The following is a 72,089-nucleotide window of genomic DNA, read 5'->3' as shown; positions in this document are numbered from 1 at the left end:
CAACAACAATATGTATTATATAAATAACTTACAATAAATTTGTTCAAATCTATTCTTGATTAAGGTATTTCATTTTTTTTCTTGACGAGGTTAAGCACATAGAAGGCCTTCTTCTTAACATTAGCAATCCACAACCACTAATGACCTCCATTGCAAATTGGTACAAACAGCTGAAGTTTGGAAAAATGATAGAATATTTTAGTCTAAATGATAGCAAACGACAGTATTATTAAAGAAGTTTTAGAAATCATAACTTACAAATAGATGCGATGCCAGTTTTTTTGTGCAGAAAAGGCAGGAAGTCCTTAAATTCAGTGATCCAGTTGTTTGGATCAATGTAGTCAACATCGTGCTTCCCCAACATTAAATTCTGTAAAATGAACCCCAGTTAAAACACAAATGAATCGAATTTACATTAGATTTGAACTAACATTCATATCCATTCAACCAGCAAGAAAAGCACATTTCAATTCATTTCTGCATACAAATGAACTCAATTAAATTAAGAAATGAACCGAATTTCTTAAGGAATAATAGATTTGGTGAATACTTAACAATAGTATGAAGTGAACCTAATTCAATTCACAAATGAACCAAATTTGGTTCAGATTTTAACAAAATGTCATAAATATTCAATCAGCAAGAAAACACATTTCAATTCATTTATGCATGCAAATGAACTCAATTAAACTAAGAGGTGAACCGAAATTATATCAGATTTGAACTAGCAGTAAAAAAAGCTCAATCATCAACAAAACAAATCAAATTCTTCATCAAAAAATTATTTAAGGAATAAAAAATTTGGCTTACCACAATATCTGTCGACACACAGTATATTTCTTCATCAAATCTGCGACATTTTCTGTTGTTAAGAAGCATACACATTGCAGAGACCACCTATAAGATGAAAATTTATTAGATATATGGGAATAAAACTTTTCAAAAACTCATTAATGTTAATGTAATAGCTGAAGAAGAATTTACCATATTTTCTACATCTTGTCCGGGTCTTAGAGACAAGAAGTGAAATCTAGTCCCCTCCAAATGCGCTTTGTGGTCCAACATGAATATCGTTTCATACTCATTGGTTGAATCATCTTTGTAAATTTTACTTGTGTCATCCACTGGTAACATTTCTTCCTCAACTCCTCTGTTATTTCTTTTTCTTTCAGTGGAGTCTTGTACTCTTCAGGGGTGCTCAAACTCGGCTCTGCACTTATTTCCTCAATAAATTGCAATACTGCTGTCACTCTAAAATCCGTCACCGCTTCTGCCAACATTTCAAGTTGTTTTACTGTGGGTTAAGAAGCCGGAAGACTTGGTTGAGAGGTCGGAGGACTTATGCCAAGGCTGAAGGAAGGTGCATCATCTTCCCAATGCTGAGGACGGGGAGAACTGCAAAATGACAGAGGAAAGTTTTGAGTAATAATAAAAAAGCATTATGATATAACATCAAAACTAGTAAAAATGATTTTAAGTAGAACTTACACATTAAGAGGAGCTTCTTGCTCTATTTGCCTTGCAGAAGTCTTTGCAAGCCTGGTGTTAGGATTTCGGAGGGCAACTGTATTAAATAGAAAAGATTTCAATAATGAATCAAAATTATTATTATATACTATAAAAACTAATAAAAAATATTTTAAGTGAAACTTACACATTAAGAGGAGCTTCTTGCTCTGATTGCCTCGCCGGAGCTTCTTCGTAGGTTTGTTGTTGGGGTTCTGGAGGGCAGCTGGATTAAACAGAAAAGAATTCAATAATGAACCAAAATTATTGTTATATACTATCAAAACTATTAAAAAGGATTTTAAGTGGAACTTACACATTAAGAGGAGCTTCTTGCTCCGATTGCCTTGTCAGAGTTTCTTTGCAGGCCTGGTGTTAGGGCTCCGGAGGGCAACTGTATGAAATAGAAAAGAGTTCAATAATGAACTGAAATTACTATTATATACCATGAAAACTTTTAAAAAGTATTTTAAGTACAACTAGGGGTAGAAAAAGACTAGGTCAGGCCAAGCTTTGCTCTTAACAGGCCTGACCTGTCATATGGTTGATTTGCCTAAGCTTAGCCTACAGTCTGCTATAGGTTTTTTTCAAAGCACTAAGCCTGGCCTGTTATTCATTCTGGTCTGGCCTGAAGTCTGTTAAAAAGGCTTGATAATTTCTTTTACAAAAATAAAAATATTATTTAAAAAAATTATTTTTAATAAAAATACTTATATGTAATATGTTATATTTAATATTTATAAGAATTTTAAAACTTTTAAAGTATTTAAAATATACAAAAATATTTATAATAAAATATAAAATTTAAAATATTTCATAATTTTGTTAATAATAAAAAAATTATTTATATATTTAATTATGTGTTAACAGGCCAATAAGACTAATTAGTGAGTCTGCACCTAGCTTATTAACATATAAGGCTTTTGCAAGAGTCTGAGTCTATGCCTATTTTATAACAGGTCAGGCTAGGCCTAGCTAAACACAGGCCAAATTGCAGGCCCTTGACAGGTCACCTGACCTTTTTCCACCTCGAAATACGACTTACTCATTAACAGAAGCTTCTTCTGTTTGTGTTTTCAAAGGGACATAGGTAAATATATTTTGTTGTTTTATTTTCTCTTTCACAAGAGAACGTGGAAGAGCCACTGTAATAGAAATTCTAATAAAGGTAAATAAGAAAGAAGTTAATGTTAAATGATTAGAATAGGAAACGAAAAACTGAAAGTAAATTGAAAAACTCACAATAAAGTTGAAAAACTGAGTTTCTTCTCAAACCACAAGGATTTGTTGTCGAGGATCAGGTATTGTGCTATTAATAATTAAACAAAAATTTTGTATGATTAATTAAACAAAAATTATTACCTAAATTTAAAAGACCAATAAAAATATTTGAACTTACATAGTTGGAGGTTGTAAATTCTATTTTTCTTTTTTTCATACCATTTCTTTCTTCCAAAAATTCTAATTGGGGTTTTAGGAGTATTTTTTCTAATAAAAAGAGTAATTATTCAAATCAGCCCCTAAGAATTTTAAAAGCTGACATTTTACTCCCCAAAAAAAATTAATAAACAGATCAATCTCCAGGCCTTTACTCCTGTAGACAAATCAGTCTCCAATTTATTTTTGACAGAATAATTATTCAAATTAGTCTCCAAGAATTTTAAAAGCAAATATTTTAATCCCCCAAAAAAATTAATATACAGATCAATTTTCAACATTTTTTTCCATCAGATATAACAGTCCTCTGTCCAAAAAAAAATTATTATTATGATTATTAATTACACAATAATACTGTACCATAATTTTTTTGGACAAAAATAATGATAAATTTATTTATTAGATTCTTATATATATATATATATATATATATATATATATATATATATATATATAGCAACTCAATTAATAATAATAATAATAATAATAATAATAATAGTAATCAATAAAATTATTAGAGATAATTCTACAAAAAATTTAAGGTTGAAAGCATTTGATATTTTTGTACTTAATATAATCAAAAGATGTCCTATTTTAAAAAACATATTTGTGTTAAAAAAAATATTTTAATTTGGATTTCAAAACATCATTATTCACCTTACTTGTTTCTAACAAAAAGAATGTATTAATATGCTAGTGTCGTCATATCCATATGCACAAAGCTAAGTTCAAAATAGTAAAGGTCGACATATAGTAAAAGTAAAATGGATGGGGGACTGTTATTTCTAACAGAAAAAAATATTGAAAATTGATCTGTGAAAAACACAACAGAAATATGGTATAAGAACCGGAGGTTCTCAGTATGGTAACAATGCACAGTGATGTAAGATATAAGACCCCGGGACGCCAAAGGCAATCCTAGCCTTCATATCCGCCACAAGATTTATCTTAAAGCATACAAAAACATTAAAATATAACTTAAAACCATCATATAATAACAAGGTACTCTAACTTAGGGGATTACTAATTAAACCAATCACCGCTGTCTCACATCCTCCACCAACCTACCCTATGTGCGATCCCTTCGCCACCGCCTACCTAACCTCCTCAATATCATACAATCACAGATAATACAAGTAAGTCAAACACAAATAATATATATGTACCGCAAGTAAAACAATTAGCAAATAGGCATATTATTCAATTAGGCAAGAGATGCAATTAGGCAAAGCACACAAAACACATAATAGATGCACATGATGAATGCATATCTTATTGGCTCGTGAAATCACTTATCGGTCTATAAATGCCAACCCAACACATCCTTTCGGATGTCACCTTTTCTGCCACGTCCAAGGATATAGCACCTGGCACGCTTTTGTTCCGAGGATATAGCGCCTGGCACACTATCGTTCCGAGGATATAGTGCCTGTCACACTTGCATACTCGTTCCGAAAAGCCTACTGAGTCCAAAAATCATATTTAAATCTCCAAATTCTCGTTCTAATTTTCTAGAACTTAATTTGGGCATTTAAATTATTTTATTCATGAAAACTCCGGTTCTTACATCCTCCCCTCATTAAAAAGATTTTTTGCCCTCAAAAATCGAATATCGCGATGTAATATATATATATGTATATGTATATTCTCCTCAGAGCATTCTACTTTCAATGTTATCAACCCAACAAGTTGCCAAAGCGTCTCGTTCACCATCATCCTCCCTTGTCGACGTTCTCTCTCGCCTTCCGCTGCTTTACTCTGATCGTTCATCATCACAAGTCCAAAATCCTCAGCTAGCGCTACTAGAATTCTCGTAACCCATGGTTTACTTCCAACAAAACCCTAAGCTCTTGTAATCCTAACGACGACTTTGCAAAAGATAGAACCAAGCTACCCTCAGGTCCAGGCAATATATAATACTTAAAGCATACGCTTACCTCTCATCGGAGGATCCGACCCTGTCGCATCAGGTGCATCCAAGGTTAACACACGGCTGGACTTTGATTCTGATCCATGTTCGGGTTCCCTTTACAACGACAGTTCTTGGCTAAGTGCCCACGTAGTCCACAAGCATAACACAGGCGGCTCCCCTTCATATGGTAAAACTTGGGCATTGTTGTCTCTTCTGAAATTCCTTTGACCTAGCAGATGCTGAGGAGTATGCACATCTCTCTTGAAGTTTTGCCCCCTTGGTCCAAGGTAATCGCCACGTCCCCTACTATTATTCTCCTCAGGAGAGTCCCTTGACGAAGCTACCGTCTTTGCATATTCTTTAATCACTCTTGCCTTGTTCACCAAATCTGAGAAAATACGAATCTCCATAGGAGCCACAGCAGTCATGATGTCGTCCTTTAAGCCCATTTGATACTTGATACACTTCCAACTTTCATAGGTCTCTGGGGTACCCTAACACGCCCTAGAGAACCTCAGAGCTCCTCAAATCGGCTGGTGTTGTCTGCCACAGATAGGGAACCTTGCTTTAGCTTCATGAGTTCCATCTCCTTCGCTTCCCTTGCAGACTCAGGAAAGTACTTCTTGTAGAAGGCCGTTTGGAATACGTCCCAAGGAACATTTGTGTTTTGGAGCTGTAGCGAGTGGCATTCTACTTGCCACCAATGCTGGGCCTCCTCCCGAAGCTAATAAGCAGCAAACTCCACGTATTGATTGTTCGGGACATGCTGTGCTTGCAGTGCGCACTCCATAGCTTGGAACCAATTATCCACTTCCGTGGGATTAGTTGAACCTCTAAAACTCGGAGGATAAACCTTGAGAAAGGTCGCCAAGGTCATCGAAGCACCTCCCATGTTATCTCCATCTCCCTCAGCATTATCATTCGCGTTTCCCTCACCATTTCCGTTTCCATTTCCCGCCGGTTGGCCTAATCTCTGCACAGCTTACAGGGTCGCAGCAGCATTCGCCTCCATGGTGTTTGCAAGTTTTGCTGTTGTTGCCATAAACTCGGCATGGTTATCAGCCGGTCGCTCATTCCTACTCTGTCGTGAACGTGTTCGACCTCGTCCGCAAGTGGCCGTTAGGGTTCCTGCCTACACCAAACAATCGATATCAAGGTGATCAGTCTCAATATCAAAAGCCTAGTATTTTAATTATCCCAAACAGGCACTCACAAAAAAGCATGCTATGCAATATCAAGTAGATAACCTAATAGCATCAAAGAAAAAGACACACAGAGTATGCATTGAAGCACAATCGGTCCATCCCTCAGGCTCACGAGGACGAACCGCTCTGATACCATTAAACGTAATACCGTAATTTGCCTACGCTTTACCTCGCGTCATAAAGCAAAGGTTAACTAGAGATTACGACAGTTCTAAGCTCATACATATAATATATAGAAAGAATTAATATAATCTAGAAGCCCGATGAAGGATATAGCTCAAAAACAGGATTTAAAAAGCGCAAAATATACTAACGAAGCTTCTAACTTAAGGCTCAAGAAACAGGTACAAGATGTATCAAAATATAATAGTATAATATCATAAGCATCTAGCCACAGCTGGTGGAGTTTGTGCCGGCTAGCCATATACAAACCATACGAGAAATCAGACAGTAAAAATAGCTTATACAAGTTTTGTTCTCTCAAATACAAGCCTATAGGCCAAATACAAAATACAAAAGATGAGAGACATATATAAAATAAATAAAAAAGTATTCCAAAAGGTATCCAGATCCTCCGCTTCTGTCACCATTCGAAGCAACTCACCGAGATGGGTTGCAACCTACATCTGAAAAATATAACAGAAATATGGTATGAGAACCGGAGGTTCTCAATGTGGTAACAGTGCCCAGCGATGTAGGATATAAGACCCCAGGACGCCAAAGGCAATCCTAGGCTTCATATCTGCCACAAGATTTATCTTAAAGCATACAAAAACATTAAAACATAACTTAAAACCATCATATAATAACAGGGTACTCTAACTTAGGGGATCACTAACTAAACCAATTACCACTGTCTCACAGCCTCCACCAACCTACCCTCCGTGCGATCCCTTCGCCACCGCCTACCTAACCTCCTCAACATTAGAGAATCACAGATAATACAAGCAAGTAAAACACAAATAATATACATGTACCACAAGTAAAACAATTAGCAAATAGGCATTGACGAGCAGATTTTCTATCGGTAAAGAATTCACAAATAAGTTCGCGTTGTAAGTATAGTTTCTAAACCAACGGAGAATCCCTTTGTGCAAAAGTTTTGGTTGTCACAAGTAACAAACCCAGTAAAATTTATAAACCGAAGTATTCAAACGTCAGGTCGTCTTCTCAAAGAATTGCAGGGAGGTGTGTTTTATTATTGGTTATGGAAAACAGTATTTTTGGGTTTTTGAAAGGTTTGAACAAGAGAAATAAATTGCAGGAATTAATAAATCAATAGCTAAGAAAACTCTTGGCAAGATATGAAAATTAGAAGTCCTATCCTAGTTATCCTTATCAATTGTGATGAGAATTGCTCGTTGCTCCCACTTAGTCAACCTCTAACTATGAAGGTAAGTCAGGTGGATAAATCAATATGAATCCTCAAGTCCTAGTCAATTCCCAAAGAAAGATGGTGCACGAAATTGTGATATCTGACAACGGCACCAAAAACTTGGTACACGTGATCGTAATCTCAACACTTTCCTCACAATTATGCACAACTAACTAGCAAGTGCACTGGGTCGTCCAAGTAATAGCTTACGTGAGTAAGGGTCGATCCCACGGAGATTGTCGGCTTGAAGCAAGCTATGGTCATCTTGTAAATCTCAGTCAGGCGGATTCAAATGGTTATGGGATTTTGATAACTAAAAGATAAATAAACATAAAATAAAGATAGAGATACTTATGTAATTCATTGGTGGGAATTTCAGATAAGCGTATGAAGATGTGTCATTCCTTCTGAATCTCTGCTTTTCTACTGTCTTCATTCAATCATTCATACTCCTTTCTATGGCAAGCTGTATGTTGGGGATCACCGTTGTCAATGGCTACCTCCCGTCCTCTCAGTGAAAATGGTCCTCTACGGTTTCTGTACGACTAATCAACTGTCGGATTTTTCGTCTCGGATGAAAAATACCAGGCACAGCTACCGCATGGCTAATCAGCTATCGGTTCTCGATCGTGTTGGAATAAGATCCAATGATCCTTTTGCGCACTGTCACTGCGCCACACAGTCGCGAGTTTGAAGCTCGTCACAGTCATCCCTTCCCAGATCCTACTCGGAATACCACAGACAAAGTTTAGACTTTCGGATCTCAAGAATGCTGCCAATTGTTTCTAGCCTATACCATGAAGGTTCTAATCTCAGATTCAGATGCCCCATTGTCAGAAGGGAAACGATGTGAATCGTTGATTAGAGTCCCAAGAGATATGCATTTAAGCTTGTTTTCATGTAGAACGGAAGTGTTTGTCAGGCACTCGTTCATAAGTGAGAATGGTGATGAGTGTCACTTGATCATCACATTCATCATGTTCTTATGTGCGAATGAATATCTTGGAATAAGAATAAGCTTGAATTGAATAGAAGAACAATAGTACTTTCAATTAATACTCAAGGAATAGTAGAGCTCCACACCTTAATCTATGCTGTGTAGAAATTTCACCGTTGAAAATACATAAGTGATAATGGTGTTCATTGGTTTTGGCCCCAGAGGGGGAACCAGAATAACCAAGACGTCTAATACAATGAGAAAAAGTAATATTTATACTAAAAATAGTAGCTAAGGTTTACAAAGATAAGTAAATAATGTAGAAATCCACTTCCGGGCCCACTTGGTGTGTGCTTGGGCTGAGCATTGAAGCTTTCATGTGTAGAGACTTTTCTTGGAGTTAAACGCCAACTTTTATGCCAGTTTGGGCGTTTAACTCCAGCTTGTATCTTGTTTCTGGCGTTTAACGCTAGAATAGGGTAGGAAGTTGGCGTTTGAACGCCAGTTTGCGTTGTCAAAACTCGGGCAAAGTATGAGAGCGCGCCATTTGGGCTTCTGTAGCTCCAGAAAATCATTTCGAGTGCAGGGAGGTCAGAATCCAACAGCATCAGCAGTCCTTTTTCAACCTCTGAATCAGAGTTTTGCTCAGGTCCCTCAATTTCAGCCAGAAAATACCCGAAATAACAGAAAAACACACAAACTCATAGTAAAGTCCAGAAATGTGAATTTTGCTTAAAAATAATAAAATTATGCTAAAAAGTAGCTAGATCCTACTAAAAATTACCTAAAAATAATGCCAAAAAGCGTATAAATTATCCTCTCATCACAACACCAAACATAAATTATTGCTTGTCCCCAAGCAACTGAAAATCAAATAGGATAAAAAGAAGATAATATACTATAAATCCCACTACAATCTCAATGAAATTTAGTTCTAATTAGATGAGAGGGGCTAGTAGCTTTTTGCTTCTGAACAGTTTTGGCATCTCACTTTATCCTTTGAAATTCAGAATGATTGGCATCTATAGGAACTCAGAATTTAGATAGCGTTATTGATTCTCCTAGTTTAGTATGTTGATTCTTGAACACAGCTACTTTATGAGTCTTGGCCGTGGCCCTAAGCACTTTGTTTTCCAATATTACCACCAGATACATAAATGCCATAGACACATAACTGGGTGAACCTTTTCAGATTGTGACTCAGCTTTGCTAAAGTCCCCAATTAGAGGTGTCCAGAGTTCTTAAGCACACTCTTTTGCTTTGGATCACGACTTTAACCACTCAGTCTCAAGCTTTTCACTTGGACCTTCATAACACAAGCACATGGTTAGGGACATCTTGATTTAGCCGCTTAGGCCTGGATTTTATTTTCTTAGGCCCTTCTATCCATTAATGCTCAAAGTCTTGGATCCTTTTTACCCTTGTCTTTTAGTTTAAAGGGCTATTGGCTTTTACTGCTTGCTTTTTTTTCTTTCTTTTTCTTTTAATTTTTGCCACTTTTTTTTCGCAAGCTTTTTTTTCTTTTTCACTGCTTTTTCTTGCTTCAAGAATCAATTTCATAAATTTTCAGATTATCAATAACATTTCTCTTTGTTCATCATTCTTTCAAGAGCCAACAATTTTAACATTCATAAACTTCACTATAAAAAATATGTACTGTTCAAGCATTCATTTAGAAAACAAAAAGTATTGCTACCACATCAAAATAATTAAACTAATTTCAAGATAAAATTTGAAATTCAAGTACTTCTTATTCTTTTGTATTTAGGCACATTTTTAATTTAAGAAAGGTGAAAGATTCATGGAATTATTCATGGCTTTAAGACATAGACACTAGACACTGATGATCATGTAGTGAAGACACAAATATAGATAACACATAAGGCATAAAATCGAAAAAAAATAAGAACAAGGAAGTCAAGGAACCGGTCCACCTTAGTGATGGCGGCTAGTTCTTCCTCTTGAAGATCCAATGGTGCTCTTGAGTTCCTCTATGTCTATTCCTTGCTTTTGTTGCCCTTCCCTCATGGTTATTTGATCTTCTCTAATCTCATGGAGAATGATGGCATGCTTTTGGTGCTCCACCCTTAGTTGGTCCATGTTGTAACTCAAGCCTTCCAAAGAGGTGTTGAGTTGCTCCCAATATTTGTGTGGAAGAAAATACATCCCTTGAGGCATCTTAAGGATTTCTTGATGAGGGATTTTCTCATGCTCTTGTTGAGGTCCATGAGTAGGCTCTCTTGTTTGCTCCATCATTTTCTTAGTGATGGGCTTGTCCTCTTCAATGAGGATGTCTTCCTCTATGACAATTCCAGCTAAACTACATAGGTGACAAATGAGATGAGGAAAGGCTAACCTTGCCAAAGTGGAGGACTTGTTAGCCACTTTGTAGAGTTCTAGAGGTATGATCTCATGAACTTTCACTTCCTCCCCAATCATGATACTATGGATCATGATGGCCCGATCCACATTTACTTCAGATCGGTTGCTAGTAGGAATGATGGAGTGTTGGATGAACTCCAACCATCCTCTAGCCACAGGCTTAAGGTTCGATCTTCTCAATTGAACCGGTTGCCTCTTGAGTCTCTTTTCCATTGAGCTCCTTCCACACATATGTCCATGAGGACTTGGTCTAACCTTTGATCAAAGTTGACCCTTCTAGTGTAGGGGCGTGCGTTTTCTTGCATCATTGGCAAGTTGAACGTCAACCTTATATTTTTCGAACTGAAATCTAAGTATTTTCTCCTAACCATTGTAAGCCAATTCTTTGAATTTGGGTTCATACTTTGATCATGGTTCCTAGTGATCCATGCATTTGCATAGAACTCTTGAACCATTAAGATTTCGACTTGTTGAATGGGGTTGGTGAGAACTTCCCAACCTCTTCTTCAAATCTCATGTTGGATCTCCGGATACTTATTCCTTTTGAGCATGAAAGAGACCTCAGGGATCACCTTTTTCTTGGCCATAACTTCATAGAAGTGATCTTGATGGACCTTTGAGATGAATCTCTCCATCTTCCATGACTCAGAGGTGGAAGCTTTTGCCTTCCCTTTCCTCTTTCTAGAGGTTTCTCCAGCCTTAGGTGCCATAAATGGTTATAGAAAAATAAAAAGCAATGCTTTTACCGTACCAAACTTAAAAGATTTGCTCGTTCTTGAGCAAAAGAAGAAAGAAAGAAGGGGAAGAAGAAGAAAATAGAGGAGATTGAGGGAGAGATAGGTTCGGCCAAGGAGGTAGGAGAGTGTTTGTGATGTGTGAAAATAAAAGAGTGAAGAGGGGTATTTATAGAGAAAGAGAGGGAGAGTGGCCGAATGGAATTGGGTGGGTTTGGGAGGAAAAAGTGTTTGGATTTGAAAAGTGAGGTAGGTGGGGGGTTTTTGGGGAAGAGGGATGGATGTGATTGGTGAAGTGAATATAGGGAAGATGATAGGATTTAATAGGTGAGTGGTGTTTTGGGTAGAGTGTTATAGAGATGTGTGAGGGAGAAAGAGAGGTGGGGTAGGTAGGGATCCTGTGGGGTCCACAGATCCTGAGGTGTCAAGGATTTTTCATCCCTGCACCATTTAGGCGTGTAAACGCCCTCTGTATGCAATACTGGCGTTTAACGCCAGACTGCTGCCTGTTTCTGGCGTTGAACGCCAGCTTTTATACCTTTCCTGGTGTTTAACGCCAAGCTGTAGCCTGTTTCTGGCGTTAAACGCCATTCTTGTGCTTCTTTCTGGCGTTAAATGCCCAGAATGGTGCCAGACTGGGCGTTTAACGCCCATTCTGCTACTCTTACTGGCGTTTAAACGCCAGTAAGTTCATTCTCTATGGTGTGCTATTTTTAATACTATTTTTGAATTTGCTTTGATTTTTGCAGTTATTTTTATGACTCCACATGATCATCAACCTAAAGAAAACATAAAGTAATAATGGAAAATGGAATTTTAACATAGATAAATAAAAATTAGGTTGCCTCCCAATAAGCGCTTCTTTAATGTCAATAGCTTGACAGTGGGCTCTCATGGAGTCTCACAGATAATCAGAGCATGGTTGTGGCCTCTCAACACCAAACTTAGAGTTTGGTTGTGGCCTCCCAACACCAAACTTAGAGTTTGAATGTGGGGGTTTTGTTTCACTCTGTATTGAGAGAAGCTTTTCATGCTTCTTCTCCATGTGTACAGAAGGAGAACCTTGAGTCTTAAATACAAGGTAGTCCTCATTCAATTGAAGGACCAACTGGTGCACGAAATTGTGATCACTACAACTTCGCACAACTAACCAGCAAGTGCACTGGGTCGTCCAAGTAATACCTTACGTGAGTAAGGGTCGATCCCACGGAGATTGGTGGTATGAAGCAAGCTATGGTCACCTTGTAAATCTCAGTCAGGCAGACTCAAATGGATATGGTGATGAACGAAAATAGCATAAAGATAAAGATAGAGATACTTATGTATATCATTGGTGTAAGAGCTTCAGACAAGCATATGAAGATGCCTTCCCTTCCGTCTCTCTGCTTTCCTACAGTCTTCATCCAATCCTTTCTTACTCCTTTCCATGGCAAGCTCGTGTAGGGTTTCACTGTTGTCAGCAGCTACCTCCCATCCTCGCAGTGAAAGCTAATGCACACACTCTGTCACAGTGCTGCCAATCACCGGTTTGGTTCCCTCCCCTACCGGAATAGAATAACTCTTTTGCGTCTGTCACTAACGCCCAGTAGGTTACAGGTTTGAAGCACGTCACAGTCATTCAATCATTGAATCCTACTCAGAATACCACAGACAAGGTTAGACCTTCCGGATTCTCTTGAATGCTGCCATCAGTTCTTGCCTATACCACGAAGATTCCGAAGAATCCAAGAGATATTCACTAAGCCTCGGATGCTTGTAGAACAAGAATGGTTGTCAGTTACCTTGTTCATAGGTGAGAATGATGATGAGTGTCAATCATCACCTTCATCAAGTTGAAGAACAAGTGATATCTTGGTAAAAGAACAAGCGGAATTGAATAGAAGAACAATAGTAATTGCATTAATACTCGAGGTACAGCAGAGCTCCACACCTTAATCTATGGTGTGTAGAAACTCCACCGTTGAAAATACATAAGAACAAAAGTGATCATTGGTTTTGGCCCCAAAGAGGGAACCAGAAGAACCAAGATCTGATCTAAGAACTAGATGTCCGAAGATGATAATACAATAGTAAAAGGTCCTACTTATAGAAAACTAGTAGCCTAAGGTGTACAAAGGTGAGTAAATGACATAAAAATCCACTTCCGGGCCCACTCGGTGTGTGCTTGGGCTGAGCAATGAAGCATTTTTCGTAGAGACTCTTCTTGGCGTTTAACTCCAGCTTTTATGCCAGTTTGGGCGTTTAACTCCCAATTAGGTGCCAGTTCCGGCGTTTAACGCTGGGAATTCTGAGGGTGACTTTGAACGCCGGTTTGGGCCATCAAATCTTGGGCAAAGTATGAACTATTATATATTGCTGGAAAGCCCAGGATGTCTACTTTCCAACGCCGTCGAGAGCGCGCCAATTGGGCTTCTGTAGCTCCATAAAATCCACTTCGAGTGCAGGGAGGTCAGAATCCAACAGCATCTGCAGTCCTTTTCAGTCTCTGAATCAGATTTTGCTCAGGTCCCTCAATTTCAGCCAGAAATACCTGAAATCACAGAAAAACACACAAACTCATAGTAAAGTCCAGAAAAGTGAATTTTAACTAAAAACTAATAAAAATATAATAAAAACTAACTAGATCATACTAAAAACATACTAAAAACAATGCCAAAAAGTATACAAATTATCCGCTCATCACAACACCAAACTTAAATTGTTGCTTGTCCCCAAGCAACTGAAAATCAAATAAGATAAAAAGAAGAGAAATACTATAGACTCCAAATTATCAATGAAACATAGCTCCAAATTAGATGAGCGGGACTAGTAGCTTTTGCCTCCAAACAGTTTGGCATCTCACTCTATCCTCTGAGGTTCAGAATGATTGGCTTCTTTAGGAACTCAGAATCCAGATAGTGTTATTGATTCTCCTAGTTAAGTATGATGATTCTTGAGCACAGCTACTTATTGAGTCTTGGCTGTGGCCCAAAGCACTCTGTCTTCCAGTATTACCACCGGATACATACATGCCACAGACACATAATTGGGTGAACCTTTTCAGATTGTGACCCAGCTTTGCTAGAGTCCCCAATTAGAGGTGTCCAGGGTTCTTAAGCACACTCGTATTGCCTTGGATCACAATTTTATTTCTTTCTTTTTCTTTTTTTCTTTTTCTCCCCTTTTTTTTCGTTTTTCTCCTTCTTTTTTTTTTTTGTATTCACTGCTTTTTCTTGCTTCAAGAATCATTTTTATGATTTTTCAGATCCTCAGTAACATGTCTCCTTTTTCATCATTCTTTCAAGAGCCAACAACTTTAACATTCATGAACAACAAATTCAAAAGACATATGCACTGTTTAAGCATACATTCAGAAACAAAAATATTGCCACCACATCAAACTAATTAAGCTAGTTTTAAAGATGAATTTGAAATCCTGTACTTCTTGTTCTTTTGTAATAAAAACAGTTTTCATTTAAGAAAGGTGATGGATTTATATTCATAGCTTTAAGGCATAGACACTAAGACACTAATGATCATAAGACACAAACATAGATAAACATAAGCATAAAAATTCGAAAAACAGAAGAATAAAGAGAACAAGGAAATCAAGGAACGGGTCCACCTTAGTGATGGCGGCTCTTCCTTCCTCTTGAAGGTCCTATGGAGTGCTTGAGCTACTCAATGTCTCTTCCTTATCTTTGCTGCTCCTCTCTCATGATTCTTTGATCTTCTCTAATTTTATGGAGGAGGATGGTATGTTCTTGGTGCTCCACCCTTAGTTGTCCCATGTTGGAACTTAATTCTCCTAGGGAGGTGTTCAGTTGCTCCCAATAGTCTTGTGGAGGAAAGTGCATCCCTTGAGGTATCTCAGGGATCTCTTGATGAGAAGGGTCTCTTGTTTGCTCCATCTTCTTCTTAGTGATGGGCTTGAGGTCATGCCTTCTCAGTTGAACCGGCTTTGGATGCCATAAATGGTTATGGAAAAACAAAGAGCAATGCTTTTACCACACCAAACTTAAAAGGTTTGCTCGTCCTCGAGCAAAAGAAGAAAGAAGAGAGTAGAAGAAGAAGAAATGGAGGAGAGGGAGATGGCTTTGTGGTTCGGCCAAAAAGGGGGAGAAGTGGTGGTTTATGAAGGATGGATGTGAGTGGTGAAGAGAAAGAGATGTTGAGGTGATTGGTGAATGGGTGAAGGAGAGAGAGAGAGTGGTGGGGTTGGTGGGGATCCTGTGGGGTCCACAGATCCTGAGGTGTCAAGGAAAAGTCATCCCTGCACCAAATGGCATCAAAATCCACGTTTTGAGCCATTTCTGGCGTTAAACGCCGGGCTGGTGCCCATTTCTGGCGTTTAACGCCAGGTTCTAGCCCTTTTCTGGCGTTTAACGCCAGTCTGGTGCCCCTTTCTGGCGTTAAACGCCCAGAATGGTGCCAGACTGGGCGTTAAACGCCCAACTGCTAGCCTCACTGGCGTTTAAACGCCAGTGAGTTCTTCCTCCAGGGTGTGCTGTTTTTCTTCCTGTTTTTCATTCTGTTTTTGCTTTTTCAATGGATTTTGTGACTTCTTATGATCATCAACCTACAAAAAATAAAATAAAAAGGAAATAGTTAATTATAAAACATTGGGTTGCCTCCCAACAAGCGCTTCTTTAATGTCATTAGCTTGACAGAGGACTCTCATGGAGCCTCAGAAATACTCAGAACCGTGTTGGAACCTCCCAACACCAACTTAGAGTTTGAATGTGGGGGTTCAACACCAAACTTAGAGTTTGGTTGTGGCCTCCCAACACCAAACTTAGAGTTTGACTGTGGGGGCTATGCTTGGCTCTGTTTTGAGAGAAGCTCTTCATGCTTCCTCTCCATGATGATAGAGGGATGTCCTTGGGCCTTAAACACCAAGGATTCTTCATTCACTTGAATGATCAACTCTCCTCTATCAACATCAATCACAGCCTTTGCTGTGGCTAGGAAGGGTCTGCCAAGGATGATGGATTCATCCATGCACTTCCCAGTCTCTAGGACTATGAAGTCAGTAGGGATGTAATGGTCTTCAATCTTCACCAAAACATTCTCTACAAGTCCATGAGCTTGTTTTCTTGAATTGTCTGCCATCTCTAATGAGATTCTTGCAGCTTGCACCTCAAAAATCCCTAATTTCTCCATTACAGAGAGGGGCATGAGGTTTACACTTGACCCTAAGTCACACAAGTCCTTCTTGAAGGTCATGGTGCCTATGGTACAAGGTATAGAAAACTTCCCAGGATCCTGCCTCTTTTGAGGCAGTTTCTGCCTAGACAAGTCATCCAGTTCTTTGGTGAGCAAAGGTGGTTCATCCTCCCAAGTCTCATTTCCAAATAACTTGTCATTTAGCTTCATGATTGCTTCAAGGTATTTAGCAACTTGCTCTTCAGTGACATACTCATCCTCTTCAGAGGAAGAATACTCATCAGAGCTCATGAATGGCAGAAGTAAGTCCAATGGAATCTCTATGGTCTTATTTTGAGCCTCAGATTCCCATTGTTCCTCATTGAGGAACTCAGAGGAGATTGGTGCACGCCCACTGAGGTCTTCCTCAGTGGCGTCCTCCTCCTCTCTTTCCTCTCCATATTCGGCCATGTCTATGGCTTTGCACTCTCCTTTTGGATTTTCTTCTGTATTACTTGGGAGAGTGCTAGGAGGGAGTTCAGTAACTTTCTTGCTCAGCTGACCCACTTGTCCTTCCAAATTTCTGATGGAGGACCTTGTTTCATTCATGAAACTTTGAGTGGTCTTTATTAGATCAGAGACCATTGTTGCTAAGTCAGAAGTATTCTGCTTAGAACTCTCTGTCTGTTGCTGAGAAGATGATGGAAAAGGCTTGCCATCACCTCTTCCATTGAAGGGTTCTCAGGATCATAGGCTTCTTCCTCAAATGAAGCTTCCTTAGTACTGCTTGGTGCATTTTGCATTCCAGATAGACTTTGAGAAATCAAATTGACTTGTTGAGTCAATATCTTATTCTGAGCCAAAATGGCGTTCAGAGTGTCAATCTCAAGAACTCCTTTCTTCTGACTAGTCCCATTGTTCACAGGATTCCTTTCAGAAGTGTACATGATTGGTTATTTGCAACCATTTCATTAATTCTTGAGCCTCTGTAGGCGTCTTCTTCAGATGAAGAGATCCTCCAGCAGAGCTATCCAAGACATCTTGATAGTTCAGATAGACCATCATAGAGATACCTATGATGCTCCATTCAGAAAGCATGTCTGAGGGACATCGTCTGATTAATTGTTTGTATCTTTCCCAAGCTTCATAGAGGGATTCTCCATCCTTCTGTCTGAAGGTTTGGACTTCCACTCTAAGCTTACTCCATCTTTGTGGTGGAAAGAACTTTGCCAAGAAGGCATTGACTAGCTTTTCCCAAGAGTCCAGGCTTTCCTTAGTTGAGAGTCCAACCATGTCCTAGCTCTGTCTCTTACAGCAAAAGGGAATAGCATCAGTCTGTAACCTCAGGGTCAACCCCATTAGTCTTGACTGTGTCACAGATTTGCAGAATTCAGCTAAGAACTGATGAGGATCTTCCAATGGAAGTCCATGGAACTTGCAATTCTGTTGCATTAGAGAAACTAATTGAGGCTTAAGCTCAAAGTTGTTTGCTCCAATGGCAGGGATAGAGATGCTTCTCCCATAGAAATCAGGAGTAGGTGCAGTGAAGTCACCCAGCACCTTCCTTGCATTGTTGGCATTATTGTTGTTTTCGGCTGCCATGTTCTTCTTCTTTGAAGAATTCGGTCAGTCTTCAACATGAATGCCTTTGTCTTTGTTCTTGCTCATATGAAAGAGAAGAACAAGAAATATGGAATCCTCTATGTCACAGTATAGAGATTCCTTGAGATGTCAGAGGAAGAAAAATTGAAGACAGAAGTAGAAAATTCGAACTTAGAAGATGGAGTTCGAATTTTGCATTAAGGAATAGAGTTAGTCCAAAATAGAAAGATGTGAGAAGAAGGGAAGTAATTTTCGAAAATTAAGTAAAGATTTTGAAAACATTCTTGAAAAACACTAATTGATTTTCGAAAAAAAAGGAAAAGAAATCAAGTGATTTTGAAAAAGGTTTTGAAATTAGAAATCAAAAAGATTTGATTGAAACTATTTTGAAAAGATGTGGTTAAGAAGATGATTGGTTTTAAAAAGATGTGATTAAAAAGATATGATTTGAAAACAATTTTAAAAAGATATGATTTGAAAACAATTTTAAAAAGATATGATTTGAAAACAATTTTAAAAAGATATGATTTGAAAACAATTTTAAAAGATATGATTTTAAAAATTAATGACTTGCCTAACAAGAAAAGATATGATTCAAACATAAAACCTTCCTCAACAGAAAAGGCAAAAAAATGTTCAATCAAATCATTAATTGTTAGTAAGAATCTTTGAAAAAGGAAAGAAATTGATTTTGAAAACATTTGATTGAAAAGATATGATTTGAAAAAGATTTGATTTTGAAAAACTTTGAAAACTTGAAAAGATTGATTTTGAAAACAAAATCTTCCCCCTTTGCCATTCTGGCGTTAAACGCCCAGAATGGTGCACATTCTGGCGTTTAACGCCCAAACTACTACCCTTTTGGGCGTTAAACGCCCAGCCAGGCACCCTGGCTGGCGTTTAAACGCCAGTCTGTCTTCTTCACTGGGCATTTTTGAATGCTCAGCTTTTTCTGTGTGATTCCTCTGCAGTATGTTCTGAATCTTCAATTCTCTGTATTATTGACTTGAAAAGACACAAATTAAAAATATTTTTGGATTTTTAATAATGAGGAATAATAAAAATGCAACAAGAATCAAATAACAATGCATGCAAGACACCAAACTTAGCAGTTTGCACACTACTGACACTAATGAGAATGCATCTGAGACACATAAACACTCAAGTCAAGAGAATTCAAAGATCAGAATAAGAAATCATCAAGAATTACTTGAAGATCCTTAAGACACATGAATGAATGCATGCAATTGACACCAAACTTAAGATGAGACACTAGACTCAAACAAGAAACATAAAATATTTTTGGTTTTTATGATTTTGTAATTTTTTTGTGCTTTTTCGAAAATTAAGTGAAAAGGAAAATAAAGGTATCAAAATTCTTAATGAGAATTCCAGGAATCATGCAATGTTAGTCTAAAGCTTTAGTCTAAAGGAATTAGACATGGCCGGCAAAGCTTCAGCAGGACATTGCATTCAAGAGCTAAATTGATGAGAATCAATCAGCTTTGGTGATGATAAGAACATCACCTTGAAACACTAGAATTCATTCTTAAGAACTCTGAAGAAAAATAATACCTAATCTAAGCAACAAGATGAACCGTCAGTTGTCCATACACAAGAACAATCCCCGGCAACGGCGCCAAAAACTTGGTGCACGAAATTGTGATCACTACAACTTCGCACAACTAACCAGCAAGTGCACTGGGTCGTCCAAGTAATACCTTACGTGAGTAAGGGTCGATCCCACGGAGATTGGTGGTATGAAGCAAGCTATGGTCACCTTGTAAATCTCAGTCAGGCAGACTCAAATGGATATGGTGATGAACGAAAATAGCATAAAGATAAAGATAGAGATACTTATGTATATCATTGGTGTAAGAGCTTCAGACAAGCATATGAAGATGCCTTCCCTTCCGTCTCTCTGCTTTCCTACAGTCTTCATCCAATCCTTTCTTACTCCTTTCCATGGCAAGCTCGTGTAGGGTTTCACTGTTGTCAGCAGCTACTAATGCACACACTCCATCCTCGCAGTGAAACTCACTAACGCCCAGTAGGTTACAGGTTTGAAGCACGTCACAGTCATTCAATCATTGAATCCTACTCAGAATACCACAGACAAGGTTAGACCTTCCGGATTCTCTTGAATGCTGCCATCAGTTCTTGCCTATACCACGAAGATTCCGAAGAATCCAAGAGATATTCACTAAGCCTCGGATGCTTGTAGAACAAGAATGGTTGTCAGTTACCTTGTTCATAGGTGAGAATGATGATGAGTGTCAATCATCACCTTCATCAAGTTGAAGAACAAGTGATATCTTGGTAAAAGAACAAGCGGAATTGAATAGAAGAACAATAGTAATTGCATTAATACTCGAGGTACAGCAGAGCTCCACACCTTAATCTATGGTGTGTAGAAACTCCACCGTTGAAAATACATAAGAACAAAAGTGATCATTGGTTTTGGCCCCAAAGAGGGAACCAGAAGAACCAAGATCTGATCTAAGAACTAGATGTCCGAAGATGATAATACAATAGTAAAAGGTCCTACTTATAGAAAACTAGTAGCCTAAGGTGTACAAAGGTGAGTAAATGACATAAAAATCCACTTCCGGGCCCACTCGGTGTGTGCTTGGGCTGAGCAATGAAGCATTTTTCGTGTAGAGACTCTTCTTGGCGTTTAACTCCAGCTTTTATGCCAGTTTGGGCGTTTAACTCCCAATTAGGTGCCAGTTCCGGCGTTTAACGCTGGGAATTCTGAGGGTGACTTTGAACGCCGGTTTGGGCCATCAAATCTTGGGCAAAGTATGAACTATTATATATTGCTGGAAAGCCCAGGATGTCTACTTTCCAACGCCGTCGAGAGCGCGCCAATTGGGCTTCTGTAGCTCCATAAAATCCACTTCGAGTGCAGGAAGGTCAGAATCCAACAGCATCTGCAGTCCTTTTCAGTCTCTGAATCAGATTTTTGCTCAGGTCCCTCAATTTCAGCCAGAAAATACCTGAAATCACAGAAAAACACACAAACTCATAGTAAAGTCCAGAAAAGTGAATTTTAACTAAAAACTAATAAAAATATAATAAAAACTAACTAGATCATACTAAAAACATACTAAAAACAATGCCAAAAAGTATACAAATTATCCGCTCATCACCAACTCTCCTCTGTCAATATTAACCACAGCTTTTGCTGTGGCTAGGAAAGGTCTGCCAAGGATGATGGATTCATACTCATCCATCACAGTGTCTAGGATTATGAAATCAGCAGAGATGTAAAGGCCTTCAACCTTCACTAGCACGTCCTCTACTAGTCCATAAGCCTGTTTCATTGATTTGTCTGCCATCTCTAGTGAGATTCTTGCAGCTTGTACCTCAAATATTTCTAGTTTCTCCATTACAGAGAGTGGCATGAGGTTAATACCTGACCCTAGGTCACACAGAGCCTTCTCAAAGGTCATGTTGCCTATGGTACAAGGTATTAAGAATTTACCAGGATCCTGTTTCTTTTGAGGTAAAGTTTACTGAATCCAGGTATTCAGTTCATTAATGAGTAATGGAGGTTCATCCTCCCAAGTCTCACTACCAAATAGCTTGACATTCAGCTTCATGATTGCTCCTAAATATTGGGCAACTTGCCCTTTAGAAATGTCTTCATCTTCTTCAGAAGATGAATAGTCATCAGAGCTCATGAATGGTAAAAAGAAGTTCAATAGAATCTCTATGGTCTCTATATGAGCCTCAGATTCCTTTGGTTCCTCATTGGGGTACTCCTTAATGGCCAGTGGACGTTCCCTGAGGCCTTCCTTACTGGGAATCACTGCCTTTTCACTCTCTCCAGGTTCGGCCATGTTGGTCACAGTTATGGCCTTGCACTCTCTTTTGGGATTCTCTTCTGTATTGCTTGGGAGAGTGCTAGGAGGAGTTTCAATAACCCTTTTACTCAGCTGACCCACTTGTGCCTTCAAGTTTCTGATGGAGGACCTTGTTTCATTCATGAAACTGAGAGTGGCCTTAGATAGATCAGAGACTATATTTGCTAAGCTAGATGGGTTCTACTCAGAATTCTCTGTCTGTTGCTGAGAGGAAGATGGAAAATGCTTGCCATTGCTAAACCTTTTTCTTCCACCATTATTATTGTTAAAGCCTTGTTGAGGCTTTTGTTGATCCTTCCATGAGAAATTTGGATGATTTTTTCATGAGGGATTATAGGTTTTACCATAGGCTTCACCCATGTAATTCACCTCTGCCATTGCAGGGTTCTCAAAATCATAAGCTTCTTCTTCAGAAGATGCTTCTTTAGTACTGTTGGATGCATTTTGCAATCCATTCAGACTCTGAGAAATCATATTGACTTGCTGAGTCAACATTTTGTTCTGAGCCAATATGGCATTCAGAGCATCAATTTCAAGAACTCCCTTCTTCTGAGGCGTCCCATTATTCACATGATTCCTTTCAGAGGTGTACATGATCTGGTTATTTGCAACCATTTCAATGAGTTTCTGAGCTTCTGCAGGCATTTTCTTCAGGTAAATAGATCCACCTGCAGAATGGTCCAATGACATCTTAGACAATTCAGACAGACCATCATAGAATATATCTAGGATGGTCCATTCTGAGAGCATGTCAGGATGACACTTTTTGGTCAGTTACTTGTATCTTTCCCAAGCTTCATAGAGGGATTCACCTCCTTTCTGCCTGAAGGTTTGAACATCCACTCTAAGCTTGCTCAGCTTTTGAGAAGGAAAGAATTTGGCTAAGAAAGCCATGACCAGCTTATCCCAAGAGTTCAGGCTATCTCTAGGTTGAGAGTCCAACCATATTCTAGCTCTATCTCTTATAGCAAAAGGAAAAAGCATAAGCTTGTAGACCTCGGGATAAACTCCATTGGTCTTAACAGTATCATAGATCTGCAAGAATTCAGTTAAGAACTGAAAAGGATCTTCCGATGGAAGTCTATAAAACTTGTAACTCTGTTGCATCAGAGAAACTAATTGAGACTTAAGCTCGAAATTGTTTGCTCCAATGGCAGGGATTGAGATGCTTCTTCCATGGAAGTTGGAAGTTGGTGTAGTAAAATCACCAAGCACCTTCCTTGGTGGTTTTGAAAAAGATAAGAAGTTAGAAAAAGAGTTTGAAATTAAAATTTGAAAAAGATATGATTTGAAAAAGATATGATTGAAAAAATATTATTGAAAAAGAAATTAAAAATATTTTATTTTAGAAATTAAAGTTGATGACTTGACTAACAAGAAACTAAAAGATATGATTCTAAAATTTAAAGATTGAACATTTCTTAACAAGAAAGTAACAAACTTAAAATTTTTTGAATCAAATCCTTAATTGTTAGCAAGGTTTTCGAAAATATGAAATAAAAATAAGAAAAAGATTTTGAAAATCAATTTTTTTTTTAAAAATTTCGAAAAACATAAAAATGAAAAAGATTTGATTTTTGAAAAAGTTTTGAAAAGATAGGATTTTTTTAAATTGAAATTTTGACTTGACTAACAAGAAACAACTAAATTTTAAAAATTTTTGACTCAGTCAACCAAAAATTTCGAAATTTATGAGAGAAATAAGGGAAAGATATTTTTTATTTTTGAATTTTTAATGAGGAGAGAGAAAAACACAAAAATGACTCAAAACATGAAAATTTTGGATCAAAACCAATGATGCATGCAAGAACATTTTGAATGTCAAGATGAACACCAAGAACATTTTGAAGATCATGATGAACATCAAGAACATATTTTTTTTTGAAAATTTTTAAGAAAAGAAAGACATGCAAGACACCAAACTTAGAAATTTTTAAGCTTTTGACTCTAAAAATTCGAAAATGCATATGAGAAACAAGAAAATACACAAAATAAGAAAATTTTAAGATCAAACAAGGAGTCTTATCAAGAACAATTTGAAGATCATGAAGAACACCATGCATGCATGAGTTTTCAAAAAAATTTTTAGGAAAAATAAAAAACATGCAATTGACACCAAACTTAAAATTTGACACTAGACTCAAACAAGAAACACAAAATATTTTTTTGTTTTATGATTTTATAATTTTTTTGTATTTTTTGTATTTTTTTCGAAAATTATTTTGAAAAAGAAAATAAGAAACTCAAAATTTTTAATAAGAATTCCAGGAATCATGCAATGTTAGTCTAAAGCTTCAGTCTAAAAAGATTAGACATGGCTAGCCAAGTTTCAGCAAGACATTACATACAATAGCCAAATTGATGGGAATCAACTAGCTCCTGTGATGATAAAAGCATCATCCGAAACTCTAGAATTCATTCTTAAAAATTATGAAGACAAAATAAAAAAGAAAATTGCCTAATCTAAGCAACAAGATGAACCGTCAGTTGTCCAAACTCGAACAATTCCCGGCAACGGCGCCAAAAACTTGGTGCACGAAATTGTGATCTCTGACAACGACACCAAAAACTTGGTACACGCGATTGTAACTCAACACTTTTCTCACAATTCCGCACAACTAACCAGCAAGTGCACTGGGTCGTCCAAGTAATACCTTACGTGAGTAAGGATCGATCCCACGGAGATTGTCGGCTTGAAGCAAGCTATGGTCATCTTGTAAATCTCAGTCAGGCGGATTCAAATGGTTATGGGATTTTGATAACTAAAAGATAAATAAACATAAAATAAAGATAGAGATACTTATGTAATTCATTGGTGGGAATTTCAGATAAGCGTTTGAAGATGCGTCATTCCTTCTGAATCTCTGCTTTTCTACTGTCTTCATTCAATCATTCATACTCCTATCCAGATTCTCTGATGGCTCAGCCTTGAAGTCGTTGCTACTATTTGCAATCCTCAGAAAATGATACAATTTCCAGTAGACTCAGGAATGTAAGCAAACTTTCTAAAAATTCAAAAACTTTTTGAGTCTACCCTGATATTGACTCGACCTAAAATAAGGGAAGAGCTCGTGCTATACTTAGCTATTGCTGATAGAGCTATACCTTCAGCCCTTGTCTGAGAAGAAGAGGAGAGGCAAAAGCTTATTTACTTTGCAAGCAAGGCGTTACAAAGAGCAGAATTGAACTATCAAAGGATACAAAAATTTGTTTATACTCTTGTTTTAGCCTTAAGGAGATTACGACCTTACTTCTAAGCCCACACAATCAAAATCTAAACTAATAAACCCATGAAGCATATCCAGCAAAAAGAAAGTGCTACGAGCTAGTTTTTATTGGTCAACCTTATAAAAAGTCGTCAAGAATACCCGCCTTGTCAGTTGCGTACAAATTTCCATGTAACACCTCCAGAAGAGCTCATCAGTATCACTTTTCCGTGGCCTTTTGCAAAATGGGAATTAGATCTGCTTCGGCCGTTTTCTCAAGTACTCGGATAAGTCAAATACCTCATAATGGGGATCGACTACTATGCCAAGTGGATTGAGGCAGAATCTTTGGGCTCCATCACTGCACAAAAAATCGAAAGTTCCTCTACAAGAATATTGTAACAAGATTTGGAGTACTATTCTCAATCACAACTGACAATGACACTCAGTTCACTAATTCAACATTTAGAAACTTGGTAATAAGTTTAAAAATTAAATACCAGTTCATGTCAGTCAAACATCTCTAAACCAACAGAAAAATAGAAACTACTAACAAAATTATATTATTCGAGCTCAAAAAGAGAATACAAAGAACAAAAAGGACATGAGTCGATTGAAAAATTTCCATTTTGACTTGACTATAATATAGAATTATAATTCTTGTTGAAGTGAATGAAAAAAATCCAAGAATAAGAGTGTACAATGAAGTCGACAACATTCAAACATAAAAATAAGAGCTCAATTTCTTCTTAAAAATCCGAAAACATGTTCGAATAAGAGAGAAAGTATTGAAGCAGAAAATGATTACAAAGTACAACAAAAAAAATCATAAGTAGGAGCTTTGCCATGAACAACCTCATCTTTATCAAAAATGACATTGATCAAATACCTAATTTTTTATTTTTTATTGTATGAGTAGAGCATGTTGTGGTCTACGTAGTACTTGGGTGCGACTAAAAAGAAGCAATAATGAAGAAAGAGAAGGAACCTGATGAAAAGCACAAAAGGGCAAAAAACAATGTTTCTGGTTGTGGATGGGATGTGGTCAAGAGATGATTGCATTGTGTGGTTCCTCTTTTTCTTTGGGACGCATGGACATGCTGCTTGTCCTCATCGATTCTTCTCTTTCGAATCTTTCTAACACATAACCAGATAAATATAAATAAATAAAAGACTATTATTAGGAGATCAAATTCTCTTTTAACTAAACTAAGTTATTTAAAAGAACTCAGCAATTCGGATTTTGTGGCATTTTTTTTTGTGCTTTTCTGTTGCTCTTCCATTCTTTTTTTTTCTCCATCTCCTTCTCTACTTCTTCCTTTTTTTCGTTTATTTCATTTTTATTAACTAGTCGAACACATTTTAGGCATGATATTCATTTGATACCCGTTAGAAACGAATGTTTTTTGTGTCCAATTATGTTTTTATAAAAAATTAAAAAAAATTTTGAATGCATTTAGACACACCTAAATATCATTGGATATCAACGTGTCCAATTTTTATTTTTAACATGTATTATTAAAATGAGTTTAGAAATAATATATTATTATTTATTGAAACAAAATTATAATTTTAAATATTTGATATAATTAAAAATATTTAAAATAGTTAAAAATTAATTTATATTTTAATATTAATGAATATCAAAATACCATTATAATTTTTTTAAATATTTTATATTTTATATATATATATATATATCATGTCTCCGTATCTTATGAAAATTTAAAATTAGTATATCCGCATGTTCTTTGCTATGTGATATCCTATTTCCATCATAGATTAGTCGTGTGTTATCACATTAGTAAAAATAATTAATTTTTAAATATACTACTTAAAATTCATCTAAACCCATGAATTTAGATGAATTTTACATTGTAAGTCCAACCAAAATAAAATTTCACATAGAATTTCTGTTATTTAAAGGAATACATTTTAAAAATGTTACAAAAATACTTATCTTCCGGTATTTGGCAAATAAAACTGGTAGCTTGCTGCCTGTTGTTGCTCTGTGATTGGTAGCCCAAGATGTTACGTTTTCTATGCCTGTGTTAGTTATACGGTTACCACAATTAGTTACTAGTTACTACCAGTAGTTGTCTCACTTAACTTTCTGTGTATAACCAGCAACAAGAAGTTCGCGAGGCAATGCACCAATTTTTATTTTATAATTTTAACTAAATGTGGTAGAAAGTACAAACTCAAGCAAATAAATTTTGCAATTATCAACGAGAGAGGCTGTCACTAGTCAAAAGATTTTTTGGCATGCAAATAAGAGCTACGCTAGAGTTTCGTATTGTGCTGATAACTTTCATAAATATTTAGCGATTTTTTCTTCAGTTAACTTTTGGAATTTCATTAAGACTACTCAAATATTTCATGGTATTAAAATTTATTTGTTTGTTAGTTGGGTATTATGCAAATATTCTGCAACATACACACTCCAAATAACTATCATAGGTATCAAAAAGTGTATTAAGAAAAAGATCCATATCTATGGTATTGATGGTTTATAAATATAGGACAATTCTCACCAATTGAGTTAAATCCACTTATCCACTCAATTATATAAGTATCAAAGCCTACCCTCTGGTTTATTGCGAACGAAATAACGAATTGTTGCCATAGGTACAAGTATAGCGTGCTTCAATTGGTTAAATCAATTGGGCTAAGGCTTACTAGTAATTTACATTTATTGTCTACTTATGCAAAAAATGGTACAAATTTGTAGTACTTGAAACAAGATTGGTAATCCATATGCCTCATCGAGTTTGAATCTTGACCAATGCGTCAAGAGATTTGTATTTTCTAAAGTTTGAATTTCATTTTAGCGAGTAAAGTGTGATCTCTCGTTATTTATTTTATAGGTGGGACCAAGAATAAATATGAAAGAGAAACCATTCAAAGGTAAAAGATCACACTTTGCCCTCTAAAGTATAAATTTAAAATTTAGAGGATCCAAATTTATGCATCAAGTATTGAAAAGGAATCTGGTATAATATAGGTGTATTGTGATACTTAGAATTGGAAGTTGTTCAATCCATGTGACAGAAAAAAAAAAAAAAAAGAAAGATTGGTTGCACTCCAAGGCCAGAAGGCCTGTTCTTTTTTTTTTTTTTTTGGTGGTTAAGAGAAGGCCTGTTCTGATGGCATCTATGTGCCTTGTGGAAGTGCACCACAGTACCCAGTTCGAATCTTAGCTGTGATTAGAAAACTGTTATAATAGAATGCATGGAAAGGGGAGGGTATGTTAAGGGTGTAACTTGACTAAAAAAAAATTTTCTTAAAAAAACATGGGATTTCTGATATTTAATTTCTAGAAGTGTTTGTAACACACCACATTTGATGTCAATTAGGTACATATTTCATTGAGAACTTTTAAAAGATGCAGTGATAAAGATCCAAACAAAGAGGGAGAGAAGTTGGGTTGAGGCCTGAGGGTACAAATACTACAAAACAATATTGTTTATTGCCTGATGCAAAAGTCACTTTGAGAAGCTACTAAGAATGAGTAAGAATGAGTTAACAGTGAACTTGAGTAAATATAATTTAAATCCAAAAATGTTATTTGTACACCAAAATCAACCAAAAAATCAGCCACTATGTATATAAATATGTGTTATTTAATTTATTTTCAATATGTATTTTGTATTTTAACATGTATTTTTATACTAGTAGCTCATTTTAGTAGCTAATTTTGGTGTAAACGTAACATGATTGTTTAAATCCTGTGCTCAAACCTCAGTGCCATATAAAGAAATTAGTGTGCATAAATTCTGAGGATCACACGGGGAAATGGTCATTTACACAAGGGGATGTTATGTACTCTAGAGAGAATGTGTGCTACTGCTTCTTTCATCAGATATATGTATCTATAAGTGGACAGTAATGGCAGCACCAGAAGTTTTCTTTCTAAATCTTCACTGCAATGAGCATGCCTAACCGTAGTGTAACTTCAAGGAGAGAACTTCGAGATCAACTTGTCAACATGGATAATGATATCATCTATTCGCGGACGAACGGTGGCCTGAGGTTGAAGCATCCAAGTCACAAACTGATGCAGCGCCTCTGGATACGGAGGCTTAGGTCCAGCTGGCCATTTCACCTGAGCATTTACAACAGCCAGTTGCAGGCTCCCGCCGGACTCACCAAGTGCATATTCAAATGGAGATACCCCATACCTGCAAGATATCCCAGCCATTTCATCAAAAAGCCGCAAACAAACTTATAGCACTAGAAAAGAAGATAAAACACAAACCAAGCTAGTGCCATGTTTATAGGGGAGGTCAGGTCAGTGTCACATGTTGCAAAATATATGGATTCCGAGTGTCATGTAACCTATATCTTATGGAGGTTGGTGTATACTTTTATAAACGAAGGGGTGTTGTCCGTGTATAATATTATATAACCTCATAGTAGAGATTATTTACCATGAACAAAATGACCAAACTAAGGCTATTGCATTGTCACAAATCACAATCTACCTTTATTGAAACGAGGAATACTAGAGGACCATCAGAATTTATTGTCTTTGGCCATCAGTTAGCTATCAATGTTTAAAAGTATGAAATAAAATATGTTATTGGATTACTAGACTAAAGAAATTGAGTTGATGGTTAAATGATGGCCAAAAACAATAAATTCTGATGGCTCTTTAGAATTTCTCTATTGAAAATGCACAACATACAAATGAACAGAATTGCAAAAAAATAGGTCTGATCCTCACATAATCGCATACAGTGTACATCCAAGTGACCAAATATCAGTCCTCTCGTCAATATCAGCTTGGCTTGGGCAATCCCACAGCTCGGGAGCTCGGTAAGGGGCAGAGCAGTGTTCAGCCGCCCACTCCTACACAGGAAGTAGCAATCAGCAAGACAAAAAGCATGCCAGGACATTAACGTAAAACACAATAACCTTTGTTTGCGGAAAAAAAGTGAGAGAAAGTAGCACCTGCAACTGCAAAGCCTCTGATCGGGAGCGAATTTGCTTCCTGGCAGGTCGAGCACTGCCAAAATCCATCAGTATGGCAAGTGGAGGTTGGCCTTTTCTATGTGTTATGAGAACATTGCCTGGTTTGACATCATTATGTGCATATGGAGGATCTAAACCATGCATATGCTTGAGTCCTGCACAAAGCTGTTGGGTTGATTTTACAGGGTCAAAAGCATAGTTATTTAACTTGCCCCAGCCATGAAATTGGCCAAGGCACTGTGAACCAGTGGTCACTTGTCAAAGCACTTGAACTAGAGTTAATTAAGTACTCCCTCTGGTCATAATGTCCAGTTATAATTGTCTTCATGCTTACGGAAATATGATTAGAACATCTTGATTTTAGATAAACTCAACTGATTATACAAAATTAGCTTTATTAACTCTTCTTTAGTACTTATTTTCTCTTTCTACTAATCACACTTTCTCTCTCCTTTCTTTAATAGCATTTGTACCGAAAAGTTATATTAATGTTACCTAGCTTTTATAAATGGACACTTATTTAGACCAAATAAAGTTTTAGAAACAAACATTTATTTGGGACAGCAGGGAGTAAATATATAAAAATTCAATTTAATAAATACACAAACATAAATAATTGACCCCAACAAAAGAGAAAAAAAATGGATACTATAGGTCTATTTGGGAAGCTTCAAAAGTAACTTTTTTGAGCTTTTGACTTATGAAAAGTAGTAGTATTAATGTATGATGCAATTTTCAAAACTAAATTGCAGCTTTCTAAGAAGCTATTTAGGAGCTTATAGAGAAGCTAAAAAAATGGCTTCTCTCATAATACTACTACTTTTTATCATATTTCTATAAAATAAGCACTTTTAGAACTAAAAACCCAAACACAAAATAACTTATTTATATGCTACTTTTAATACGTTCAAGTCCACTTAGTGGAACTTCTTAATTTATTAAAAGATTTCTATGGTGCAAGGTTCATGAGTTGCTTCGCTAACTGGTTTAACTTTGACCAGCCGGCTCACATTGGTTTCACCAGGTCTGGCCAAAATTATCCAAGCTGAATGGTTATCTGATCCAAGCCAAGCACCAGAGAAGACAAGCCAGAAATTCACCGGTTTCCTGTCCAAACAACTGGTCCAATCCAGGCTTTTTATAAGTGATTAAAAGGGTTATAAAGAATTTAAACAGCTGTGGTCAATTAGGAGCAATGATACCTAAAGAACATTAAGAGTAGATATCAAAAGAGGCTATAATAGACATCAAACTGAGGCCCCATCTCAGCCATTTAATCACAACATACTCCACAAATCTCCACATCATATTAAAATATAAACAAGTGATCATGAGTTGAAAATCTTGGGTTGCAACAAGCAACAATTTATTCACTTAAACTCCACTACTTTCTTTCAGAATAAGGTAATAAGACAATAAAGTGGTTCTCTTTACCTGACTAAATATTTGAAGAACATCTGTGGTAGAATAGAACTCCTTCTTGGCTTTCATTGTATTAGCATTGTCAAACAATGTTCCATCCAAATGAACAGGAAATAGCAAGTAAGCTTCATGGGTCCAAGATGTCTCTTGAGTAGGCTGCCAGCAAAAAGCACATTTACTTAACCCACAACTAAAAGTATAGGACATGTCAAGGAACAAAATAAACCCAAAAACAGAGAAATGCAGAGAAAAAAGTTACAAATTCCCAAGAAAAGAATATTAATATTAATATTACTATATTTTCTTTTTTACCCAAGCTAGAAAGTATTCTGAAATAATCCCAAAGACTAATATCGTATCTAAATTCCAAAACAATTTCTTCAGACGGAAACCATGCGATGTGTGATGTGACCTTCAAGGGCATCTCTTTACACTCCAAATTTTCGGTCTCTTTTGTAAATCATAATTGCATAAACAATTCACATGTAGTGGAAATATCTTCAGCCGACAGAGCACAATTTATACTTGCAGATTGTACATTGACACTAACAAAATCTCATATGTTGGGTTACAACTTATAAGTTACCCAAAAAGCCTTCATTGGAAAAGCCAGAATCAAGAAATAATACAAGCACATCATTCATCATACGGTCATTCTAGACTTCTAAGGTTACACTCTTGATTCATGTCTCTTAGTGACTTGGAACCTCTACATTCTTAGCTGATACGCTAAATCTAAATTCTTGGACATGGAAATAAGAGTTAGGAGCAATAACTAGTTACCTTTACTGAAATGACTGCATGGTCAAGAAGTGGAAGCAGATTCGGATGACTGAAAAGAGAAGAAACACGGATCTCTTCCTTCACCAATGCCAATTGCTCACTATTCTGAATAAGAACCTTTTTCATTGCATAAGTTCCATCACCTGTGGAGAAAGAAAGAGCAAGGGAAATCAATCAATCATACATACGATAGAAGATCCTCTTTTCATTATCATCACAATTAAGGTAACATTTCAGATCCAAGCAAGGCAGATAAGCAAAGAGTAAATCGAGAGGGTAAAATTGGAAATCGACAAACCGGAGAGAAGAGAGGGATTCTTGAGCTTGTTGGCGAGGCCAGTGAGAGAAGAAGAGTCAGCGGGAACTTCTTTGACCAAGTAAACGTAGGCGAATCCACCTTCGCCGAGCTGCCGGACGACGCGGAAGCGATTCTCGTTGATCCAAACGTCGGCTCCGCCGCTAACGGCGTCGTATAAGGCGTTCAGACCAGAGAAGGAGCACCCCATCTCACTCGAATCACTCTTCGCATGCAGTGAGTGTTGTTCTGTTTTTGTTTTAAGACCGTGTTTGGAAGAGGCAAGTGATTTCTGATTCTGATTGCACGTTAATTGAACTCTACGTCTCTACGCAAATCAGAAATCGTGTGTTTGTTAAAAAAAAAAACTTAAAACTTAAAAAGAAGAATGGCATTTGTAATAATCTTAAAAGAGTAACGAAAAATTTTCATTTTGTAAGGAAATCGTTTGAGGTATATAAGAATTAAGAATGAAGCCTATTTCAATCTAAGTATTTTGCTACTTGAATTAGAAAACTTTTATCTCCTTCCCTCTCACTTTTTTTATTTGTAAAATATATTGAATATCGTTTTTAACAATTTATTATGATAAAAAAAATCTTATTAAATTATAATAAATTTATTATATTTAGTTTAGCTTAACTCATATTTATTAATTAATATATTATTACATATGAAATGTTGAGTTAAATTTTAAAGTGGTCTTTGAAATTACACTTAAATTTCAAAATGATTCTTAAAGTTAATAGTTATTCAATTTTGTCCTCAAACTTGCACTTCCGGACTCTTAGTGATTCATAAGGCACTTTTTGTTCATCGGAACACTGAAAACAACGTCATTTTGTATTTATTAAAAAAAAAAAAAAAGAAGAAAAACACGCTCCCATTTTCCTTTCCCAATCTGAGGCCCTTCCCCTTCTCCTTCTCCTTCTCTTTCTCCAACCTGAGATCCTTTCCTTTGCCCCTCCCCCTCCCTCTCTCTCTCCCTTTCCCCCTCCCCTCCCCTCCCCTCCCTCTCTCCCTTTTCCTTCCCTTTCTCCTTCTCCAACCTGAGGCCCTTCTCCTCTTCTTCTCTAACCCGAGGCTTCTGCCACCACTTCTCGCCGGCTTCCATCACGGTGCCATGCTACTTACCCCTTTTCCAATCTAGTCTCTCGTCTTTGTCTTTTTTTTTTTGTATGGGTTCTTTTTTTTCAATTTTTTACTGCAATGGAGTTTGTTCTGATGCCTAGATGCATTGATTCTGGCATCTGTTTTTAACCCTATTTTTCTAGTCCCTTTCTTACTTTACTGGAATCTTTACTTCATTAGTTTACTACATAAAGTTTATGTAATTTGAAAGCATATATAATGTCTCTATGCATTGTTATTCTGTACGGGGTGTATGAAGAAAAACAAAATGAGATAATGGAGGAATTAATTTTAGGATTAGGAAGACAGAGGGAGACAGAGAGGAGACAAGAGAAGAAGGAGATGCAGAAAGAGATAGAGACGGGACAAGAGTGTAAGAGATTAGGTTGGGGAAGGGGGCGTGCAGCGGGGCACGGCGCCGTGATGGAGGCCGGCGAAAAGCGGCAACAGAGAAAGGGGAAGAGAAGGGAAAGGGGCTCGGGTTGGGGAAGGGAAAGGGGAGGCTCAGGTTTTTTTTTAATAAATATAAAATGACTACGTTTTAGTGTTTCGATGAACAGAAAGCACATTAGGGACTAGTATGAGTCTCAGAGTGCAAGTTCAAGGATAAAATTGAGTAACTATTAACTTTAAGGACCACTTTGAGGCTTGAGTGCAACTTCAGGGACTAATTTGAGACTTAACTAGTGAAATGTATAATGATACTAAATAATTTTATTATGTATGTTATTAGTCGATAATACAAAAAATGATAAAAAAATCATTACAAATATCTAATAGAATCCGATAATATCTTTTGGAGCTAAGTCTTAAAGTAGTCTCTGAAATTGTACTCGAGGCTCAAAGTGGTTCCTAAAGTTAATAGTTACTTAATTATGTCCTCGAACTTGCACTCCGGGACTCGTAGTAATCACTCAGACAGTTTTCGTCAGTTAGGCCCATCAGAAAGCACATGTGAGATCGCTGACATGCTTAGGCTATTCGATGTGGAAGAGAAAAGATTTTCGTGGCCATTTGGTCCCTGAATCATTTTGAAAAACTTTAATCCTTAAATTTGGTGAAATTCAGTGACATTGGTCTTTTCTCTTCTCTCCTTCTCTACCACAATCTGCACCACCATCAAAATCTTCACCTCCACCTCAACCATACATGCTGCCTTCGGCAAATTTTTCATCTCCAAGTCCCGCATCAGTGGCGTGCGCCACCAAAATATTCAATGCATAATAGATGAAATCTTATAATATGCTTGTTTTCTTACTGAAGACCAGTATAGCAATTATGTAATTCAGGTTGGTCATGTACTTTATAGCAATTATAACTTACTCTTGTCCCCTTTAAAATATTTGTTATTTTCTAATTCACCTTTTGATGTTTAATTTATAAAGATAGGACTCTTTCTTTCAATTTTTAGATTAGTTATTTTTCAGCTAATATTGTCTTTCAGCATTGCATTACAATATGATTTTTTCTTCTGTAGCTTATGTTGTATTTGAGGTCTATTACCTTATTAAAATTTTTTCTCATATTTTGGACTCTATATTGTAGACAGGTTTGATTTTTTTTACTCCAATTATGAATCTATTGATGCACATCTCCATTTTCTGCTTTGATTAGTGTTAGTTATATATTCAAGTCTTGCACTTGAGTGGAGAGATTAGTTTTGTTACTAAGGCGAGACAATAAATCTATAGTTATCTGATCCGTATATTCATCCCTTTTGACTTTCTTTTTCTACCTCTATTTAGTGTTTTTCCCTTTTGTTTTTTTTATTTGAATCAAATGCTTGAATTGAAATTGCAGCATGTTATGGAGAAAGGAACGCCACATGAAAGGAGTCAAATTTTAAGTAAGTTTACTTGGAGTATTGTGCAATCGAGTAAGCATAAGTATAGATGTTAATATTATTAAGAAGTTATGGGAATATGGTAATGAGATTGAGCGAGATGCTCTGCTTGAAGATTATAGGTTATTTGGCTGAGAATGTTCTAGTCTATTATACAAAGAGACGGGGAGGGTGAGGAAGAAATTATGGTGTGTAATACTGTAAGCTTGTAAAGTTCCTATGAAGATAGAGAGAACAAGGTTTGCAGAATAGATGCGACAAAAAGAGAAGAGAAGAACTGCATTTATTGAATCAAATTTAGGGATTAGGGTTTTTCAAATTGATTTAGGGGCTGAATTGCCTCAAATACCTTTTCTCTTCCACATCAGATAGCCGTTGGGCTTGCCAGTGTGTCAGGACCGATGCCACATGTGCTTTTTGATGGGGCCTAGCTGACAGAAACTGCTCGAGGGATTACTTTGAGTCCCAAAGTGCAAGTTCAAGGATATAATTAAGTAATTATTAATTTCAAGGACCACTTTGAACCTCGAATGCAACTTCAGACGCCATTTTGAGGCTTAACTCTACTTTTTATTACAAAAGGTATTTTCTAATAGATATTAATTACTTGGTAATTTTTTTGTGTTGAACTATTTGATAGCATTATTCTTATTTATTTGGCATAGGTATCAATTATGTGATGATGATGTAAAATTAGTCAGGAGATGGCATAATTATTTTTTCATAATTCATGTTTTAGAATTATTTATTTTTTGGTTGATTTGTGTGAGGAGAATTCTTTAGAAGTTAGTCATGATACCAGTCAGGTGGAACTCTAAGAAAGAACATTAGAAGATTAATAGTTGAACTAAACATGTCACTTAAGAACAGTAATGATGGGTCAAATCATGAATATCCAAATATATCGCCAAAGGACATGTGGCAAGTAGATGTTGAAAGTCACGAGGATTTACAATTAGAAACCCAATGATCAATCCATATCAAGTTAACCTTGTATCCAATTGTTAGAAGATAGAAACTAAACCAGTTGATATACTTGATGAGGAGGAGGAGGAGGATGTTGAAATGAACTATTTCACAGACTCACAATTTACACTGACTCAGATTGCTATTTTTCAGCCATATGATCATTCCCATCACTTTACCACGTTGAATCTCGATGCAATGAACTAAGATTAGTCTATTGGTTAGGGAGGCCCCGATGATCTGACCAATGAGTTCATAGTTTGGCAACCGTTTGAGAACAAGGAAGAAGTTCTTATGACAATAAAGACGTATATCATCAGGAGATCCATAGAGTATAAGTTATTAGAGAGTTACCATTTGAAATATTTAATTTAGTGCACTCAATTTAGAGTGGGTTGTTAATTGTTCATATGTATTTCCTACTATCAAAGACCCAAAAAATGGGAGTTGAGGAGATATAATAGTCCTCATTCTTGTATACAAACATTAACAGGATAGGTCATCGAAGGTTGGACTCGAAGGTGATGGCTCAAGCGATCTTTACAATAGTAAAAGCCAATTTAACCATTAGCATAAGGGTTATGCAAGGACCTGTTGAGATCCACTTTGACTACAAAACATCATATAGAAAGGTTTGACTTGCAAAGCAAAGGATAATTGCTAAAATATACAAAGATTGGAAAAAATTGTACAATAAACTTCTTAGATAGCTATTTGCAATGCATATGTACTTACCAGATATCTGTCATGACATTGCCTTTAGTTATATATGCAGTATTAAACTATTTTTTGTTCTAACAGTTGTAATGGTGTAAGCACATGATGTTGCCTTATGTTCTAATAGTTATATATTCCCCGTCTCTCCCTTCGAGGTTGCACCTGAGGTAGGTGGTCATCCTCTAGCTTATGCAACTGAAGAGGATCTAGATAGTATACAGAAAAATCATGTAGTATATCGGCAATAACTTGATCTTGCGGGTCTCCCTCACCAACCACCACTAAATGTGCCCACTAGTAATACCACAGCAAATACTCCTAGAACGGGTGCAAATCGAAGTTGTGATGCAAATGCAATCGATAGTCACCTTGAGCATGGCACATGTCATACTAGCCCTGCAAAAACTCTGGATACCACTCACCCCTATCTCAACGACCATCATGACCGAGCATCTCATCAATGTTCAACGGTGCTGTAGGGATATGTTGATTAGCACCAAACTGCTTGACCACACAGTCCACTTGATGCTACTCGACGATTGAAAAGCATAGTAGAGGGCACCCAACATTCTACATACTCTCGCCCTGTAGTACGCTCTCCGGAATGATGTGCTGGAAGAGCGGATCATCATACGGAATCCATTCAACTTGCAAAGAATCCACGTCAGAAAATACATAATAAGGCAATTATTCATGAACACTTTTGTACTTAAACACAAATATATGGATTCCGTACATCGGTCATCCTAATACTGTTAAGAACCCATCTCCAAATCCTTAGCCTAGTCTTTTCAATGTCCCTATTAGACTCGTATCCCAACCACCTACAAATCCCATTAGTTCTCATAAATTAACATTCTAATTCAAAATCTTTGAGAACAATGAAACAAATAAAAAGATACCTTTGAGCCAAGGAAAACCTCTTCTCATTAAATCATTTGGGTCAACAAGGAATGATGTGATGATATGCCCAAGATAGGAGCAAACCTCTGCATCCACCCAAGTTTCGCTGCCTGCTATATGTGGCTCGACACATCTGATGGTAGAAAAAGGCCAACACAGCCATATCCCAAGACATCTGTCCATACCAATCAAGATCTTCTAAAAGTGGCAACCACCTCATGTGGACTTGGGAGTCTAATGCATCTGAAAATAGGATACCTCCTATAATCTGCATGATCCCTCCCTCGGGTGCATGTTCCTCCGTGGAGTTTTCATCTAAACCCTGACATACTCTCTTCTGGAACCACGATAGATTCACGACCCACTTACTATGATCCTGTCTATCAGTGGGCTACAGTACGACTCTTAGCAGCTGTTGTCATAACTCCTCCATGCTATGTCCACCATAGAACAGCTCTCACCCTATCATGCAACCACGAACATGATCTCTTTCTATCCGAAGACCCAATTGATAAGCCACGTCCTGCAAAGTGATTGTCATCTCCCAACAGGGCAAATGAAAAATGTGTGACTACGAATGACACCTCTCAATGAATGCAAATACCAGTGTCCAATCATGGTCCCACTCAAGCATGTAAGCTACATGTTCGAAGTTGACTCGTGTGAGGAATGGCCTAGCTAACTCACTATGTCACGTTAATATATGTCTTCTAGTACATAAGATCTTACCACCCAAAAAAAATAAAATTATATAAAACTTCGACTACAAAAATATAAATTTTATATACATTGAATACAATAATTTAAATTTTATATTATGTGCCAAAGTCTTCCGATAATATAATTATCCTCATCTAGTCTATACATGTTTTACTCATATCTTCTTAGCAAGTTCTTCTTCATTCGTACGGTCTATATAAAAGTTCAAAAATATAAAAATAATAAAGACAAATTACACCTAAAATAAAATTCACATAAAAATTAAATCATATTATACTAATAATAAAGAATATCAACGTACTCTTACTTGGTTATTTCTATATATTTTAATCTAATGTGCTACAATATGTTCTGTCTTCAGCTAATCTAAGTCAGGTGATAGAATTTGTTTGTTACAAAGCTAATGTTGATCCAGAACTAAAATTAGGTTATCCTAATAACCACCTCTCCTCTTTTTCGCAGGGTAATTTATTACTATACATAATTAATAATTTATTATCATATTTCACTAATAATAAAGAACACATATACTAATGCTAATAATATAATTATACTACTCTAAATACACTTTAAATTTAAATTAAAATTATAAACAATTCTATTATAAATATTTATTTTTATATATTGTAATCTACTTTAAAATATTTATTTCTACAATAATTACAAATTACATTATATATTACTATTATGGAACGCTCAGGCTTCCAACTACTATCATCGGCTCTAAATACGGCCTTGATCACTTGGGATTTATCAGATATAATCAAAAGTCCTTCTTGTGATGTCACATATTATCTTAGGTTGGTAAAGAAGAACGACCACGAATCCGAAGTCTTAGACTCGACAATTACAAATGTCACAAGAAGGATGTTACTGTTACCGTCTTGTGCCAGTGCAATTAGCAACACACCACCATATTTGTCATGCAGATGCATACTATTGACGAAAACGAAGGGCTTGCAATGCTTGAAATCCTTCGCACAGGGAGGAAAAGTCTAGAACACCTTATCAAATTGGTTGCAGTCGCATACCACCAAGTGCCCATCAAGTACAATATCTCCCTGAAATCACATATTGTTTTGGGACAACAACTCTGTAATGCTTGAAACAACCTCGGAACCTTATTATATGACTCCTCCCAATCACCATATATCTGCACAATTGCCTTTTGCTTCACCATATAGACCTTTCTGTATGAGGTTTGAAGTGATAGCTTTGCTTGACTACACCTTGTAGAACAGAGATAATATCTGATGGGCTGGACTGTATGAAGGTCAAGATGACATTACATATTACGTTGCAGTCCAACTATCTATGGTCCTGAGACATGGTGGGGGCTAAACAGGTGTGCAGAACACCAAATTTACGCACCTCCCTAACAAATAAAAATATAATCGGTGGGCATTCAAAACCAAAATAATCATGATAAATAAGAATATACATTACAATATAAAGTAAGGCTTACCAATATTTGAGATTCTGTCAGAGGACAACACAGAGACTTCATGGACATCCTGCTACAAATATCTTGTAACGCACATGATGGTACTTTGATATCCAACTCCAGAACTTGGTACTCAGCACTTCTCCGAATGCTGTAATTTTTCACACCTTGCATGACTGCCTTTCTGTTTTTGAATCTGTGACTAATGTGAAACTCCACACCACCGCTATGTTGTAATCGTCCCCATCCATATTGAAAAATGGAGTTTTCTCGTGCATCAAGTCCAGATCCAATGTATGATAGTGACTAGGTACAGTTGATAACTCCAGAATTGGTTGCGAGACAGGCAAAAGATACCAAACTAAAGCACCGACCGGAGTCTCTAGTACTAACTCCTTCTCATCATCATCCTCAGAAGAACTACTATCATTGCTATCGGTAACATACTCCTCATCGGACTCCTCATCATCTACGTCCATGTCTACTACTGGCCTAGCACAGTGTAGCCATGGTGGTGCAAGAAGTGGGTCATCCTGGATATAATTCGAATGACCAGAATCACCACCACCAACATCACTAGCCTTCGCAGAAAGCTCTATTAGTTGTTTCGCCATGATTCTCCCGTGGATATCAATCATGAGGCACACATGCTCATCACCATCGAGCCAAAATAGACGAAACAGAAATACTCCATTGCCCATCGGTAATAGCAACCTATACCCAACTCTTTCAACCTCTTTTGTCCTGTTAGCACCTAGGTTCATCAATATTAGACTCTTTAGCTCAAACAAAGAGTTTACTCTCCGAGTGAGTAACGAAATAGGATTATCACACTCAAATATAATTCTAATGTCACTGTTTTTTATATGACAATTGAGATACACATTTACAACAATATATTCACAGACTAGACATTTTTACTAAATTTATTAAAGAAAGAAAGGAGAAGAATAAGTGAAATATTTGTGGAGAATACAAATAGTTGCAGATATTTTTATAGTTGCTTGAAATTTGTCGTACTTTATCTTGCAGATATCTGTTGATCACTCTACTTCACTAACACGTGTGCACACGTGATACGTGCAATAGAAAATGTGTCTTATCTCATTTACAATGTAGACGAGATATACACAAACTTATTTCATTTACATTGTAAACGAGGTAAGTTAAGCAACGCAAATCGGTAAATATGCTACAAATTACCTATATCCATAAATAAATTTTTAATTTATTTATTTAAAAAATTCTAAATTTAAAAAATAATTAAAATTTGTAGAGAAATCTGAGGGTCAAATTTTATAGTGCACAATAATTTTTTACATTGTAAAGTAAATCATAGGGTTCAATTTATATATTTAAATTTTTTTAATACTAAAATACAAATATGAGGGTCATAATTTCATGGTTAAAATAAAAAATAAATAAATCCGACCCTCAGATTTGCATGTTTAAAGAAAATTGATAGTTACAAATCTGATCCTCAAATTTGTAATCTTCACATAAAAAAAAGAAGAGTAAACAACTATTTCTACCCACAAAAGTTGAAAATGTTGACTACCCATAAAAAAAATTACCATTTGTACTCATAAAATATGAGTTTTATACAACAAAATTATCCAAACACTAAAAAATTACATAAAAACCCCAAATTACCCTTATCATCATCGTTTTTAACTTTTTATTGAACTCAAAATAGAGTGCTACCACCTAATGCCTCTGCAACAAAGCAATTGCCAAACTCAAACAGGCCATGTGGGGATTGAACAAATTGAGCAATCCTCACCTGAGCCAAACTCTGAGTGGCAGGGGTGAGCTTGTTCTATTTCAGCTCTGTTTAGGTGAGAGAAACGCTAGCTACAGCAGTTGCTCTAAAGGTTCGGCGACTGAGAAGCTGATGATGATGGTGACCTCGCCGGCAGCTCATTGGAGTAGAATTGAGAGTGAGAACAGGACCTGAGTTAGGGTTCAGTGGAGGAAGTGCGAGACCGATGAGTGTCTCGCTAGCGGTGGTCTGGATCGAGAGAAAGAACGACTGGGACGGTGACGGTGGCTTGGGTTCGTCGCAGATGGTGGAGATGATGGTGGTTCGCAGGGGTTCTGGTGGCTGGAAATGTGGACGGCGATGATGGCAGGGCTGTTATGGTGGTTTGAAGGTCTCTGGTTCTTGAAGAGGAAAGAAGAAGGGGAAGAAGAGGATAAGGAGAAGGGAATTAGGGTTCGATGGTTTAAAACAAATGGTGAAAGAGACAAAAAGAGAGAGAGCTCGCCGTGATTTTGGTTCGCAAAGGGGGACCACGGTGGTAGCAGCTGGCGCAGTGGCCCGTTGGCGGCATTGGTTCGGTGATGAGGAGAAGGTAGCCACGGTAGGTGAGGGTGGTCGATGGTGAAGAGAGGAGAGGCGGGGAACTGCAGCTCTAGGGTTGTTGGTGGCAGTGAAGCAGAGGCTGGTGCGAAGGTCCTCTAGTCGGCGAGGGCGAGATAGGAAAGGAGAGAAGGAGGGGTGGCCACGCGGAAGAAGGACGACAGCGGTGGTCGCTAACGTTGAAAACTACAGGAATGGAAACAGAGGCCACGATATTTGTCACAGCGGAGGAGAGGTGGCTCGCGGCTGAAAACATTGCTGCTAGGATTGTTTGAAAATCAATTTATTTTTGGTGAGAGATAGAGGATGGGATTAGTGGTGGTGGTGGTGGTGGTAAGGTGATAAGCAGATGGGGATGATGGAGTGGTTAGTGGGGAGGAGAAAGATGATGCAGATGATGATAAGGGTAATTTGGGGTTTTTATTTAATTTTTTACTGTTTGGATAATTTTGTTGTATGGAACTCATGTTTTATGGATACAAATAGTAATATTTTTATGGGTAGATCTGTCAGCGTTTTCAACTTTCGTGGATAGAAATGGTAGTTTACTAAAAAAAAGAAAGAGAAACTCTAGCGAAACTCTACCAACTACAATGTGGGCCGCAACAAAAGGTCTAATAACAAAAAAATCCAATAACATTACCTAAACTTAACTCGAATTTAATTTCTCACTATTACCCATTGTGAAAATAAAAAAATAATCGAACACCCCACGTTCCCTCCCACTCACGCTGTTCACGCTACCGTCTTTCTACTGTGATGCCGCTGCGCCACCGTACCCACCGCGTTGTGCAATCTTCCGTTGCACCAAAGAGTGGTTGCATCTAGCGTGGAAACAAGCACAACCCCTCTCCTTCCTCTCTCCCCTCCCAGTGCCGTTCTTCATCCACTCCTAGCCACCGTCACACCGCTACGCTGCCGTACCCACCACTCCGTTCAATCTCCCACATCAAGGAGTCATCGTGTATAGCATTCAAAATGTCGTTTGCAGCCTCCACGAAGTAAGCTTTAGAGAGAATGTCGTTGTGCTAAGCGACCCCACACCAACCTCGAGCAGATGTTCACCGACCACCACCCCCGCGACTTTTGCGCTGTGACAGGCACGCAAAAGCCCACTCACTGCTGATCACAAGGGTTCCAGACGCAGCACTAAGTACGGCATCTTTTGTGGCGCGATCGGACCCACCAAACTTGTCTCCTTGCAAATGGATAACCTTAGAGAGTAAATGTGAGATGTGTCTTTGGTTAAAATTCAGATGTTACTTTTATTAAACTAACTGTGAAATGTTTCTTTCTATTTAACTTGGGATTTTTTTATTAAATTTGGAATTTTTTTTTGTTACACTTAGAATATTTCTTTTGTAAAATTTAGAATTTTTCTTTTATTAAACTAACTGTAAGATGTTTCTTTTTGTTTAACTTGTGATGTTTCTTTTATTAATTTTGAGATTTTATTTGTTATACTTGAAATGTTTTTTTTTTACTTTAGATTTTTTTTCATTAACTTGGGATGTTTCTTTTGTTCGATACAGGTTAGCTTCGCATGACGCACAGAAGAGTTGCGACGGAAGGAACAACGACAGCACGACGAACGGTTGAAAACGAGGTACGACGACACGATGAGAGGGGATGAAATGGAGTTTTACATTGATGAAGAAGTTACAAGTTTAAAATCCTATTTTTTAAAAATTAAAAAATTTATATTTAAATAATTTTAAAAAGTTATTTAAATTTACTGATATCCTAATTAATTACCTACCAAAATAAAAAAAACTATTGTGATAAGGATCACTACGTGGATGTAATGAATTTAATAAAGTTGAAAATGTTATCTTTTATATGCATATAAATAGTAGGCTAAGTCTCAGGCAAAAACACACAGCAATAACAAAACATTTTTCTCTCTCTGTATACATTACAATAATATAAATTCTCTCTTTTTCCTGTATCTCCGTGGGTTTTAAGTTTACAATATATATAGTATTAGTAAATATATTAATCATATTTATTATATTGAAATAGTAATTGAGGTGAATATTACTATTAGAGTTATCTAATTATACTTTTTTATTACCTCTTTCTTATTTATTTATTTATTTATTTCACAACACTTTATGAGCACGAGAATCTGATCAAATTTTAGAAAGACTCAGATAACAAATTTTCATTATGTCGAAACTCTCTCATCTTGAATTTAATGCTTTTGATATATCTGGAATACAACTACTTATCATGGATACTAGATGCTAAAATTCATCTTGATTCAATGGATTTTGGAGATACCATTAAGGCTGAAAATAATACATCCCAAAAGGATAAAGCCAAAGTCATTATCTTCCTTCGTCGTTATCTTGACAAAGGATTGAAAAATTAATATCTCACATTAAAAAATCTTGCAGATCTGTGGAAAAACCTTGAAAAAAGGTATAATCATAAAAAGATAGTGATACTTCCTCAAGCCCGATATGAATGGACGCACTTGTGTCTACAGGATTTTAAATCCATAAGTAAATATAATTCAGCAATGTTTTGCATCATCTCACAAATAAAATTATGTGAGGAAAAGATAACTGATAATGATATGTTAGAGAAAATTTTCTCGACCTTCCATGCCTTGAATGTGCTCCTGCAGCAGCAATATCGAGAAAAAGGGTTTAAAAAATATTTTGAGTTAATTTCTTATCTTCTTGTTGCTGAATGCAACAATGAGTTACTTTTAAAAAATCATAAAATATGCCCAGCTGGCGCCCCCCATTTCCTGAAGTAAATGCGGCAAATTATAACCCTAGAAGAGGTAAATGGCAAGGTCTTGGTAATAAGAAAAATTATGGAAGGAAGAAAAATTATGTTCATAAGAAAGGATCTCACCAGAAGTGGGATAAAAAAAGAAACAATAGGCAAAATAAATTTTTCGTTGCAGTGAAAAGGGCAATTGGTCGCGTACCTGTCGTACCCCAAGGCACCTAGTCGATCTTTATCAAGCGTCTTTGAAAAAAGACGAAAAAGGAAAAGAGACAAATTTTATTTCAAATGATGCTGAAAATTACATCATTCAGTATGAAGTTTCTAATTTTTTTTAGGATCCTAAATGAAATATTGGTCATTTGATTAATGATGGAATAGTTTAATATGTGAATTTGTTAAGTACTCATGTAAATAAATAATGTAAGAAACTTCTTGTTAAGTTTTATTTTCTATGCATTTGAATTTCAAGTACGATGTATATAAATAATGTTTAATAAAATATTTATGAATTTCAAAATTACTGAATGTGCCAAGATAATAATAATAATAAAATTTTTAGTATATACTATACTTCTTAGAAAAATATTTTTAATCAAGAAAATAATTTTACTGTGCAAATTTTTCTACTTATTTTCTTATTATTTGTCTTTGAAAAAAATAATAATAAAATGGGTCCAATTTGGTGCGAAGGTAAAGGTCGGAGCGACAGAAGGTTGAGATTTGGGACATGGAACATAGGCACTCTAACAGAAAAGTCCATGGAGGTGGTAAAAACCATGACAAGGAGAAAGATTAACATTATGTGCCTATAAGAAACAAAATGGGTTGGTGCGAAGGCTAGAGAGTTAGATACTTCTGGTTTCAAACTTTGGTATACAGAAAAGGTGAAGAATAGGAATGGGGTTGGTATTATTGTGGATAGGCAGTGGAAGAAGGACTTAGTGGATGTCAAGAGGGTGGGAGATCGGATCATCTCTATCAAACTTGTGGTGGAGGGAGGTGCTTTTCATGTGATTAGCGCCTATGCACCGCAAGTGGGTTCGGACGAACAACACAAGATAAGGTTTTGGGAGGATCTAGAGAGTTTTGTCCAAGACATACCTTCGTGAGATAAGATTTTCTTAGGAGGAGATTTAAATGGTCATGTTGGAAGAGAAGTGACTGGGTATGGAAGTTTTCACATAGGCCATGGTTTCGAGGTGATCAATGCCGAGGGTAAAACTGTTTTGAACTTTTCCTCAACCTTTGACCTTCTCATCGCAAATACATGTTTTAAAAAGAGAAACGAACATCTTATAACCTATAAGAGTGGCATGACAAGCTCTCAAATCGACTTCTTCTTGTTGAGGAGAGTTAACCAAAAATTTTGCATTAATTGTAAAATTATCCCAGAAGAGAGTTTGACAACACAACATAGGGTGCTCGTCATGGATTTTTGCATTGAGTAAAAGTTAAGAAAAAGACATCATATGAAGAATGCAAGGACAAGGTGGTGGCCAATGAAAGGTGAAAAACAAAGAATCTTTCTAAGACGGGTAGGAGAAGAAGCAAAGTGGGATGAGAATGGAAGTGCGGAAGAGATATAGAGGGAGATGGCAGAAGTTATTAGAAGAATAGCAAAAGAAAACTTTGGTGAATCTAAAGGAATAGGACCAAGAGACAAGGAGTCTTGATGGTGGAATGCGAGTGTACAAAAAAAGATAAAGATAAAAAAAGAGTGCTTTAAAGAGTGGTCTTTATGTTGCAATGCAGATAATTGGGAAAAATATAAGGCGGCTAAGAAAGAGGTAAAAGTGGCTGTAAGTGAAGCAAGAACAAGAGGTCAAGAGCATATGAGGATCTCTACCAGTCTTTGGGCATGAAAGAAGGAGAAAAAAAGGTATATATAGAATCACAAAGAGCTGTGAAAGAAGAACGAGAGATTTTGATCAGGTTAAGTGCATAAGGGATAAGGAAGGAAAGGTGCTAGCTCAAGAGGAGAAAATTAATGAAAGGTAGAAGAGCTACTTCTACGAATTATTTAATGAAGGACAGAAGACTCTTCCGAGTCTTGGTCGGTTATGCACAAGGGAAGAAGATCAAAACTTTGAGTACTATCGAAGGATTTAAGACTTCGAGGTAAAAGAGGCTCTAAAGTAGATGAAAAATGGTAGGGCAGTAGGACCTGATAATATCCCGATTGAGGTTTGGAAGGGCCTTGGAGGAAAAGGCATCAACTGGTTAACCATGCTTTTTAATGTGATCTTAAGGTCAAAGAAGATGCCTGATGAGTGGAGAAAGAGCACATTGGTACCTATCTACAAGAATAAGGGGGATATACAAAGTTGTGGAAACTATAGAGGAATCAAGCTCATGAGCCATACCATGAAGTTATGGGAAAGAGTGATAGAACGGAGGTTGAGAAAAGAGACACAAGTGACAGAGAACCAATTTGAATTTATGCTAGTCAGATCTACCACTGAAGCGATATACCTATTAAGAAGAATGATGGAGAGGTATCGTAGTAATAAAGGGATCTACATATGGTGTTTATTGATTTGGAAAAAGCGTACGATAGGGTGCCAAGGGAGGTCTTATGGAGGTTTTAGAAAAGAGGAGAGTAAAGATCGCATATATTCGTGCAATTAAAGACATGTATGATGGGGCCACAACTAGTGTGAAGACTCAAGGTGGTGTGACAGAGAAATTTCCTATTGGTATAGGATTACACCAGGGATCATCCTTAAGTTCATACTTTTTCACATTAGTCTTGGAAGTACTCACAGAGCACATCCAAGAGCCTGTGCCATGGTGCATGCTTTTTGCCGATGATATCATTCTTATGGGAGAGTCAAGGGAAGACCTAAATAAGAAGTTGGACATATGGAGAGAAGCTCTAGAAGTGTATAGTCTGCGCATAAGCCGTAGTAAGACAGAATATATGGAATGTAAGTTTAGAAGGGAAAACCCTAATATAGAGGTGAAGATTGGAGAAAACATTTTACGAAAAGTTAAAAGTTTTAAGTATCTTGGGTGCATCATACAGGATAATGGAGAGGTTGAACAGGATGTAAATCATAGGATCCAAGCAGGTTGGTCAAAATAGCGAAGTGCATCTGGTTTTATATGCGACAAAAAGTGCCTTTAAAACTTAAAGGTAAATTTTACTGCACTGCTATAAGACCGGCTATGCTTTATGGTACGGAGTGTTGGTTAGCCAAAGAGGAGCACGAACATAAGTTGAGTGTGGCAGAGATGAAGATGTTGAGATGGATGAGTGGTCATACACGATTGGATAAAATAAGGAACGAAGATATAAGAAAGAGAGTTGGAGTAGCACCCATTGTGGAAAAGATGGTTGAATCGCGTCTCAGGTGGTTTGGACTTGTGAGAAGAAGACCGACAGAACACCCAGTCAGGAGGGTGGATGAGATGGAAGATGGACAAGGGGTGAAAGACATAGGAAGACCTAAGAAGACCATCCATGAGGCGGTCAAACGAGATCTACATGTGAACAGTCTCTTTATAGACATGACACATGACAGAGCGCAATGGTGTCGTTTGATTCATGTAGCCGATCCCACCTAGTGGGACAAGGCTTTGTTGTTGTTGTTGTTTGTCTTTGAAAAAATGGCAAGGACATATAGTGAAGATGTTTGCCTTGCGGATAGTGCAAGTTTGCACACCATTCTCAAAAGTAATATATTTTACTCATCTTGTGCCAAAAGAAGAATATGTTAATACTATTATTGGTTCAGGCAATGTGATAGAAGACTCCGAAAGAGCTATAATTTTATTTTCTGGAGGAACAAAATTCATAATAAATAATGCACTATTGTCTACTAAGTCTCTAAGGAACTGATTGAGTTTTAAAGATATTTGCCAAAATAGATATCATATTAAACAATGAGTGAGAGAAATCATGAGTACTTGTATATCACAACTCATTATTCAAATAAAAATGTTATATTAGAAAAGTTACCCTCACTTTCATCTAGGTTATATTATACTAAAATTAGTGCAATTGAATCACATGCCATTGTAAACCAAAAGTTTACTAGCCCAAATGAATTCATAACTTGGCGTGATCGATTGGGTCATCTGGGAACAACCATGATGCGGAGAATTATTGAAAACTTCCATGGACATTCTCTAAAGAACCAGAAGATTATTAAATCTAGTGAATTTTGTTGTGCTACATGTTCTCAAGGAAAGCTAATTTTAAGGCTATCACCAGTAAAGATTGGATTTGAGTCCCCTGAATTCGTAGAAAGGATTCAATGCGATATATGTGGACCTATTCATCCACCATGTGGATCTTTTAGATATTTTATGATCCTAATAGACGCACATTCGAGATGGTCACATGTTTGCTTGTTGTCTTCTCGCAACCTGGCGTTTGCAATATTACTTGCTCAAATTATTCGATTAAAAACCCAGTTTACAGAAAATCCAATCAAAGCAATTCGTCTTGATAATGCTGGTGAATTCACTTTCCAAGCCTTTGATGCTTATTGTGTAGATAATGGAATAAGCCTTGAATATCCAGTAGCTCATGTTCACACACAAAATGGGTTAGTAGAATCACTTATTAAACGTCTCCAGTTAATTGCTAGACCTTTATTTATGAGAACAAATCTCCCAACCTCGGCTTGGGGGCATGTTATTTTACATGCCGCAACACTTATTCGTTTGAGGCCAACAAGTAACCATCAGTTCTCTCCTATGCAATTAGCTTTTGGCTAGCAGCCAAATGTTTCCCATTTAAGAATATTTGTGTGTGTGATATATGTTCCCATTACACCACCTTCTCACACCAAAATGGGACCTCAAAAAAAATTGGAGATATATGTTGGATATGATTGTCCCTCTATAGTAACGTATCTTGAGATATAAACTAGAGATGTATTTAAAGCCCGATTCGCAGATTGTCATTTTGATGAATCAAAATTTCCAACATTAGGAGGGAGGGAATAAGCTTCCTAAAAAAGAACTTAATTGAAATGCGCCATCCTTAATACATTTAGATTCTCGATTAGGGCAATGTGAACTAGAAGTTCAAAAGATTATACATTCAAGGTAAATATTATTCCTGTTGAAAAAGACATAGTAAAGACACCTGCAATTGTCCAAAATTCTGATATAGTTTTGACACCAGAAGACGTTCAGGTACCTGAAAATTGTTAAAATGACGAGATCTCGATAAATTATGCCTTTATAGGAAAAAAAAGGGACCGAAATAAGACAATTATCAATAAAATATTTGCATATAATGTGACATTAAATATCATGCATAAAAGTAAGGATCTTGAGCCAAGAACAGTAAAAAAATGTCGACAAAGGAATGATTGGCCAAAATGGGAAGAAGCTATGAAGGCTGAGTTAGACTCACTTGCAAAACGTGAATTCTTTGAACCTATTGTCCATACACCAGAAGATGTAAAACCTGTTGGATACAGGTGGGTGTTTGTGAGAAAACGAAAAAATGAAGTTGTAAGCTACAAGGCTCGACTTGTGGCACAAGATTTTTCACAAAGACCCGGTATAGATTATGAAGAAACATATTCTCCTATAGTGGATGCAATAACATTGCGTTATTTATTTGGTCAATTTATCCGCATACCATAAATTATATATGCATTTAATGGATGTGGTAACAACCTATTTATACGGATCATTAGATTGTGATATCTATATGAAAGTCCCTGAAGGACTAAAGATGTCTAAACCATCCATTGAATATTCACAGGGGTTATACTCAGTTAAATTGCAAAAATTTATATATGGTCTAAAGCAATCTGAACGAATGTGGTATAATCGTCTTACTGAGTATCTGGCAAAAAACGGATTCAAGAATGATGATATCTGCCCACATGTTTTCATAAAGAAATCTGCATCTGGATTAATTTAATTGCTGTGTAAGTTGATGATTTAAATATTATTGGAACTCCTGAAGAGATTCTGATGAGCGGATAATTTATACGCTTTTTGGCATTGTTTTTAGTATGTTTTTAGCACATTTTAGTTAGTTTTTATTATATTTTTATTAGTTTTTAGTTAAAATTCACTTTTCTGGACTTTACTATGAGTTTGTGTGTTTTTCTGTGATTTTAGGTATTTTCTGGCTGAAATTGAGGGACCTGAGCAAAAATCTGATTCAGAGACTAAAAAGGACTGTAGATGATATTGGATTCTGACCTCCCTGCACTCGAAGTGGATTTTCTGGAGCTACAGAAGCCCAATTGGCGCGCTCTCAACGGCTTTGGAAAGTAGACATCCTGGGCTTTCCAGCAATGTATAATAGTCCATACTTTGCCCGAGATTTTATGGCCCAAACTGGCGTTGCAAATCAGCTTCAGAATTCCCGGCGTTTAACGCCGGAACTGGCATAAGAATTGGAGTTAAACGCCCAAACTGGCATAAAAGCTGGCGTTTAACTCCAGAAAAAGTCTCTACACATAAAAGCTTCAATGCTCAGCCCAAGCACACACCAAGTGGACCCCGGAAGTGGATTTTTACGTCATTTTACTCATTTCTGTATACCCTAGGTTACTAGTTCACTATTAATAGGATCTTTTGACATTGTATCTGTACCTCATGACACTTTACACGTTTCTCATTGTATCTTCTACGGCATGAGTCTCTAAACCCCATGGTTGGGGGTGAGGAGCTCTGCTGTGTCTTGATGGATTAATGCAATTACTACTATTTTTCATTCAATCATGCTTGCTTCCATTCTAAGATATCACTTGTTCCTAAACCTGATGAATGTGATGATCCGTGACACTCATCATCATTCTCAACTATGAACATGTGCCTGACAACCACCTCCGTTCTACCTTAGATTGAGTAGATATCTCTTGGATTCCTTAATCAGAATCTTCGTGGTATAAGCTAGAATTGATGGCGGCATTCAAGAGAATCCGGAAGGTCTAAACCTTGTCTGTGGTATTCTGAGTAGGATTCAAGGATTGAATGACTGTGACGAGCTTCAAACTCCTGAGGGCTGGGCGTTAGTGACAGACGCAAAAGAATCACTGGATTCTATTCCAACCCGATTGAGAACCGACAGATGATTAGCCGTGCTGTGACAGAGCGCGTTGAACATTTTCACTGAGAGGATGTGAGGTAGCCATTGACAACGGTGAAACCCTACATACAGCTTGCCATGGAAGGAGCCTTGCGTGCTTGAAGAAGAAGACAGTAGGAAAGCAGAGATTCAGAAGATAGAGCATCTCCAAAACCTCAACCTGTTCTCCATTACTGCAAAACAAGTATTTATTTCATGTTCTTTTGCTTTTTACAATCAACCCTGATAATTATTGATATCCTGACTAAGAGTTACAAGATAACCATAGCTTGCTTCAAGCCGATAATCTCCGTGGGATCGACCCTTACTCACGTAAGGTATTACTTGGACGACCCAGTGCACTTGCTGGTTAGTTGTGCGGGATTGCAAAAGTGTGATTGCAATTTCGTGCACCAGATTCCAACAATTATAAAAGCTCTAAAAGAAGAGTTTGAGATGAAAGATATTGGAAAACTAAATTTTGTCTCGACCTGCAGATCAATCATACAAAAAATGGGATCTTTATTCATCAAGCAACATACACAAAAAAGATCTTGAAGAGATTTTATATGGATAAGTCACATCCATTAAGTACCCCAATGATCCTAAGGTCTTTGGATGTGGAAAATGATCAATTCCGTCCTAAAAAAAAATTAAGATATCATTGGTCTTGAAGTACCATATTTTAGTGCCATTGGAGTACTAATGTATCTTGCTAATAATACACGACCCGATCCAACTAGAAAACATTGGAATGGAATCAAACAAATCTTTCGATATCTTCATGGAACAGTTGATATGAGATTGTTTTATCCATATGGATCTAAGTCACAACTAGTTGGGTATGCATTTGCAAGATACTTGTCTGATTTACATAAAAGGAGATCTCAAACAAGATACCTGTTTACATATAGTGGTACAAGTATATTTCCAACAGATCCGCTCAAGCGATAATCTGGCAGATTTATTTACAAAGTCACTTCCAAAATTGTCCTTTGAAAGATTGGTACATCAGATTGGGATGCGTCGATTTCGAGATATTAAATAATGGTGACAAGAGGGGAATGCTGTACTCTTTTTTCCTTGATTAGGTTTTTTTTTCATTGAATTTTTCTTGACAAAATTTTTAATGAGGTATTTCCTATCACAAAGAATTTTGTACTCTTTTTCTTTTACTAAAGTTTTTTCCCATTAGTTTTTTTCTTTAGTAAGGTTTTAACGAAGTATAATCCTAAATGAACATTTAAAGAAAAGTGTTGTGATAAGGATTACTACGTAGATGTCCATTCTAAAAAAAAAATGAATTTAATAAAGTTAAAAATGTTACCTTTTATATGCATATAAATAAGAGGCTAAACTTTAAAAAACACATTACAGTAATAAAATATTTTTTTCTCTCTATACATTACAATAATATAAATTTTCTCTTTTTCCAATTTTAAGTTTACAATATATATAACATTAATAAATATATTAATTATTTTTATTATATTAAAATAATAATTATAATAAATATTACTACTAGAATTATCTAACTATACTTTTTTTTATTACCTCTTATTTATTTATTTCGCAACAAACACATCAAATCTCATCGTTGTTCGAAACCACAACACCAAAATTAAATAAGCGGCAAAAATCAGAATGCTCTTTGGCTTGGTAAACGAATTTCTGGATATGCACCACACACATTACTTATTTCCGATTAAAAAAAAAAAAAGAATTGTGAGAAATTACAGAAAATAGTATCCGATAAGAAGAGAAAAATTGTGCAAAGAGAGAAGGAAGGATATGGTCTTCTCGTTATTCCGCAGATACTTGAGCATGGGCCGCCATAGCCACACCTCAAACAAGGTTCAGGCTCTCTACGACCACTGCAACGCCATTTTCTCCCCTTCCTCAACGCCACCACCTTCTTCGCAAGCTTTGCACAAGCTCTCTTCAATTCTCGGTTTATTTTTTTTTCTTTCTTTGCCCCCTTATTTGTTTATTTCATTGTGTTTAGGTTATGGTTTGTAGAGTGAATAATGTAAGTTTAATCTGTCTATGCTCCAATCATTCTTTGAATATTGCATGCAACTGAGGAATGAGGATCAATTAAATGTTATCACATGGATAAAAGTAATTTCTTTTTGAAAGAGTGAGTGTGAACTGTGAAGTTTAGTTTTGTGATAGTGTTTTAGAATGTTGTTATTCATTGAAATCAAACTGTTTTTACTTCTATAAAATAAAATTATAAATTATATGTGTTTATTATCAACTTGTAGAGGCATGTTCAGTTGGTCAAATTAGGTTTTATGGGTTGCTTATTTATTTATGTGAATGCTGTGAGTTGCTTGTTGATTTCTTGCTGGTTGGCTGTTTTGTGGCTAGGTTGAAGTGTTGGTTGTTTTTTTGGTTTTGTGATGATTTTCTTTTTCTATCCGCATTGCAATGCATTAAGTTCTTTAGATTTGGTTATTAATGAAGGCATTGAAACTATCAAGGCTGCATATTTGAACTGTAAAACTAAAAGGGATATTATGAAGAGTGATGTTGTGGATAATGTATGGGATCTTTTAGACAAAACACAATCACCTTGAATTTGTTTTTTAGGTGTAGTGCAAGCAAGAGGAGTAGTTTTATACAAGAGTGGGAGGATTAACTCTGGAACATTCGATCTTGCTTGCATGGTCAACATTAAAACAAAAGGGCACGTAGCCTTTTAACATTTTTTATTCTAATACTAACTATCTGCAGATGATTATACAGCTCGGATTTGTGTATGTGTGGGTGCACACGAGCGACTGTGCATGCGTGAGTTCGTGCATGTGTGTGGAGAATTAGTCCTGCTGCATCAATATGAGCAATTTATTCAACAAACATGCTAAGTGATATTTGTTAAAATGTTGGCAAGTTTGACTTGTTTAGGAATATGAAGTAATGAACAATAACACTATTGATATATCGGTCCACAGTAATATGGCAGTTATTCTGTGCCTGCTGTTCATAAATAGTCTATTCTTATTTCTAGCATTTTCCAATCAAACTAGAAACCATTTTATTTTATCATATATATTTGAACTCTGAAATGCAGATGTTACACTGTCTTTGGCAATGAGTTACTGATCCTTTGTTATTGTTCTTGACTTGGTAGATACTGTCCAACCATCAGATGTTGGGCTTTCGGAGGAAACTACAGATGATGATCGAGGGCATGGGTTTTTTGGAATTAATCAACTGAATAGGGCAGCTCGATGGGCTCAACCAATAACTTATATTGACATTCTCGAGTCCGATAGTTTTACGGTGAGCTTACCTTTCTAGCATGTACATTAATAAGTTGGCTGCTTAAAATTAGTACAGTGACAATATTGTCAAATTCTTGGCGATGGCTGTTACAATCACAGTATATGTCCTGCTAAATTGCATTGTGCTAAAAAGATACAGAAAAAAAGATTACTGAATCCTTAGACCCTGTATGTTCGAAAATTTGCTAGTCATTGTATTATAATGGGAATCAGGTCAAAGTCAGATTCGGCTTATATGTTGAATGTTTGAATATATAGAGACTAAGATGGAATAAGAACATCTTGGCTTATTTAAACCTCAAATTTTTATTTTTTAGTCAGGCATACTTTAATCATATATATAGCTAGCTCTTGTTGTCTCTTTCTTCAACCATACCGATGTTGGACTGATGCAAACTTCAGGCTTTGCCTATGTATGCATATTTGTATATACAATTTCTTCAATATTTCTGTGAGTTTCTTATTATCAAAGATATTCTCAGTTTTGTTATATGTTGTGTTATATTTCAGATATACAAATGAGTTGATTGTATATAGTGAATTTTTAGTGAAAATTTCAGTTTGTGTGAAATGAGATTTGGACTTAAAGTAAGCAGTGTTATTTGGTGCAGATGTGTATATTCTGTTTTCCCACTTCTTCGGTTATACCACTGCATGACCATCCTGGCATGACTGTATTTAGCAAAATTCTCTACGGCTCTTTGCATGTGAAAGCTTATGATTGGGTTGAACCTCCCTGCACTGTAGAAAGCAAGGGACCAGGACATCCTCAAGGTCTGGCTTTTAGAATCCGTTTGTTTATTGGGACTGAGACTGAGTATTGTGTTTGGTGATCAGAGACTGGAACTAAAATTTCAGTCCCGAGACACAAAATTTCAGTCCCTTCAGTACCTCTAGAAAGTAGGGACATAAGAGACTAAAATTTTTAGAGACGAAAATGGAAACTTTTACAACATTTCTTTCCAGAAATACTCTCATTTAACTTTTCAAATTCCAAATCTACCATTCAATCTCCATAAATCAAACATGATATTGAGACATAATTCAGTCCAGTTCATTTTACACCAAACACAATACAGAAACTTAATTCAATCCCTGTCTCTCAATCTCAGTCTCTTCCAAATGTAGCCTTATATTGCATTTTCTTATGATTTGACATTTTTCTTGTTTTTATCGGGCAAGTAAATTCTCAAAATAATCCTCAAAAAAGATATGAGACATGAAATTTACTTCTGTTTGGTACTTTATAGTATAAAATAAGTGTCAAATTAAGGATTAAATTGATGCCTATATATGTAGTATTAGATTGCAAAGAGGGACCGAATCCATGTTTTGTACCTTTAGAGAAATAACTAAAGTATTATATTTTTTAAAGGTTTAGTATTTACAGTTTTTCATAAAAGGTGATGTCGCTTTTGTTAATTTGTCGCTGGAACACATTTTTGTCTTGTCCCACACTCTTGTATAAGAGCATGTAAATATAAAAAGCACTGAGTATACATCTTCCTGATATGTACTCCTAATAATCCTTCTAATATTAAATTAAAAAAAGTATTAAGTGAAAAAGTAAAGGTATTCAATGCTTTGTAAATATAAAAAAAGCATTCAAGATTTTCTAAATCTATTAGTTAGGGGGAATTATTAGTAAGAGTATTAGGGGATTAATTATTTTCCTATAGAATTTCCTATAGTATTAGGTATTCAATTGCCACTACTGTTGTATATCTCATCTAGGAGATCTTTTTATCAACATTATTAAACAATATGATATCATATTTAGTGGCTTACAAAACTTGCTATTCTGCATCCATGTTTTAAAATGATTTTGTTGTAATTTTTCTTTGTTGTAGTTAGACTGGCCAAGTTAGCTGTTGATAAGGTCATGACTGCACCATGCGAGACATCGGTTTTATATCCAAAGCATGGTGGAAATCTGCACTGTTTCACAGCAGTAACACCTTGTGCTGTGCTAGACATTCTTTCACCTCCTTATAGAGAAGATGAAGGAAGGAAGTGTACTTACTATCATGATTATCCATATTCAACATTCTGTAAGTAACTCTTTGACCTATCACCTATATTCCATGCACCATAGGATATAGCGTTGGTACTCGGTAGTAGGAATGATCTTAGAAGTTCTATAAAACTTAGTTTGCTCCCTTTCTTGAGTTTTGAAGCCTTCGATGGAGGATTTATAATTTCAGTTAGATTTTTAGTTTTTCTCCCTTAGAAAGTTATTACCCTTTTCAAAACTTGCAAATCACTTGAGGGAATGGAGAAGCATTATCTGATCAGCATCTCAGTTATATATATTTTTTAATGCTTGTTGCACTACAGCAACACAAAATGGCCCTAAGATATGCGACGGCGAAGAGGAGGAATATGCTTGGCTTGTAGAGATAGGAACGCCTGCGGATCTTTATATGCGCTCAAGAGAGTACACTGGTCCGGCTATCCAGCTTTAGGTCTTTTGCTCGGATTTAAAAGTGATTATATGCTTCCTATTGTGAATGACGGGTGATGACGTTAATGCCTGAATTATTCATCTCCCATTCTGCACCTGCTGGCAAGCGAAGAGGATCTAAATTTGTTTACAACACTGACATGTGAAGGTTGATTTATGCCTCCTTTTGCTGGAAGCATATTTGGAGCATAAGATTTTGATACATAAAATCTGTGATAGTCCTCATGCTTTGACAAGCAAAACTATTTTTGTAATATTCCTTGTATAGTGGATGCGGTAGATTGTAGTATCAATGAAATGGCAATACTTTCCTATCATTTGCAATATCTACTATTAGTATTTGCTAAAGAGGTGCAGATACGTGACCATGGGAAAAATGATCTCGATACCCTACTAAGTTAATCCCTATTTTGGACATTTTAACCTTATATTTGTATTTTCATGATGAACAAATTTTACCCATTCATAAATAATTATATTAAGGATCAATATATACTAAAATGAGTAAAATCGTTTCAAAATGCTATAAAAGAACTAACTTGTGTGACATCTGAAATTTACATAATGAGTCTCCCCCGACACAAAATAAAAAAAACAATTTAGTGTTTTAACTTGGTGAACAATTGTCAATACTCCGAAAAGAGTGAACAATATGGCTTTCCTAATAAGGGAACAATGGTGGCTTTGAATTTAAGTTACTCAATTCATTAAAGTGGTTTAAGTTCATCCAAAACAATACATTCGAATTAACTCATCACGTAGATTTGTTTGAAAGTTACACCTATAGTCCCTGCATGAAGTTACATTAAGCTACTTCACATCATAATAGCAGCTTCACCAAAATAAAGTTTCTTATTTCTGGAGTAATTATTTCAGTTCAAAACTAACACATTTGAAGGCTAAACCCATCAATTGCAGCTCTCAAAACTCTGGATTTACCTTGGTCATGTTTGTTTTCTTAACTTAATCGATGATGATAATGACTTGCAGAAATATTTCAAGACTACATATTTGAGACAGCCCTTATTCACTCTAAGGGGATCTGAAGGCTTCACCAGCATATCGCACGCTTCCAAGTTCCTCTTCAATGCGAAGAAGCTGAAAAGATATTGAACAATGTTTTGAAGGGAAAAGTTCTTTAGATCATTCCATCAAACAATAACTAATGATCACACAGTATACTATATAACAATTCAAAGAAGCAATCAAAAAAATTTTTTCAAGGATAACGATGGTTTTCTATTTTCAATCAAAATTCAAGTTTTAAAACTAAGAACTAAAACAGCATTATTGCACATTCGTTATTTATTCTGAGTCAGGATAATGATGTTCAATTTCTTTAGTTAAACCAATCTCTGCCATGCCAGCTCAAGATAAAAATAGTCAGCCTCAGAGTCAAAGAAGAGTATATAGTGAAATTTGAATGAAGCAAGTTATGATAGTTTAGTCCTAAGGATTTCTGAGTTATTTTAAAATACTAATGATAAAATCTTGAAGCTAAGAGGAGGAAGTTAGCACAAAATGCCAATTACCTGATTATACTTTGCCAATCGCTCACTTCGGCACGGTGCACCAGTCTTAATCTAGATGACAAAAGCTCGGATCATCAACACAAGCCATAACATGGTATAATTTACAATAGAAAAATATTAAATACACCAAACAAATATATTAAGGAAATGGAACCTGTCCACTGGCCAAGCCGACAGAGAGATCAGCAATGAAGTTATCTTCAGTCTCACCACTCCGATGACTAACCATGACACCCCAGCCTGCTGCCTTTGAGTCAAGTGCAGCCTGAATAGATTCTGTCACTGTGCCAATCTGGTTAACCTGCAGTGGTTGGATAACAGATAAAACAACTGAAGCATTAATTGGCATGTCTCCCCTACAAATTCTGACAATATGCAATATCTCAAATTACTATTTGATTAGATATCTAGAAACAAAAACTTGTCTCAAAGCAAAATGTCAAAAAGAATTGATAGAAGAATTAATCTGAAGCAAAAAGTACTATATGAATGATAACATCAAATAATAAAAAATTGTTTAAGAATAGTCACCTTTAGAAGCAAACCATTGCAAGCCTTCTTCTGGATGGCTTCAGCTATTCTCTTCGGGTTTGTAACAAGTAAATCATCTCCTACAAGTTGAATATCAACTGAAGACTGTAGTGAAGCCCATGAACCCCAGTCATCTTGATCAAATGGATCCTCAATTGACACAATGGGAAATTCCTTCACAAAGTCTTTATAAAGATTGCAAAGACTCTGGGCAGAGAGAACATGAGCTCCATCATTTGGCTGTTTCTTGAAGTTCAAATCATATTTTCCATCCTTTGTGTAAAACTCTGAAGCTGCAACATCCATACCTATTTTAATCTGCACCATTGTTTTTTAAATTTTGATCAATAAGAAGGATATTCAAATCACGCAAAGGCATAAAACTAGTCATATCAATGCCTACCTTGCCAGCGTAACCAGCCTTCTCAATAGCATCAATGAGTAAAACTAGCCCCTCCCTGTTATCCTGAACATTGGGAGCAAATCCTCCTTCGTCTCCGACGTTACATGCATCTTGTCCATATTTTGCCTTGATAATACCCTTCAATACATGATAAACTGTTGATGGAAATAGTTAAGTTGACTGGTTGTCAGTATGAATACATCAAGATTGAAAATTCATGCAATGTATGCCGAATAATATGAACTTATGGAGTCAAGATAATTTGAGCGTAGAATTAATCATCAAATCAAATTATGTATCCTATAGGTCTAACTAAACTCACAAATCATATCAATTCACATACACCACAATAATTGAACGGAAAGGAAGGCATTATTAAGTTCAATACCAAAATGAGAAAATAAACACTCGCATATGCTAAGTTGCAGCCAGAAGTAAAAGAATTTCACAAGCATACTTCTTCAATGTGGTTACATTTATAAAGCACTAGATTTCTAACCTTCACTACCCATGCGGAGTGCCTCAGAAAACGAAGTAGCTCCAACTGGTAGTATCATAAATTCTTGCATGGCCAGATTATTTCCAGCATGACTACCCCCATTTATAACATTAAAAGCTGGAACTGGCATTACAAGTTCTTTTGTTCCAGAAATTTCCTGGATATGTTTGTATAGAGGCACTCCTCTTGCTCCTGCACCAGCTCTACACACGCTCAGCGAAACTCCCAATATTGCATTAGCCCCTAGCTTTGACTTGTTAGGAGTTCCATCTATTTCCAGCATGATAGCATCCACATCTGCTTGATTCCTTGTGAAACACAAAAACAAATATTCAGCAGCACAACACAAAATTCAAAAACAATGAGCATATTTAGATGTTTCAAAAATAAATTCAGCCACATCAGCTTATCTACTATATATAATTGGGACTGGAAAAGGGTTTGGTGTACACATTTTTTTCCCTTAACGTATCCTTAATTATGTATAAGAATTCAATTTTGAAGCCAATGAAGAGCAGTTTTATATGTGCATCCAATTACGTAGCGCCATAAATGATCATAAATGAAAATAACTACCGTTTACATTAACTGCATGAGTAGTTGTCCAAACGAACGGATGCAATTAGACAACATTAAAATTAAACTCTATTTATAAATAATACTTTATGCTATTTCTAAGATTCAAATCCAACATCTCTCTAAGTCACCAAAAAAAAAAAAAAATCCAACATCTCTTGATTAAAGTCTAAGGTATTTACATTCTTAATTAATCATACACATTTAACGATAAAAACATGAATTAAAAGGCACGATAAAACACGTAGTTTTCATAAAAAAGAATTGAAACAAAAAAGGTTCAACCTTCCTACTATACAAATACAACACAATAACCATTTACTCAGAAATTTTAAACCTGTGCACAGCTACTCAAAAGTGCAACAAACAATAATGTCCAACACACAACAGAATCTCAGAACCGTTGTTTTGGTTTACCTAACATCAACGCCAAGAAGCTTAGGAGCCAAGACCTCATTGATGTTCCTAACAGCATTAAGCACTCCTTTTCCTCCATAAACGCTCTTATCACCATCCCTCAGCTCCAGCGCCTCGTAGATCCCCGTGGAGGCGCCACTCGGCACCGCCGATCGGTACAGCTGGTCGGTCACCAGATCCACCTCCACCGTCGGGTTTCCCCTGCTATCCACGATCTGCCTCGCCTTCAGCGACTTCACAGAACACTCCCGCGTCGCCGTCACCGCCGCTGCAGACGGAGACGCCACAGAGGCCGAGGCACGCACCGCGATTGATCGTCGCGAGTTGCGAAACGGCACAGACTTCGGCGGCGCTACCGGCCTGGAGGCAATAAAGGAAGGTGTTTGGGAAACGGTTTTGGTGGTTTGGGGCGTGAAACTCAAAGCCATTGTTTAGGAACCAAAAAAGGAAAAAGAAAGTTTTCTCTTATTATTGTTATTATTATTTTTTTTAATTCTTTTTTAAATATTGATTTTGTGTGTGACGAGTGATGAAGAGTGCAGAGAAAAAGGGATGCGTGAAGTTTTATAGGGTGGCGTTTTAAGAGTTGGGGTTTGTGGAAGAGTCCGCCAAGAGCGATGAAAGAAAGAAAGTGAAGTGAAGTAATAAACTAATAATAAACAACGAGTTTGAGTTTTGGAGGTTGTTGGGAAGGACATGACTGACTATAAGACCGAAGAGGGAGACGGGTTGGGTAGGTGAGTTGGTGGCACTAGCTACTAAGCTCCATGCATGTTTTGTTTTGTTTGGTCTCGTTTTTTTTTTTAATTTGATTTTAAAACGTGGGATTTAGAAAGAATTAAATTAAAAGAAAAAAATAATACATTTATTTTTATTTTACCTTTTTTTTCAACTTGAGGAAATTAATATTAGTATCTAAGAGTTTAATTTTGATATACTGATATTGTAAATTATTTTACACTATTATTCAATCATGTTTATTTTTTTAGAAGAAGGGACAAAATTACACCTGAAAGTTCACACGCTGGACACAAGAATTTTTTATTTAAATAAATAAAATAAATACATTAATTACCGAAATAAATAATTTTAAAAATATTTATCATTTTACGTTTCCAGTCATATATCGTTTACAGTGTAAACGAGATGACATTGCATGTATCAGCTGCGTCGTATCTATCTCGTTTACAGTGTAAACGAGATAGACCTTATCTCGTTTACACCCTTATCTCGTTTACACTGTAAACGAGATAAGGTTGAACGGCGCCGATAAGTATAAGTCGTTTACACAGTGTTCCTGGACCCCACTTTGACCTAGTCAAACTCCTTCTCCCCTCTTTTAACCGTTTCCTTCCATATTTGAGTCCGATACGGTGATGGCACGCCAGGCAGGCAACGACGGTGACATCAAGGAGGTGCCCATCGTAGAATGGTTTGACGCGGAGGTCACAAATGGTGCCAGGAAAACAGCTCTGCAGTGCCTGAAGCAACTTGGAAACCTTATTGTACGACTCCTCCCAATCCCCATAGATTTGTGCAATTGCCTTCTGCTTGGCTGTCCACACCTTTTTGTAGGACGATTTGAAGTGATAGCTCGCTTGGACTGCACCTTGCAAAACCAGAATGCTAACAGAGGGATTGGACTGAATCAAAAGCAAGATGACCCGGCATATCAGACTGCTGTCTAGCTGACGATGGTCTTGAGACATGGTGGGTGTTAGACAACTATGCACTCCACCCACCCTCCAAACCTCCCTGAACACAACAACACAAGATTACTTTAGACACTTCGTACAACTACTTAGTATACCGTAATAAAGTATTGAAAGGCACAGATAAACTTAATATTACCAGTATCCCAAGTTCTGTTGAAGGGCCACACACACGGACGAACCTAGTAAGAGCCATGAGGGGGCACTTGCCCCCACTGGGTTTCATTTTTTAAAAAAAATAGTTATATATAATAATGTATCTTTACTTTAAATTTTAAATGATTCCACTCGAAATAAATTACATTTAACTAGCTAAAGTCCCAAATTAACTTTTTTATTTTTCTATTATTTTGACTATTATTTAACCTAATTAAATTTAATTTTTGTACCGTCACTCTTTTATTTCCTTAAACTCTTTTTTTATTTTTATATTTTTAACATTTTTTTCTTATTTCTTATCTAATAGTCATCTTCTGTTCATCAAAAAGTAAATTTTAAATTCTCCATATTTTTTATATAACTTTCTATGACTCTATGTATCTCCCAATTTCATTATTTTTCTTTTTGATATTTTCAACTGCAAATTTTAATTCAAAAAATTATAGTTTAGGTATTAATCTAATATTTCTCTTCATGACTTTATATATTTTATTTTATTCTCAATTTATTCATCTTTTATTACTTATTTTTTATCTTTTGTTCTATTATATGTACCTGTGTTACATATAAAATCTTAAAATAAATTAATTAATTTACTAATTTAGAATATATTTTTTATTTTTGAAAATAGTAAAGACAAAATATTTTAATTATAATACATAATTAAACAGATGAATAAAATCTTTCATCTAACATTATATTAAAATTAAATTAAAAAATATATAAAAAATTTAATTATTTTACAAAGAAAGAAAAAAAATTGTAAATTAAGGTTATATTATTTTATATAAACATACTTTTATATACAGATTTAATTTTTCTAGTATTTTTATATATAATTCTAATTTTAAATTATAAATACTAGTGTGTCATTAGTTGCTAATGTGTCAATTGAGTCAGTCTTTTATTATTAAATGTGTATAAAAAAATTAGTTAAGATAACAAGTTATCTATAATTTAATTAAAATATTTTAAGTTCAAATTTTAAAAATAAAAAATATTTTTTATAAATTATATATAATAAATAGTATTTTAAAAATAAAACTGTTCATTAACTTTTTTTAATTTTTTTATCTTTATATAATTAAAATGTTCAACAAAATTTATTTTAGTGTAAATATTTTTGCCCCCACTCCTAAAATTTTCGAGATCCGTCACTGGCCACACGGAGGCTCTATTGACACCCATTATCAGCTTGACGGTACTGCACATGATACTTTAACCGGTCTGATTCTATCGCTCGGTACTTCGCACTCCTCCGAATACTGTAATTCTTCACACTCTGAAGCACTGCCTCTCGGCTTCTAAACTTATGGCTGACCCAAAACTCTACACTGCCGTCTAGGTTATAATCCTCTTCACCCGTATTAAGAAACGGAGTCCTCTCGTGCATGGCATCCAAATCCAGACTGTGATAGTGAGAGGAAACTGCCAAAAGCGTTGGTATCGGAAGAGGTGGAGGCAGGACATGGCGGGTCGCAGTCGGAACGGGTGTCTCCAGAACACACACTCATTCTCATCCCACTATCGGACGATCCGCTTTCACCACTGTCCGCCACATAATCCTCGTCCGACTCCTCCTCGCCCTCCTCCGCCTCATCCACTGGAACGGCAACATGAATGGGCGGTGGTGCGAGAGGTCGGTCGTCCTGCACATAGGTCGAGTGTACAGAAAGACCACGGCACTGTATCCAACCTCTGCAGGCTGCTCCATTACTTGCTCCACCATGATCCTCCCATGGATGTCAAACATCACTCCCACATGTTCGTCCCCTTGAACTCGGAATAGTCAAAATCGGAAGACTCCATTACCTATAGGATCCAGTAACCTATACGCCACCCTTTCAATTTTCCTCACTACTGTACCACCGAGCTTGCTCAGTATCAAACTCTTCGAATCCAACAACGTATTCACATGTTGAGTGCGAAATAATATCGGATCCTCGCACTTAAATGTCACCCCGTTGTCGCCGTTTCTCATACGGCAATTGGGATACACAAGCGCAACTATTTACGAATTATTACTGGTCATGCCTTGTATTTATGAGAAATATGATACGAAAAGTTTTTGAAGAATATCAAGGGTTACACATCCTTTTATAGCCGGTTAGACACAACTCCATGCATCTCGTTTACACTGTAAACGAGATACATGTCTATCTCATTTACACTGTAAACGAGATATGATTGGGGAACGCAAAATGGTAAATATTTTTAAAATTATTTATTTCGGTAATTAATGTATTTATTTTATTTATTTAAATAAAAAATCCCTGGACACAAATACACTTCAATTATTTAATGAGTCATGCGTGCACAATAATTATACACTCCGGCGGACACATTCGCCCTTCCGGCCATCAGCGTGTGGCATCGTTAGTTTGAGTGGACACGTGGCTCTCTTTACTCCTTGCTGGCACCTTTAGTTGAGTGAGCTGTCCATTTAGTGCCAACTCAAAAAAATCTTTATTTTAATGATTAAAAGCAAAATTAAGGCTGAAACCCTTCGTTCTCTTTTATCTTCAGAAAAAAGATGTTCTGTGTTGAAACCCTAACACAGAGACTAATAACTAAGAATATGGGCTCACTCCAGAAAAAATCAAGCTCTTTATCCCTAAATTGTGGCAACGCTGTTGGTAGCGGATCTTCGTTATTGAGGAACAAGAAGAAGAAGAAGAAGTTTGACTACAACAATGGCAAATATTTGCACAGAATTGAAGCTGTGGTACTTAAGTTTGGAATAGAATAGAATCCAGACAGATTGTTTCTGCGATGTCCTTTGTGGGAGGTAGGTTTCGAAATTGCATTGCTTCTTGTTACTTGCATTAGGTTTTCATCCATTTGTTTCCTTCTTCACCGCTCCTCCGATCGTTGTCTTAAATTTTCAAAGTGCTGAACATCGGTGTGAGTATTTTGTTTGGCTGGACAAAGTTGAAGGAAAAACAAAAAACGTGGAGATAGAGGTTGAATCTGAAGAAAGGTCATTGAAACAATCATACCAGAAGATGAATGAGCTTATAGAGTGTGCCACAAAATTGGAAGAATATGTGCAACAATTACAGAAGACGGTTAATCTGATTAGGAGTGAAATAAAGTGCATTAAGAATATGGTTATGGGCATTTGTTTGGGGTTGGGTTTTTATGGATTATGGATTTTTAGGATATATCCTCAGAAGTGAGGATCATGTGTAATCATTTTCAAAGTTGCATTGAATAAATGGAAGAAAACAAAGCTCTGTGTTCTTGTGAATTACATATTGTAATTGGTGTAATATCAACGATTGACAACACAAAGAAATGTAAACCTGTGTAAATTAGGGACAAAACAAGCAATTGTCAAATTTATGAGTACTGACTGTGATTCATAACCAAGGTAACTCATTATTATTGTAAAGACAGATAATAATATCCAACAACTTCTTTTCAATTAGAAGTCTCTGCTTCATTGTAATAACAAAATAGTCAGAGTAGTGACTATACTCACTGAGTTTTCAAATAAGGCAGAAATACCTAATTAAGAGGTAAAGTCACATTGTATATAACATATCACATGCTACCAGACACCAAAAAAGATAAAAGTTTATGATGATAAACAAAACAGCCTTGTCCACCTAGTTGTTCAAATAGCCTAATAACCAAAAAACAAAATATGCACAACAGTCAATATTCTCCCTTGCCTCAGCTTCAGCATACTACTCCCTCTCTGAACCCTCAATATTCTCCCTTGACTTCTTCATTGCTCTCTGTATCTTCTTGTAGTTAATGGTTACATTGAAATCCCTCCTAAACCATGTCTCAGCTTCAGCAGTTTTAAAGCCCCTTTGGTCCCTCAATTTTCCCTCCAGTTATTCAATAACCTACTTTCTATCAGCTGATTTGTGGTGTAGCTTCTTGCACAAATATATTGGTTGACAAATGTCTTTACTTAAAAGCTCTTTGGTTCATTAAACCTTGAACAGTAGATAGTCCAAGGACAGTTGGCTTCACAACAAATTGCCTTACACTTCATAGGTTCCACTCGACTAAACATGATACTCCTTCCAATTTGTATATTGAACTTCCTAACTGCTCTTTTGAATTGGTCCATAGTTTCGAATTCCATCCGCAGATTTAAATGTACTGAGCCAAAAGCAACATTCAAATTTCCTTGAGGCCAAATAGTGTGCTCTGCCTCATAGTCACTATCACAGTCTGATGAATAAGGGTTGTGCAGCTTCTCAGACTCATATTGATGGTAATCTGGGTTAGAGTCATCATCATCACTCTCTGAAGACTCACTGGTTATATGAGGGACAAATATTTTTGGAGTTTCATCTATGCTTCCTTGCACAAAGGTCTGTCCACTAGGAGCCGACCTCTTGTAAGAATTTCTTCTATTCATTTGTTTTTCTCTTGATTCCTGGGTAGGGACCTCATTTTGTGCAAGGTTGGGTTGTGGTTGAGTTCCAGCCTCAGAATGTGTTGGTGGTTCAGTTTGTGTGGTTTAGGTTTGGGCCACAGGTGGTGTGTGTTGGGCCTGGGCCACAGGTGCTGGATTAACTTGTTTGGATTGGACTTGGGTTGTAGGTGAGATTGTTTTGGGTTGGTATTAGGCTCCAGTGCCCTCTTCTTCGTTCTCCCACTAGGTGAAATTACAGTATCTACATTCACATTGAATGGTTCTACTTCAGAGGTAGGCACCTCTTCTGCATCTATGTCAACCACCTCAACCTCAGTTGGAATGTCTACAGTATGCTCCTAATACACATGTACTACCCTATCATCATTTCTAATTGCATCCTCATACATGTTCACCACATCTCTATCAAGCCTAAGTAGCTTAAGAGCAACACCACCCCTGGCATCAGGCTTTCCCCAGTAAAAACTCTTCCAATGAATATATCCCAAATCCTTGAATAACCCCTCCATGAAAAAAAGGTTCAGCGTATCCACATTAACTCTCGATATTAAGGACACTTGACCACCACTGTATACTGTAACCCCTTTTGAATTTCTTTCCAACCTCCACCTATGGTGATACACGAGTGTGATGTAACTTCACATCTATGAAGAAAACAAAACCCTCATAATCACTACTAAACCCAGAAAACCATAATTTTTTTCGGACAATCACTAACTAGTAACTAAACAAAGATCTAATAGCATGTTCGATCATAATCGGTATAGTCAGAAGTTCAAAAGATATTACCTTTAGTTCGTCGCTGGCTCCAGTGTGTGATCGTTGCTGTGGTGGTGTGGGTTGCCTTCTTCGAGTAAACTAGCAAAGTATTCCTCCAACGATGAAGTGAGTGATGACTTCAGAGTAATGACATTGCCTCTCTGCTAGGGCTCTCTAACTCTCTCAACGTGCAAACTATCTTACATTAAAGGTTCATAATTCAATTAAGGGAGGGTTTCATCCTTAACTTTGTTTAATTAATCATTAAAATAAAAGATTTTTTTAAGTTGGCATTAAATGGACAGCTCACTCAACTAAAGGTACCAACAAGGAGTAAAGAGAGTCACGTGTCCATTCAAATTAACGATGCCACACGCTGATCGGCTGATGGCCGGAACTCTCGGAAGGGTGAATGTGTCTGTCGGAGTGTATAATTACTGTGCACGCGTGACTCATTAAATGATTGAAGTGTATTTGTGTCTAGCATGTGAACTTTCAGGTGTAATTTTGTTCCTTCTTCCTATTTTTTTAGATGACCGATGAAAATAATTATTTTTACTATAAGGTTCTAAGAACTAGATCGGTTATCAAATTGCTCTAGTCACTGGCTCATTAGTTTATTGGTCTAATCAGTCTAATTGATGGTTCAATCAGAAGAACCGTTTTAGAATAGAATAATAAATAAATTATAAATAAATAAATAATATAAAATATAATTATAGTCTAATATAAATATTAAAATATCTTCGAAATTTAAAACACTACATAAAATATCATCAACCAAATCCGTATGATCTTATCAAAATACAAACTCAAAAGTTAAATAGTAAAAAAATCTAAATATTAAATGTCAACATGAAGATTTATCAATTATCAAAATCCGCAAGAATTTGTTGCAAATTTGCTTCGATGGGATCATCTTCTCCTTCATTTCCACCCTCTTGAGTAGAAGAATCAAGAGATGCAGCATAAAGATCACTATTACCAACGCCACTTTGATATAAATTAGCATCAATATCACCTAATAAAATACACATGTTGTTATTATATTATAATCTAACAACATTCTAATAAATCATTAGAAAATAAACTATAATACTCACGTACTAAGTCATCTACATTATTAGAAAGATCAGGCTCTTTCTCTACAACCTCTTTTGTCACCCAAAAGTCAACTAAATTGATGCTTTCATAATCAATTAGATCATATTGTCTTTTGCTTTCTTTTTTCCTTTTCCTTCCTAAAACGTTAAATACAATAAATGAAGAATTAATAATTTACAAATTTGTTATGATAAAGATTACGTATGAAATAATATGATATTGCATGAAACATATATTACATGAATTTAAGACGCAAATTATAAATAACATAAACATTATCATTTAGTTTATCATGCTTCAATCTATTTCTTCTTTTTGTATGAATCTAGTAAAAAAGACTCCAATTCCTCTCACACCCAAATGAAGCAGATGCTTGGCTAAGAATGCGAATAGCTATCCTTTATAAACATGGAGCAGAACTACCGAATAACCTCCACTATTTATCTACCAATTATAAAACCATAACATATTAGTAGTTATCAATTAAGAAAATAAAAGCATAAAACAAGTTACTATTAAACAAATATTCTTACCAAGCTTAAGTTTAGATGTAGCTCGAATAGCTTTTGGTCTATCGAAACTTTCCTTCCGATCTCTATATAAATGTATTTCTTTCATTGCCTCAACTGAATCCAAATTGTTACACTTGCAATACAGGGTAATAAGATCAAGTCATCAGATGCTTCTTTATAATTTTTACCAAAAAAGACAGTAGGATTCAAGAAGAAGTAAGCTGTAGCATGAATATCTTTCTTCAAATGCTTGTCTCATTTGGAGTTGATAATATCTGTGTATGGCTAATATGCAGTCTTATTTTACTTAAATATCTCTTTAATTGCATCTTTTTCCCTTAGCATTCTTACATAAACATATCCTAAAGATGGCTTATCATCAGCATCAACAAGCCTCAGCAATTTAATCAAAGGGCCCACAAGTTTACATGCAGTAAAGCAATCATCCCAAAATTTGCTATCCAAAATAATAGCACTCATAACTCTACCATTTAGCACTCCTTCCTAATTTGTGACCAGTAAAAAATGAATCTACAATCAATGCTTGCAAATCCGCTTTATGATCAAAGATGCTTTTCAATGTGATAAACACAGTTGCAAAACGGGTTGCACCAGAACATACAATTTCTTTCCAATTAGGTCTTTTTCTAAGCCAAGATAAGAAAACCATATGATTATACACAAATACTGTGATCTTTGAAGCATGTGATGCAAGGTTAGAAATATGCACTATGCTGCTTATATCTTTCAAAATAAGATTAAGGCAATGAGCAGAATAGTGGTGACCAATAGATATTATCATATTTCTGATTGATAAGCCTACCAGCAGTAACATAATTGGCTGCATTATCAGTCACAACATGCACAACATGAGTATCATTTAACCCCAACACATCAAATGAATTTCCGAACAACAAATTTGAATCATCTCCCATGTCAACCAAAATTCTTCGCACTACCTCATTTCTCAACCTAGTAGTGATTACTAACAATTCATCATCTTTCGATAACCTCGTGTTTGTAATCATCAGTTGAAAATATGACCTCAAAAATTGGAGTTTTTTATCTAAAACTCTAATGTTAAAATTCT

The 72,089-nt window shown here is 36.3% G+C and overlaps 3 protein-coding genes and 2 non-coding genes across 5 annotated transcripts; 3 read left to right on the top strand and 2 right to left on the bottom strand.

Annotated features, from left to right (window-relative positions):
• Positions 1–17,704: 17,704 nt before the first annotated feature.
• Positions 17,705–17,812, top strand: LOC130958228 (small nucleolar RNA R71). The gene has a single exon (XR_009077361.1). It is a non-coding gene; the product is annotated as a small nucleolar RNA R71 (small nucleolar RNA).
• Positions 17,813–22,831: 5,019 nt separating this feature from the next.
• LOC130958867 (small nucleolar RNA R71) lies at positions 22,832–22,935 on the top strand. Its single transcript, XR_009077970.1, has one exon. It is a non-coding gene; the product is annotated as a small nucleolar RNA R71 (small nucleolar RNA).
• A 5,872-nt stretch (positions 22,936–28,807) lies between these two features.
• Positions 28,808–33,193, bottom strand: LOC130956513 (uncharacterized). The gene is made up of 6 exons (XM_057883564.1): positions 32,767–33,193; positions 32,469–32,611; positions 31,698–31,841; positions 30,243–30,428; positions 30,016–30,140; positions 28,808–29,470 (listed from the first exon to the last, which is right to left on the bottom strand). Exons 1-6 carry the CDS (start codon positions 32,972–32,974, stop codon positions 29,245–29,247), a joined length of 1,032 nt encoding a protein of 343 aa, XP_057739547.1. The 5' UTR covers positions 32,975–33,193; the 3' UTR covers positions 28,808–29,244.
• A 21,062-nt stretch (positions 33,194–54,255) lies between these two features.
• On the top strand, positions 54,256–58,809 carry LOC130954692 (plant cysteine oxidase 3). Its single transcript, XM_057881447.1, has 5 exons — positions 54,256–54,593; positions 55,779–55,930; positions 56,544–56,706; positions 57,783–57,983; positions 58,270–58,809. The coding sequence occupies exons 1-5, from the start codon at positions 54,434–54,436 to the stop codon at positions 58,395–58,397; spliced, it is 804 nt and encodes a 267-aa protein (XP_057737430.1). The 5' UTR covers positions 54,256–54,433; the 3' UTR covers positions 58,398–58,809.
• Positions 58,810–59,103: 294 nt separating this feature from the next.
• On the bottom strand, positions 59,104–63,030 carry LOC130955617 (enolase 1, chloroplastic). The gene is made up of 7 exons (XM_057882517.1): positions 62,355–63,030; positions 61,362–61,669; positions 60,863–61,017; positions 60,460–60,777; positions 60,083–60,229; positions 59,929–59,979; positions 59,104–59,494 (listed from the first exon to the last, which is right to left on the bottom strand). The coding sequence occupies exons 1-7, from the start codon at positions 62,780–62,782 to the stop codon at positions 59,429–59,431; spliced, it is 1,473 nt and encodes a 490-aa protein (XP_057738500.1). The 5' UTR covers positions 62,783–63,030; the 3' UTR covers positions 59,104–59,428.
• Positions 63,031–72,089: the final 9,059 nt, after the last annotated feature.

This window comes from Arachis stenosperma, chromosome 10 (assembly GCF_014773155.1).
Source record: "Arachis stenosperma cultivar V10309 chromosome 10, arast.V10309.gnm1.PFL2, whole genome shotgun sequence".
Lineage (NCBI taxonomy): Eukaryota > Viridiplantae > Streptophyta > Magnoliopsida > Fabales > Fabaceae > Arachis > Arachis stenosperma.
The sequence above is the reverse complement of the archived record's forward strand: the minus strand, read 5'-3'. Positions and strand labels throughout refer to the sequence as shown.

What these genes read in the sequence shown, in the direction of transcription:
- LOC130956513 (XM_057883564.1), bottom strand. Translation starts at nt 32,974, where the DNA reads ATGGGGTGCTCCTTCTCTGGTCTGAACGCCTTATACGACGCCGTTAGC. An exon ending in ATGCAGTCATTTCAGTAAAG is followed by an intron (nt 31,842 to 32,468) that starts GTAACTAGTTAT and finishes TTTTGCTGGCAG; the next exon opens with CCTACTCAAGAGACATCTTG. An exon ending in TGTACACTGTATGCGATTAT is followed by an intron (nt 29,471 to 30,015) that starts GTGAGGATCAGA and finishes GATATCTTGCAG; the next exon opens with GTATGGGGTATCTCCATTTG.
- LOC130954692 (XM_057881447.1), top strand. Translation starts at nt 54,434, where the DNA reads ATGGTCTTCTCGTTATTCCGCAGATACTTGAGCATGGGCCGCCATAGC. An exon ending in TCGAGTCCGATAGTTTTACG is followed by an intron (nt 55,931 to 56,543) that starts GTGAGCTTACCT and finishes TATTTGGTGCAG; the next exon opens with ATGTGTATATTCTGTTTTCC. An exon ending in GGGACCAGGACATCCTCAAG is followed by an intron (nt 56,707 to 57,782) that starts GTCTGGCTTTTA and finishes TCTTTGTTGTAG; the next exon opens with TTAGACTGGCCAAGTTAGCT.
- LOC130955617 (XM_057882517.1), bottom strand. Translation starts at nt 62,782, where the DNA reads ATGGCTTTGAGTTTCACGCCCCAAACCACCAAAACCGTTTCCCAAACA. An exon ending in AGGCTGGTTACGCTGGCAAG is followed by an intron (nt 60,778 to 60,862) that starts GTAGGCATTGAT and finishes ACAATGGTGCAG; the next exon opens with ATTAAAATAGGTATGGATGT. An exon ending in TCGGCTTGGCCAGTGGACAG is followed by an intron (nt 59,980 to 60,082) that starts GTTCCATTTCCT and finishes TTTGTCATCTAG; the next exon opens with ATTAAGACTGGTGCACCGTG.